General features: G+C 48.5%; 3 protein-coding genes across 3 annotated transcripts; 2 read left to right on the plus strand and 1 right to left on the minus strand.

Moving 5' to 3' along the window:
- The first annotated feature begins 12,887 nt into the window (after positions 1 to 12,887).
- On the plus strand, positions 12,888 to 20,993 carry LOC133919786 (geranylgeranyl diphosphate reductase, chloroplastic). Its single transcript, XM_062364291.1, has 3 exons — positions 12,888 to 13,446; positions 14,035 to 14,490; positions 20,198 to 20,993. Exons 1-3 carry the CDS (start codon positions 12,965 to 12,967, stop codon positions 20,631 to 20,633), a joined length of 1,374 nt encoding a protein of 457 aa, XP_062220275.1. The 5' UTR covers positions 12,888 to 12,964; the 3' UTR covers positions 20,634 to 20,993.
- A 9,025-nt stretch (positions 20,994 to 30,018) lies between these two features.
- LOC133919787 (ATPase GET3B-like) lies at positions 30,019 to 33,580 on the minus strand. The gene is made up of 10 exons (XM_062364292.1): positions 33,167 to 33,580; positions 33,001 to 33,063; positions 32,231 to 32,341; positions 32,007 to 32,081; positions 31,851 to 31,919; positions 31,700 to 31,765; positions 31,071 to 31,145; positions 30,887 to 30,985; positions 30,665 to 30,799; positions 30,019 to 30,576 (listed from the first exon to the last, which is right to left on the minus strand). Exons 1-10 carry the CDS (start codon positions 33,518 to 33,520, stop codon positions 30,439 to 30,441), a joined length of 1,185 nt encoding a protein of 394 aa, XP_062220276.1. The 5' UTR covers positions 33,521 to 33,580; the 3' UTR covers positions 30,019 to 30,438.
- A 14,734-nt stretch (positions 33,581 to 48,314) lies between these two features.
- Positions 48,315 to 51,734, plus strand: LOC133919788 (aquaporin NIP2-1-like). Its single transcript, XM_062364295.1, has 5 exons — positions 48,315 to 48,575; positions 48,688 to 48,912; positions 50,459 to 50,653; positions 50,740 to 50,801; positions 51,154 to 51,734. Exons 1-5 carry the CDS (start codon positions 48,429 to 48,431, stop codon positions 51,410 to 51,412), a joined length of 888 nt encoding a protein of 295 aa, XP_062220279.1. The 5' UTR covers positions 48,315 to 48,428; the 3' UTR covers positions 51,413 to 51,734.
- The last annotated feature ends 3,808 nt before the right edge of the window (positions 51,735 to 55,542 follow it).

A 55,542-nucleotide genomic window follows, 5' to 3' on the forward strand; every position in this document is an offset into this window, starting at 1 on the left:
CCGCAGAGCGCACCGGCCGAACCAGAGCCGCAGGCGCCGCCCTGCCCCGAGCCGATGGCAGAGGCCACGCCCGAGCAGCCGTCGCCGGCTGAGCCCGCCCCGAGCACATCGAGTGCGAGGCGGATGGCCTCGTCGAGGGCGGTGCCTGCGTGGCAGTATTCGGGGACCTTGAGCCCCTCAGAGAGGGCTCGCAGGGGACCCAGCGCCCGGCCGTCGTCCAGCCGGCCTGCAGAACCCCTCCCGGACGTGCTAGGAAGCGCCCGGGAGGTGATCGAGCGGCTGGAGGCCGCCGTGGCGGGGGAGAAGACCCAACTTGAGGCGGACCACACCACCCTTGTCGAGGAGAGGGAGCAGCTGGCGGAGATCAGCCGCCTTTTAGAGGCTTTCGTCACCGTGGCGCGCGCCGTTCACGAGAATGAGCGGCGCACGATAGAGGCGGAGCGGGAGGCCCTAGAGGAAATACGCACGGAGGCCGTCGCCGAGCAAGAAGAAGTCGCCCGCCTGGCCGAGACATCGCGGCGGCGGGCCGCCGAGGTACTCGCTAGGGACAGGTTGGTGCGGGCTCGGGAGGACGCGATCCTGTCTCGCGAGAGGGCTGTGGAGGCCTCGTAGGTGAACTTAGCCCGCCAGAAGGACGAGGTTGAGCAGAGCCGTGCTGAGCTCCAGCGTCGGGAGGAGGACATCGCGATTCGCGAGACCGACGTTGGCATCACAGCGACGGCTCTGGACGCCCGGGAGGAGCTACTGACTCGCTGGGAGGCGGAGGTTGCCGAGGCGTCAGCAGCCTTATCTGCTCGGGAAGAGCGGGCCACCATGTGGGAGTCAGAGCTAACTGCTCGGGAGCAGGCCCTCTCTGCCCTCACCGAGTAGGTGAAGCAGAAGCAGGCAGAAGTCTCAGCGCCCGCCGCCGTCCCGACTAGCACGGTCGAGGTACTGAGCTTGGAGGAGCGGCTGCAGATCCTGAAGGACGAGGTCGAGACCGCCAGCACTGAACGGACCAATGTGAAGTTGATGATGGGAGACATCCTTCGGCAGGCACGGAGGTCCGTGAGGGTGGCCGGGCTCGGGCGAGTCCACGTGGGCGAGAAGGGGATGGAGCGAGCTACCATCGGCCACATCACCCTCGGCTTCGAGGAGATTAGTCAGCGACTCAAGGCACTCCCCCAGGACGTGCAGGAGCTAGCTGCCCGGGAAGGGCGTGGCCTGGCCCAAGCGGTGGCCAAGCACGTCCTGACCTGCTACCGAAGCCGGGATCTGAACTTCTCGCTGGAGCCAGCTCGGGAAGGGGTGGTCGAGGCCGAGGAGGAGGCTGCCCGGGAAGCTGTCTGGGGCGTCGCCGCCAAGGTGGCGGCTTGCTTCATGCGGGAGCCGCCGCCACCGTGGGACCTGGGCAGCAGTGGCGAGGAGTCCCCGCTACCTTATGAGCCCGACGACTCAGACTTAGATTAGGCTTTTGTAATTTTCTTTTTCTTTGACTTGATGTAAATATGGGAGTGATCCCTCAGAATAGCTGTCCTTTCTTTTGAATATAATGGAAGCCTTTCTTTGGGGTCACAACTACAGTGTTCTTCCAAATGCTTGATGAAGTCTCTGTTCTTTTCACTTGATGTCCCGAGGAGTACTCAGTCAAACCAAGCCCGACCTTTACCTCCCCAAGAACGAAGTCGCTCCGACTACTCAACGCCCGAGTAATGAGGCCTTCTTCGCGCGTTCAACCCCCGAGACCTCGCGAGTCCGCAACGGCTAAGTCAAAAGACAAAGGCACGAACTTCCTTGCTCAGGATATAGGTCGATCCAGCACGGAGCACGCCACGACCAGTGAACACTTTCCTATTTTGCGACCACTCAAACAGGTAGACTGGAGACACGTGCGGGCGGAAATGCGACCAAGAGTCCCCACGGTTTGGTGGTGCTCGGGCTAGGACGGACCGGACCGAGCACTGACAGCCCGCCCCCAGGGTCTAGGCTCCCGATCGCTCTTTGCTCGAGCAGTGAGATTACCCGAGAACCCTAGAGGCTCGGTAGTGCCCGGGGCCTTTTAAGCGGACCGAACACCACAACCACCATGAATGACTTCGGTCAGACATCGCCGTTCATACGGTACACCATTCTACTGTCCGTTCTATCGTTCCAGGAAAAGCGGACACGTGGGCAGGGTTTTTGTGCGCGAGGAGACCATCTAGCCGAACAGATTAGAATACGAGGGCCCCGAGGATAACTCGGGAACAATATATTAATGAATGTAAATTCGTATGAATTTAACCACTCACCGGACAGCTGTCAGCTTTTCACCCGACCGATCCAGGAGAGGCATGCGCTCCGAGCTCGGGGTGCCCGGGAACTTGGTTCCTTTGGCTGGAGCGCCCGAGCACTGGGGAGCGTGATGGGGAGCCTGGGACCAGGCGATCCTGACCACTCATGCCCAAGCAATAGGACCACCCGAGGACCCCCAGGCCCGAGCAGCGACTTGGGCGCTGAGGCCCTCGCGGTCAAGCTGCTTTTCGCTCTTAATTGTTGATCTGTGATTCGAGAAAATAGAAGGATTCTTTGCTTGGTGTGCTCTGTTAGTAAGGTACTCATTATAGGCTGCTCTCATTTTCGACCCGAGACCTCTCGAATACCCGAACCGGCGGACAATACAGGCAGAGGCATAACCCAGAGGTCCTATGGTTCGATGACGCCCGGGTATGATAGACCAGACCAAGCACCGACAGCCCGCCCTTGGGGCCTAGGCTCCGGACTACTCTTTGCTCGAGCGATAGGATTACCTGAGAACCCCAGGGACTCGGTCATGCCCGGAGGATTACCACGACACCGAACTCCACAGCCTACCACGACAGACATAGGTCAGCGGCAACTGCCCGCGCGCATACCTATCGGGATTCTTTTATCAACGGGGAAAAATGAGAGAGTAATTTTTTCTCGCACAATCGAGCATCTCACCAGACAGATTAAACATATGGTTTCCAGAAAAAATAAAATTTGACATAAGAACTGGACATTGATAACATATATATTGTATTGACAATTGACAGTTGACAATTTTTACAAGTCTGGGTGACTTACCCGGTTAGTGGTAGCCCCCGGCCAACTTTGGGGGGGGGGGGGGAAGCCCCTAGCCTGGTTGGCCTGAGCACGCATACATGCCATCTATAGGAAGAATTTGTGCAGATGCTCGATGTTCCATGCGTTGGGAAGCGGCTGCCCGTCCTCTGCAGCCAGCTGAAAAGAGCCTTCTCGCGGGACACCGATCACGGTAAAGGGGCCTTCCCACATAGGGGACAATTTATTCCTTCATTCGCATGATTGGATGCATCGGAGAACTAGATCCTCCACCTCGAGAGACCGGGCTCGGACGTGACGCTGATGATAGCACCGCAGGCTTTACTGGTAGCGGGCTGCTCGGACGGCGGCACGTCGCCGGCGCTCTTCCAAGTAGTCGACGTCGTCGCGCCTTCACTGTTCCTGTTCGCCTTTAGAGTAGGCATGCACCCGAGGGGAGCAAGAGTGAGCTCAGAGGGGAGGACTGCCTCCGCGCCGTACACAAGGAAGAAAGGAGTCTCCCCGGTAGCGCGACTCGGCGTGGTCCGATTGGCCCATAGCACGACAGGCAGCTCGTCGATCAACCCTTTCCCGTGCTTTGCGAGCATATTGTAGGTCTGGGTTTTGAGCCCCTTCAGTATCTCCGTGTTGGCGTGCTCGACCTACCCATTGCTCCGAGGATGAGCGACAGAGGCGAAGCAGAGCTTGATGCCGAGGTCCTCGCAGTAGTCCCCGAACAGGGCACTTGTGAACTGGGTGCCATTGTCGGTGATGATCCGGTTCGGGACACCGAAGCGACTGGTGATACCGCAGATGAACTGGAGCGCCGTGTTTTTGGTCACCTTGACGACTGGAACCGCCTCCGGCCACTTGGTAAACTTGTCGATGGTGACATAGAGGTACTCATAGCCCCCGATTGCTCGGGGGAATGGACCTAGAATGTCCAACCCTCCAACCGCGAAGGGCCATGATAGGGGGATGGTTTGAAGAGCCTAAGCCGGCTGGTGAATCTGTGTGGAACTGGCATGCCCTGCAGCGCCGAATCAGCTCGGAAGCATCCTGGAGGGCTGTAGGCCAGTAGAAACCTTGCCGGAAGGCCTTCCTGACCAACGTGCGAAATGATGCATGGCCACCGCACTCGCCCTCGTGGACCTCAGTGAGAAGCTCGCAGCCTTCTGCTCGGGTGATGCATTTTAGGAGGACGCCGCCTGTGCCACGCCGGTAGAGATCCCCATCTACTATGGTATAGCGTTTGAACTGCCGAGCAATACTTTCAGCAGAGGCATCATCCCCAGGGAGGAACTTTTCTTTCAAGTACCCTCGGATCTCGTCCATCCACGAGGCATCTTGAGAACAGCCAGCAAGCCAACGCACTCGTCGGGCGGCGGCACCCTGTCGGGGCTTCCCATTGAGGGCGCCGCCGGGGTCCTCTGAACTGGGCTCGAGGTTTCCCCTTCGTCCTGTTTGGCAGGCAGGACGGAAGGCCGTGTGAGTCTTTCTACAAAGACTCCGGCAGGGCCGCGCGCACGGGAAGAGGCCAGGTGAGAGAGGTCATCGGCCAGGGCGTTGTCGCGGCGGGAGATGTACCGCAGCTCCAGGCCATCGAAGTGCCTCTCCAGCTTCCTGACTTCCACCACGTATGCCGCCATTTGAGGATCCGTGCACTGGTATTATTTCGATACCTGGTTGACCACCAGCTGGGAGTCTCCCTTGACCAGGAGGCGATGAATCCCGAGGCTCACCGCAGCCCGGAGGCCAGCGATGAGGCCCTCATATTCCGCCATGTTGTTGGTTGCTCGGAACTGCAGTTGCATGACGTACCGGAGTTCTTCACCTGTTGGGGAGGTGAGAACCACTCCGGCCCCCGCGCCTTTCAGCGTGAGAGAACCATCGAAGTGCATAATCTAGTACCCAGGCGCATCGTGCCCGGGATATGCGGAAATCTCTTCTTGGTCGACCTCGGGGACGGGCATCCACTTTGCCACGAAGTCAGAGAGCGCCTGGCTTTTGATCGCCTGGCGGCTGACAAAGTGCAGGTCGAACTCCGCCAGCTCCACCGCCCACTTGACGACGTGCCCGGTGCCTTCTCGGTTCCGGAGGATGGGCCCCAGTGGGTACGTGGTAACCACCGAGACCTTGTGCGCCTGGAAGTAGTGGTGCAGCTTCTGGGAAGCAACGAGCACGGCGTAGAGCAGCTTCTGGGCTTGGGGGTATCTTATCTTGGCATCCCGAAGGACTTCACTGATGAAATATACCGGTCGCTGTACGCGGTGGGCCTGGACTGCGGCTTCATCCGAGGTCTGTTACAGCCCCCGAGCTCGGCGATGTGGTCGGGGCTGGCTGGGTGCTTGGGCTTGACTCCTTGGTCAGGTGGAGCCGAGTGCTCAGGCTCGACTCCCTGGCCGGGAGGAGCCAAGAGGACTGGGGAGTGCTCGGGGGCGGCTGGGAGCTGGGACCCAGCATCTTGCCCCGAGCACTCATCGCGCTCCACCACCAGTACCATGCTCACGACATGAGGAGTGGCCGATATGTAGAGCAGTAGTGAATCGCCCTCGGAGGGGGCCACCAGTACGGGCGGCGAGGTGAGGCACTTCTTCAGATCACGGAAGGCTTGCTCGGCCTCCGGCGTCCAGTCGAAACGACCGGTCTTCTTCAGAAGCTTGAAGAGGGGTTTCCTTGCTCCCCAAGTTTGGAGATGAAGCGTCCGAGGGCCGCCATGCAGCCGGCGAGACGCTGCACTTCCTTGAGTTGAGCCGGGGATCGCGTCTGCTCGATGGCCCGGATCTTCTCTGGGTTGGTCTCGATCCCTCGGCTGGAGACCAAGAAACCGAGGAGCTTGCCCGCAGGTACCCTGAAGACACACTTCTCGGGGTTGAGCTTCAAGCGGGTAGTGCGGAGACTGTTGAAAGTCTCGGCAAGATCTTCAAGCAGGGTGGCGCGGTCTCGGGACTTGACCACGAGATCATCGATGTAGGCCTCGACATCGCGGCCAACCTACGAGTCAAGGGTGATGCGGACAACACGCTGGAAAGAAGACCCAGCGTTGCGCAAACCAAAAGGCATCGATACATAGCAATAAGTCCCCACCGAAGTGGTAAAAGAAGTTTTTTCTTCATCCTCTAGGGCCATGCGAATTTGGTGATAACCAGAGTTTGCATCTAAAAAACATAAAAGATCACATCCTACAGTTGCATCTACAATCTGATCTATGCGGGATAAAAGAAAAGAATCTTTTGGGCAAGCCTTGTTTATATCGGTGTAATCCACGCATATGCGGAGCTTGCCATTGGCCTTCAGGACGATGACTGGGTTTGCTAGCCACTTGGGGTGGAGGACTTCTCGGATGAATCCGGCATCAAGGAGCTTACTGACTTTCTCCTGGATGAACTCCTGGCGCTCGGGCGCCTGCCGTCGGACTTTCTGCTTCACCAGGCGTGCATCCGGGCGCACAACCAGGTGGTGCTCGATCACCTCCCTAGTGATCCCGGGCATATCGGACGGCTGCCATGCAAACACGTCGACGTTAGCCCGGAGGAAGGTGACGAGCGCGCTTTTCTATTTGCCGCCCAAGTCGCCGCCGATTCGGACGACCTGGGAGGCGTCTTCGCCCACCACGACCTCCTTCGTAGGAACGGAGGCGTCGGTAGTGAGTCGGGGTTTGGATGAAGAGGGTCTCGGCCCCCTGGACGACCTTCGACCTCGGCCCGAGCTGAGACCAAGACCGAGTATAACTGCTCGACGCAGGAGACGGCACTGCTGGTCTCGGTGGACATGGAGATGGGGCCCACCGGGCCCGGCATCTTAACCGTGAGGTACGCGTAGTGCGTGGCCACCATGAACCGAGCGAGCATCGGGCGCCCGTGGATGGTGTTGTAGGGGAGGGGGAGCTCCACGATGTCGAATATGACGTTCTCCGTTCAGAAGTTATCCCGGCTCCCGAATATCACGGGCAACTCGACCTGCCCGAGGGGCAAGGAGTGCCCGGATGCCACCCCGTAAAAGGGGAGTGACGGCTTTAGACGCCTGGAGGGCACCTGCAGCTTCTCGAAAGCCTCCCTGGAGAGGAGGTTAAGGCCTGCGCCTCGTCGATCAGCACTCTTCTGACCTTCACATTGCATATGGTGGGAGACACTACCAGGGGTAGTCGCCCCACGCCTACAGGTGCATCCGACCACTTCAGGGGCCTTGCGACCTCTTCGCTCGGGGTCACTGAGCACACCTCGCGCCGCATGGTCTTGACACTGCGGCGGGAGGAGGGCGTGTACGCGCCTCCGTCGATGAAGGTGACGGTGTGCTCAGGCTCCTGGAAGCCGAGCTCTTGGTTGTCAGGGGCGGCTCTGTCGTCGTCGCCCCTGCGGGGCTCCTCGCGGTCCCTCTGGCGCTGCTCGATGAGGCCTTTGACCGTGCGGCACTCCGTGAGGTCATGCCACCTGGTTTGGTGGATCTGGCACCACTTCCCCGGCTCGGGCCCCGCGGGAGCAGGGGCCCTTGCCGGAGCGGGAGCCCTTGCGGGAGCCGGAGCCCTAGGAGGGGCTCAGGTTGGAGCCCTCGCGGGCGCAGGCCGTCTGCCGGCGGCCGCCCGGCGTGCTTGCCGGCGATCGGGTTCCTGGGCCGGCCCATGGGCGGGGCCCTGGGCTGGCTCGATGGGGACAGCCTTGCGCCTCCTTCTCTTCTTCTTTTCCCGCCTATCGGAGCGGGAAGGACCTGGCTGATCGGTGGCGGGGTGCTCAGGGCGCGGAACATGCCATGCCCGAGCTTCCGCCGCCTTGGCGCACTTGTCGGCTAGCGCGAAAAGCTCCGCGGTGGTTTCGACCTCGTGCGTGCCTAGCTTCTTGAGTATCCGCTTGTCGCGGACACCCTGCCGGAATGCGACAATGATAGCGTGGGGGGTTATCCGCGGGATGATGTTGCGGACCTGGCTGAAGCGCTGTATAAAGCGCCACAGCGTCTCCCCCTCCTACTGTTTGACGGCGTGGAGGTCACACTCCAGGCCGGGGCGCGTGAATGTGCCCTGAAAGTTAGTCACAAACTGGTGGCAAAGATCATCCTAGAAGCTGATAGATCCTAGGGGTAAGTTTATAAGCCAAGAGCGGGCAGAACCCCTCAAGGCGACATGAAAGTAGTTGGCCATCACCTTTTCGCTACCGCCAGCCGCTTGGACAGCAGTGGTGTATATCTTGAGGAACTCGACGGGGTCGATGGACCCGTCGTACTTCTCCAGCAGTTCTGGCCGGAACTTGGTGGGTCATTTGACCCGGCGGAGCTCGCTGGTGAAGGCTCGGCAACCGGTGTCGTACCCTGCGGCGCGGGCAGCGCTCTTGGGCGGTGAACGTTGGCGAGCCGGGGAGCCCCGACGATCATGGGCCAGCAAGGAGGAGGCCTGGTCCTCGGCTTCAGCCTCATGCCGGGTCTCCCACTGGCGCTCGAGGGTGACGTGCACGTCTTCGATGCCCCTCCGCTCGTTGAGGTGCAAGCGGAGGTCCTAAGCTCCGGTAGTGGCCAGGGGGGCAGCGCTCCGCTTGGAGGTCCCCTGGCCAGTGCGACCGCCACCTGATGATGGGCCTGTCTTAGCTGCGCTGTGGTGTGAGGTAGTGCGGGAACTTTCGACCAGCACCTGGTGATGGGCCGTGCCGACTAAGGCGGCTACTTCCTGGAGCCAGCGGCCTTCCGAGGTTTCCCCCACCGCCTGGACTGGCGGGTGCCTGAGGAGAGCTTGCGCCGCAAGCAGCGCACTCCCAGGACTGGCTTCGCCGAAGGCGAGCCTACGCCGCAACGGCGCCCGGCGCTGTCCAGACGTGGATCTGGCGGCAGGAGTTTCGGCCACCTACTGGGGGTTGGATGGTGCACCAGCAACGGCGGCGCCGGACCTACTGGGCCCAGCACCATGGTCCCCCTAAGAGGGGAACACCGTGCGTGCAGATCGTGGCTGCTGCTGGGAAACAGCAGCGATTGGGGCCTCCTGAGCGAGGGGCTCCATTTCCTCACTGGAGCTGGAGCCAGAGCACCGGAGATGATGGCCACCAGCCATTTTTTCTGCAAGAGAAAACAAACAAACAAATTTAGGGATGCAATCTCCCTACCTGGCGCGCCAGCTGTCGGAGGGTTAGCTCCTGTCGCAGGGATCCTGAGGGACCCCTTTTTAGAGATTCGCCCGGGGGGATGATTCTGAATATGTTTGCTGGAGAAATAAATGGATATGAATGCGATGACTGATGGGGTGGAATGATCTAATGTAGAAAAGAGTAAATGCGCTGGGGGATTTTTAGACAGGTTCGGACCGCACTATGCGTAACACCCTACTCCTGTGTGGATGCTATAAATGCCCTGAGAATGTCTCTCAGGAATGTGCTAGTTACAAGAATATTTGTCTATCCTAGAGCCTGGGGCTCCTTGTTCTTCGGTTTCTATGCTCGTACGAAGGTGTTCTTCGATCTGTGTGTGTCTGTTGGCTTTGGGTGCGCTTTGCCTGAGAGTTCGAGCGTCGCCCTTGAATTAACTCTCCTTCTCAGACTTCAGCGCTTCAGATCTCTAGGCTCTCAGAGCTTGTCTTTGTTCGCGCTGCTGGCCGCTTTATATACCCGCCGGCGGTAGCGTGCCCCGAAAGGGAGGGCACGAGCTCCAAGGTGCCATAAATATGCGTCATCATGGCCTCTGTGCGAAGTGACTGGGTTGAAAACGCGTCCCGCGCCCGGTCTTCAGTCGTCATGATGGCGCTGGCAATGGGCGCCGTGGAGAGGGCCCACGGGCAGCCGCAGAGCGGCCCGGCGTGCCCGCCCCGTCTTGTTCGCCTGCCACAGCATCGCGGTAGACGGAACGCCTCGGGCCTCACAATGCTATCAAGAGGCGCGCCGGATAGCGCGGGATGGGACCCGTGCATTAAATGTCCCCACGCCCTTCTGCCAGAATATGGTAGAAACTGACACCGAGCGTGGCGGGAGCAGTTGGAGGTAACAGGCCACGCGCGCTCTTCAATGCGGCCTCGGGCCTTTCACTGGCTGACACCTCATCGCTGGACCCCTGTAGGGGCCACTGTTCACCTCCCCGAGCACTCTCTCCCGAGAACGCCCTTTCTCGGTCCTCGGGGAACCGAGTGCTCTGGGGCCACTATTCATGGCCCGAGCATTCTCTCCCGGTCTTGACTGTACGGATCCTCGGGGAACCGAGTGCTCGGGGCCGCTGCTCGCAGCCCCGAGCACTCTCTCCCGGAACTTCCTTCGTTGGGACCTCGGGGCACTCGGTGTGCTCGGGGGGCCACTGCTCGCGGCCCCGGGCACACCCCTCCCGATACTTGGTTTTTCCTGGTCGTCGGGGGACTTAGGTGCTTGGGGGTCACTGTTCACCTCCCCGAACCCTTTCTTCCCGGTCCTTTAGTTTTCGCAGATCGTCGGGGAACCCGGGTACTCGGGGACCACTGACTGTGGCCCCGAGCGCCCTCTCCCGGGACTTAGTCTTTTTTACCTCGCGGAGATGACCTCTGCGGGAGGGCGCCATGTGGCGGATTACTGGCCTGGCCTCGGGATTCGGGGACCCCTGGTTCCTGATTCATCGACAGTTGCGTAAGACCATGTTGGATGAGAATGATGAATCCTGAGTTAGGGTTAGATCAGGGGCAAATCAGGGTTCCTTCGGGAATGCCTAGGGAGTCGGAGTACTATCGGTGTGACAGGCTTTAGGAGGAGTGCTGTCCGTGTGGCAGACTCCATGTGGAGATGTTTGCCATGGCTCGTTTAAGGACCGAGTTGATGTGAAATCCTACCTAGTCTATACAGTACAACCACTTGACCCTGTATGGGCAGGGCTTAGTCTAAATCCCTCAGCTAGTCTACTACCGTCTGGAGGTAGTCGTGCAGCGTGGAACCATGGAGCAGGTGCAAGCGGTGCAGGCTTGGCAACCCGGTTGGAGGCCTAGCTAAAGGTCATGAACCCCTGGTTAGCTCCCGTAGGCGGTTAGTGAGATGATGCTGTGGTGGGTAATGGCTTTGTTGAGTCGCGCTTCCACGGCGGTGGAATGTTGTCGAGCTCAGCTTATGGGTAAAGTGTACAACTCTACAGAGGTAAAACTATTCGAATAGCCGTGTCCACGGTCATAGACGAACTATAGTTCGGTCGCATCAACTAGCATGGGTTGCGTGTGTACTCCTTGTGAGTGAGTGGGCAAGGTATGCCCTGTTTTGGGACATAGGTCTGGCCGCGCGCCGTGAGTTGCCGTGGACGGAGTGTCCAACAACAATAAAACTTGGACAACCTATTCTTAATACTGATGTCGTTTTCATAAACCGCTTCATATAAAAAGAACCATGCATGTGTAAAACTTAGCTTTCTGCAAAAAAAAAATTAACCTTACAACTTATCCTTGTCATCCATTTATGCATGTATTCATACCCCTGTTATAGGGCAAGGGTTAATACTTGTTGAGTACTCTTGTACTCACTCTTATTTGTGTTTTCAGAGGACGATCCGAACTTCACCGAAGCAGATAGTGAGGCAGACGAGTAGGCTCGATCGCGTCCGCACCTGAGTTGCCTGTGGAGTGACGTGTTCGTCATGCTGTCTCTGCTGTGCACTCTGTTGTCGTGAACCCTTTTAATAATGCACCTGGGATTAGTGTTGTATGTGTTATTAGGATGATGGATTATACTCACCGTTTCTCGTGTTATATGACATTGATAAGAGCTGTTGTAATACTTTTATTTACTAGCGATTGATCAGAGACTGATATAATAATGATTTTAAGCACTACAAAATAACCTGGAATGCTTTACTACAAGACTCCTATTAGGTTGTGCATGTGTTAACATGTACCGTTTCGGGTGGATAAAGAATAAGAGCAAATAAGTCATGAAGGCGCATGAGCCATGGGTTGGCAGCATAAACCGATGAACGCAGTTGGATGAAGCGCCCAGGTCTTTGGACTTGGCTTTCTTTATGCGTTTGTAAATTTGGTGTACATTTTCTACTTTGCTAAATAACAACATAATGCACATCTAAATTCTATGACAACAATCCATAATCATCAATTTTTCCGTTAAAGTCAATAATGAATGAGTATTATTATCCTTATCACCGGTGTGTGTATTTTTAGAACACTATCGGTGTACAAGTAGACAATTAGGTTTCTTTCCATGTCTTGCATCCATGTCAACCAAAGATGATAGGAGAGAGGAACAATGTACTAATCGAATCGAACTGATCACTAAGCCAACTTCAGTAGTCACGATATATTGCCTCTGTGTTAATAGTAGATTAAACTATAGGACAACAGAAGATAATTGTGATATTTTATCCACTCATTTACAGAGTGTGAGAAGGAATTCAAGTGAAAAAAAATAGACTTCAGTATTTATTGGGATCAAAGAGCTAGAAGCCCAATTGCCCACGTGTTAAAAAAAAACATAAATATTAAATATTTTAATATTAAGTAAAAACTTATTTAAATATAAAGATATGAATGCGTTGTGGGAGTGCCATCGGGAGCTATACTGTAATTTTATTTCATATGAGATCTGAAAAAGGAGGAGAAAGAGAATAGGGAAGAGTGAGATGAGAATCAATCTCATCATAAAGTTTAATGAAAAAAAGAATATATTATTTTTTCAAAAAAGAATATAAAGAATATAACGTGGCAACGCACCACCCACCTACTGCACACAAGGATTTATGAGTTCACCGCTCAAGTGACTTGGCACACAGATCAAGAAGCAAAAGCGGAAACAGACAAAACCTGATCCTTACCCGATCCAGACCGTCCAATCGCCAGATCCAACGACCAGCATCCCCCGCAATCCCCCGTCATCCTATCCACTGCTCCCTCCGCTCCCACTTCAGTATACTAGGTTCCACTCGCCGCTCACACTCGCTCACGTTGAGCTCAAACGAAAGATCCTCCCGAGATCGAACTCCGGAGCCTCGAATCCACGCAACAATGACCTCCCTCTCCTCCGCCGTGGCATTGCCGTCCTCGTGCCGGGCCCGTCCGATGGGGGGCAGCAGAAGGGCACGGCTGCTGGTGACGCGCGCGGCGGCGTCGAGCCCGAAGCTGCCGGTCGGGCGGCGGCTGCGGGTGGCGGTGGTGGGAGGCGGCCCCGCGGGTGGCGCCGCGGCGGAGGCGCTGGCGAAGGGCGGCGTGGAGACGGTGCTGATCGAGCGGAAGCTTGACAACTGCAAGCCGTGCGGCGGGGCCATCCCGCTGTGCATGGTGTCGGAGTTCGACCTGCCGCTGGACCTCGTGGACCGGAGGGTGAGGAAGATGAAGATGATATCGCCATCCAACGTCGCAGTGGACATCGGACGCACGCTCGCGCCGCACGAGTACATCGGGATGGTCAGGCGCGAGGTGCTCGACGCCTACCTCCGCTCCCGGGCCGAGTCCGCCGGCGCGGAAGTCGTCAATGGCCTCTTCCTAAGGTATGCACTCAAACAAAACAGCAAGAATATGAAGGAACTGAAGAGCATGTGTGTCGTACGCATGCATTGATACTGGAAGCATTAAAATTCATGAAAAATAATACTCGCTCTGTTCACAAACATGTTTAAACTTTGACTGTCAATATGTTGTTGAATATTTCGATCGAATTTTTAAAAAAGTTATAGCTAGATTTGTCATTAAAAGTAGTTTTAAAATATCACAACTTTATCATATTTTACATATATTTTATATAAGTAATTAGTGATCAAAGTATTGTATTGGTGATGGTATCGATATTAAAACAATATTCTTTTGTGACCGGAGGAAGTGCTACGTTGTGGATGCATTTCTTTCCACTACTCCAATTAATAAATTTGTGCATGTTTGTTTGGACCCCTAATTCTAGTACTTTCACAAACTTTAGGGAATTGATTCCAATTGAATGAAACAAAAGTACACATAGAAAATCGCTCTGCGTGCTGCAGACTTTATTTGACTAAATGACAACATTCTTGTGCTAGAATAAGAAATCCGACACTAAAATCTCCAAATTGTCGGCATCTCCTCTTTCTGAATGTTTTGCTCAGGTACGAGGCACCCAAGGAACCGAACGGCTCGTACGTGGTGCACTACAATCACTACGACAGCACCAACGGCAAGGTCGGCGGCGAGAAGCGCTCGTTCGAGGTGGACGCGATCGTGGGCGCGGACGGCGCCAACTCCCGCGTGGCCAAGGACATGGGCGCGGGCGACTACGAGTACGCCATCGCGTTCCAGGAGCGCGTCAAGATCCCCAACGACAAGATGGTGTACTACGAGGAGCGCGCGGAGATGTACGTCGGCGACGACGTCTCGCCCGACTTTTACGGGTGGGTGTTCCCCAAGTGCGACCACGTCGCCGTCGGCACCGGCACCGTCACGCACAAGGCCGACATCAAGAAGTTCCAGGCCGCCACGCGCCTCCGCGCCAAGGACAAGATCGAGGGCGGCAAGATCATCCGCGTCGAGGCGCACCCCATCCCCGAGCACCCCAGGCCTAAGAGGTGATTAACTTCAGCACAATGCGCAAGCTTTGATTTTCTTTGTGCGGCATGAATTCAGAATCGCATCGCAGTTGGCCGATGAGTTTGATCATGCATGTCATGCATGTTAGCGTATATCCGTTGCACCGTGCATGGCGCTGTCAGGCACGGCAACTTCCTTCACAGGCGCAAGGATCAGGAACGATCTCCCGTCATCCCAGGAGTAGTCTACGGCAACAAACCAAGATATTTTCTGTTTTTAGTTTGCACGCACTCTATCGCCTGCATGTATATCGCCTGTTTTGTTGCTTGCTTCTTCTGTGTATCCTATTTATGTACCGATCCTTGCTAATGGAAATTATCGGTCGTGTGATGCAAATCTTCCACGCTCTCATGGTATCACGAGACGGTTCGCTTCTGCGGCCTCTCCGCTTCCGCAAACCATAGTTGCCGGCCACGCCTACCTGTGCTCGCACGCCTGCGGCTTCTCCTTGCCGCACGCCTGCACACCATTGCCTGTGCTCGCTGGTTACACCCTGCCATGGCTTCTGATGATGAAGCACGCCTGAAGCACGAGGAGGACGAACGCGCCGCACGCGTGGCTGCCGAGACCGAGCGCGCCCGCTTGGATGCGCAACGCGCTGCGGACATGCGCGCTCTCGCCGTCGCCAATGCGCGCAGTGGCCTCCACGCCCAGGCTGTTGCTGTGCAATCTATCAAGACCTTGGTGCCCGTCGTCCTCGACGTCGACTCCGCCAACTACAGCAAGTGGTCGAACCTCCTCCTCAACACGCTCGGCAAGTACGCCCTCGACAACCACGTCCTCTCCGACGACGGGGATCCCGACGACGACACGTGGTCACAGCTTGACTGCACGGTCAAGTCGTGGCTCTATGGCACGATTTCGTCGGACCTCCAGGAGCTCGTCATGCATCGCGAGGCTACGGCGCGCTCCGTCTGGCTCGGCCTTGAGCAACAATTCCTTGGCAACAAGGAAACTCGTGCGCTCTACCTCGACGCCAAGTTCCGGAACTTCATCCAAGGCGACTTGTCCATTACGGACTATTGTCGCCAACTGAAGGGCATGGCGGACGCTCTCGGCGATCTTGGTGAGCCCGTACCTGACCGGACCCTCGTCCTCAACATTCTTCGCGGCCTCAACGAAAAATTCTCCTACATGACGGCGCTCCTCAAGCGACAAAAGCCCTTCCCGTCCTTCATTGAGGTTCGTTCAGATCTCCTTTTGGAAGAGCTAACCATGGCAAACAAGTTGTCGTCGTCTTCGTCTGCCTTCCTCGCTGGCTCGACTGGCGGCTCACCCAATCGTGGCCCGACGAACGCCACCGGCGCGACGCCGAACACCTCGGGTGGATCACGCGGCAAGAACCGTCGTCGCGGACGTCGCAATGACTCCGCCGGCGGCCACAACTCTACTGGTGGCGGCAACCCCTCCTCCGTCGGCGGGCCGAACGGCAAACCAAGTTGGCCGACCGTCTGGAATCCTTGGACCGGAACCTTCCAGGTTTGGTCCGGGTCCAGCTCCTCCGCTCCCCGCCCGACTGCAAACTCTCTCGGGCCTCGTCCTTCCCAGCCGGCGCACGGACCGCAGCACGCTCTCCTCGCCAGCCCGCTCGGCGGCTTGCAGCCACATGGCGGCATGCAGGCACCTGTGCTTGGCGGCTACAGCACCATGCAGCTGGGCCCAGGCGCTGCTGTATATGGCGCAGGCCCAGGCGCTGCTGGCCAGCCGCATGCAGCTACTGGATACGGCGCTTTCCAACCGCATGCCGCTGTTTGGCCTTCGATGCAGACGTCCGGTGCTCCTGTTGTGCCCCCCTTGGGTTGGGATCAAACTGCGTTGGCTAATTCGTTTAACACAATGACGCTAAACCCTCCCACCAATACGGATTGGTACCTCGACTCCGGCGCCACCTCCCACATGACGTCGGACGCCGGTAATCTTACCACATCTCACCCACCCTCCTCTTCTACCCCCTCTAATATTGTTGTTGGCAACGGTTCCTTTCTTCCGGTCACATCCACCGGTGCCATTACCTTTTCTGCTGCCAGCGGCCCCCTCTTTTTGCGTAATGTTCTAGTGTCCCCTCATATTATCAAAAACTTAATTTCTGTCCGACAATTCACTGTTGATAACAATTGCTCACTTGAATTTGATCCGTTTGGCGTTTCTGTGAAGGATCTTCACTCCAAGAACGTGATCGCCAGGTGCAATAGTTCCGGACAACTTTACCCCCTGCGACCTGAGGCGTTTCTTCCTCATGCCCTCACCGCTGGCACTTCCTCCGTTCTTTGGCACCGTCGTCTTGGTCATCTTGGTCATGAGGCTTTCTCCAAACTTGCGAGCACTAGTGCTATTCATTGTAATAAGAGTGAGTTAGATTCCCTATGTCATGCATGTCAGCTAGGCCGCCACACACGCTTGCCATTCGCTAGCTCATCATCTCGTGCATCTAAACCTTTTGATTTAATACATTGTGACCTATGGACATCTCCTGTTCTTAGTGTCTCAGGCTACAAGTATTATCTTGTTGTTTTAGATGATTGCACGCACTATTTGTGGACCTTTCCACTGCGTCTAAAATCTGACACTTTCTCCATGTTGTCACACTTTTTTTCCTATGTCACTACGCAGTTTGGTACCTCCATTAAAAGCGTTCAATGCGACAATGGTCGTGAGTTCGATAACTCCAGCTCCCGTATGCTATTTCTCACCCGCGGGGCCACTCTTCGTATGTCTTGCCCATACACCTCGCCGCAAAATGGTAGAGCTGAACGTATCATTCGCATGACCAACAACATTGTCCGCTCTTTGTTGATCCAAGCCTCCCTCCCCCCCTCATATTGGGTCGAAGCCTTGCACACGGCCACATACCTGCTGAATCGCCATCCCACCAAAACACTGCATTTTTCCACCCCTTTCTTTGCACTATATGGCACTCCTCCCTCCTACTCTCACCTCCGTGTCTTCGGATGCAAGTGCTACCCCAACCTCTCTGCCACCACCACTCACAAACTATCCCCCCGCTCAACCCTTTGTGTGTTTCTTGGCTATTCATCGGACCACAAAGGCTATCGATGCCTTGACCTCTCCTCTAACAGAGTCATTATATCTCGCCACGTCATCTTTGACGAATCCTCATTCCCTTTCGCCGAGTCAAGCTCCGACATTCCTTCCTCCAACTTTGATTTTCTCTCGGAGTTTGACGCGGCACTTTTACCACCGGTTGGCTCTAACACTTTTGCAGGATCACCTCCCAGTGCCGGCCCTGCTGCCCCTGTTGGTCTAGCACCTCAGGCTGCTGCCAGCGGAGCCGACGTTGCCCAGGCATCTTCTGACACCACCCCACAAGGCGCGGCCCAGCCGCCCTCCGCCTGCGCGCCACGAGGCGTGGCGCCCAGAACCTGCGCCGGCCAGTCACCAAGCGCATGCGTACCACGCACGGCCACGTCGAGCACCCCAGCTCCGTCGCCCACTGCGTGCGAGGCCAGCCCGTCGCCAACGGCCACGTCGAGCACCCCAGCTCCATCACCCACTGCGCGCGAGGCCCCGTGGCCCACTGCATGCGCTTCCCCTGCGCAGCAACGTCAGCGCTGCATGCCCACCCCATGCGCGCCACGCACGGATGGAGTTTCCTCTGCTTGTGCGCCACGTCGGGCTGCCCCTGTTGACCCTTGGTCACAGGCTGTTGCCAGCCCGACCGCTTCTCCACCTTGGGCTGCGAGTTCTTCGACAGATCGTGCGCAAGTTGCGGGAATGCGGCCTCCCTCTGCTGTCCCCACAGCACCTGTCACCAATGATCACGTCATGGTCACACGGGGCAAGGATGGGTTCCGCCAGCCATTGTCGCGCATGAATCTTCATGCTGCTGTCTTGTCCCCGCTGCCGAAGACTTACAGGAGTGCCTTGGCTGATCCTAACTGGCGTGACGCCATGATCGAGGAATTCTCAGCTTTACAGGCCAATCATACTTGGGACCTTGTACCTCGTCCAGCCGGTGCTAACATTGTGACAGGAAAATGGGTCTTTCGTCACAAGCTCTCTCCTACTGGTGATCTTGAGCGCTACAAAGCACGTTGGGTCCTTCGAGGTTTCACCCAACGGCCTGGCATCGACTTTGATGAAACTTTCAGTCCGGTTGTTAAGCCTGCTACTATCAGGACAGTGCTCACTGTTGCTCTCTCCCAGGATTGGCATGTTCATCAGCTTGATGTGAAGAATGCCTTCTTACATGGCACCCTTACAGAGACAGTCTATTGTGCTCAACCCTCTGGCTTCGTGGATTCAGTCAACCCTGATCATGTCTGTCGCCTGAATAAGTCTCTATATGGACTCAAGCAGGCTCCTCGCGCATGGTACAGTCGGTTTGCATCCTTTATTCTCTCCATTGGGTTCATTGGTGCCAAATCAGATTCTTCACTATTTATTCTTCGTCGCGGCAGTGATACAGCATATTTACTCTTATATGTGGATGATATCATTCTCACTGCTTCCTCTGCGATTCTCCTTCGCCATATTATAAGTGCACTTCAGCATGAGTTTTCCATGAAAGACCTGGGGCCCCTCCATCACTTTCTTGGCATGTCTGTCAGTCATCGTGATGGTGGCTTATTCCTCAGTCAGCGGCAGTATATTCTGGATATTCTTGCTCGGGCAAATATGAGTGACTGCAAGCCATGTTCTACGCCAGTTGATACGAACGCCAAGCTCGCTTCAGATGCTGGTCCCCCTGTGGCTGATCCTACGCACTACCGTGGGTTAGCCGGTGCCTTACAATATCTCACTTTCACCAGACCCGACATTGCTTATGCCGTGCAGCAAGTCTGTCTTCACATGCATGATCCTCGAGAGCCTCACTATGCTCTGGTGAAACGCATTCTTCGGTATCTAAAGGGCACACTTGAGTTTGGCTTACAGCTTCACCGCACCTCCATTGGAGCGCTCATTGCTTATTCTGATGCAGATTGGGCAGGCTGTCCCGACACTCGCCGCTCGACTTCGGGCTACGCAGTCTTTCTTGGGGACAATCTTATCTCCTGGTCTTCAAAGCGGCAGCACACCGTCTCTCGCTCCAGTGCTGAAGCTGAGTATCGGGCTGTCGCTAATGCTGTGGCTGAGACTTCTTGGCTACGCCAGTTACTGCATGAGCTCCACTGCCCGCCCCAGCGTGCTACTGTTGTCTATTGTGACAATATCAGCGCAGTCTATCTCTCTACCAATCCAGTGCAGCATCAGCGCACCAAACACATTGAGATTGACTTGCATTTTGTCCGGGACCGTGTGGCTACCGGAGCAGTGCGTGTTCTTCATGTGCCTACCTCGTCACAGTACGCTGATGTCTTCACCAAAGGCCTGCCATCCTCGCTATTCACGGAGTTCCGGTCCAGTCTGAACGTCCGCTCTGCTCCCGCTCCGACTGCGGGGGCGTGTTAGCGTATATCCGTTGCACCGTGCATGGCGCTGTCAGGCACGGCAACTTCCTTCACAGGCGCAAGGATCAGGAACGATCTCCCGTCATCCCAGGAGTAGTCTACGGCAACAAACCAAGATATTTTCTGTTTTTAGTTTGCATGCACTCTATCGCCTGCATGTATATCGCCTGTTTTGTTGCTTGCTTCTTCTGTGTATCCTATTTATGTACCGATCCTTGCTAATGGAAATTATCGGTCGTGTGATGCAAATCTTCCACGCTCTCAATGCATGGCTCAGAGTGTCAGGGCGGGTGACGCTGGTCGGCGACGCGGCGGGGTACGTGACCAAGTGCTCCGGCGAGGGCATCTACTTCGCGGCAAAGAGCGGGCGGATGTGCGCGGAGGCGATCGTGGCCGGGTCCGCGAACGGCACGAGGATGGTGGAGGAGAGCGACCTGCGCAAGTACCTGGCCGAGTTCGACCGGCTCTACTGGCCGACGTACAAGGTGCTGGACGTGCTGCAGAAGGTGTTCTACCGCTCCAACGCGGCGCGCGAGGCGTTCGTGGAGATGTGCGCCGACGACTACGTGCAGAAGATGACCTTCGACAGCTACCTCTACAAACGCGTCGTGCCGGGCAACCCGCTCGATGACATCAAGCTCGCCGTCAACACCATCGGCAGCCTCGTCAGGGCCATCGCGCTGCGCCGGGAGATGGAGAAGGTCACCTTGTGAGCGACCCGTGACGACGACGACGACGTCGTCAGAGCTGCCATTCACTTGAGACGTCCGAGTCGCAGCTGATCGATGTACTAGTAGAGATTCGCGGCTGATCAAACGGGTTAATTTAGGCCAACGTACGGAGGCACGGAGAAGAGGAGAGGTTGTGCTCGTCGATCAAGGCTGTATAGTGATCGATCCTGCCCTGTTCATGTAAAGCATCTGGTGATATTCAGAATTCGGAGCAGTTCGATTGGATTACCGAAGACGCCAACATCAGGCTGTACATAAAAGTCCCCTGTTCTGATTACTGTACCCTGTTTCTGACGAACAACGAATGAAATTGAATGGCTGAACTGTTCTTCTAGCAGAAAATATGTCTGCATACAATTATTTTTGGAGCAAAGTTTGCATGCGTACAGCAAAAGTATTGGGAGGTTGTCATGGTGAACTTACTGCTTGGCATAAATAACAAGCCTGACCTTACTGTTAAGAGTCTCTCCTATATCTCATCTTAAAACTCATCCCTTATATTCTCATACAGGGATCGTTCTTCAAAAATCCATCCATTATATTTTTTCACTCTCTATCAAATCTATTAAATCTCGATCCCTATATCTCACTTTCTTTTATTTTATCAATATATTGTAAAAAGATGATCCACACGTCAGTGGAGAGTATGGCTGGATAGAGAATGTAAGAGGCTCTTTATATTTGGAGGTTTGTTACAGTGCTGGGGAACCTCATCGCCGCTGATTTCTACGAGGGCAGGTTAGGAACTTGAATAAATATAAACAGAGGTAGTTTAGTAATTGATCTTGGATCTAATTGTACTCACGTAATCTGATCGGCATCTGCAGCTCTGATTGTCTCCCAGCAGAAGGAAAACATGTGAAAAATGAAGGTGAGATATGATCGACATGAAGTCTCAACATTTCCAACCGAAAGGGCCAGTGCCACCAACTTTACTTTGTCCATTCTATTTTGAAAAATTGAATCGACTAATGGTATGATATAGTATTCTAGAATTCGATTATATCACCGCCATTGATCCAGTTAACAGGCAAGTAGGCAACGCAACGATCAGCATCTCTCGTATAAATTATAGTGACTAGTGAGTGGCGGTGAGAGGCAGCACGCAGGAGCTAGCTAGGCACTAGTGGTAGCAATAGCTGCCTCCGATCACCAGGCCGTGAGCCGGCACGCGACGCCACTGGTGTTCGACGAGGTTAGGTGGGTGGTCCAGATCCGGTAATCCCTCCAGGAGGACTGCGCCAGCGACGACGACGACGACAACGGCATCCCGGTGTCCATGTTCAACGTGCCCAAGCAGCTGCAGGTGCACAAGCCGGAGGGCTACATGCCTCAGCTCATTGCGCTCGGCCCGTACCACCACTGGCGGTACCTCGAGCGCAAGGTCCACGCATACTACCACCGGTACCTCGACTTCAGCGGCGAGACGCTGGCGTGGATGATGCTCGTCGACATCGTGTTCCTGCTTGAGTTCTTGCAGATTTATGCCGTCGCCACCGCCAAGGGGGCGGCAGGGTGCTGCGGAGGGTGTCGTCGAGGATGGCACACCTCGTTGATGCCCATGAATGAGCTTTTACTAAACTGTCCCTTTGCCTAATTAGATTTTGGTAACAAAATTGCTAATCTATCCTATGACTTATTCTTCAACTTGATACCTGGTCTACAACTTAAAGTATCTTTTAACAAGTACTTCTCCGTTCTTAACCCTTTGATTGTTCTAAATGGACGGGTATCATAACTTCCAAGCACCATAAAATATCTATTTATATTTAGGGATGTGGTGGTTGGTTTAGAGGATACTCAAAAATAGAGGATTGATTAGGAGAGTTATTGGAGAGGATTTTTAGGGCTAAATTCCTTATATTTAGCTATAGGGGATGAGTTAGAGAGCCGTTAGAGAGGATTTTTAAAATCAAATTCTCTACATTTAGCTATAGAAGATGAGTTAGGGGAGCTACTGGAGATGCTCAAACACGCTATCGCTAACACCGCTAATTAAGCTACGGGATGACTAACACACTGAGACTGAGATCAGGAAAAATCCATACGATCAAACCTAGCACGACGTTCAGAAATGGAAAATGCACTGCCAAAATACCTTATGGTGAGGTGGATTATCCACATCATTCATATTTACACTGAGATTTGTGCAATGCATATGATATAAAACGGTGCTTTCACTGATTGCTTCTGATGGGGAGGCACGAGATATGTGATTAGAGAGGGAGTGAATAGATGTCTTACAAATTTTTTACGAAATAGATAGTCTACTCCTTATTCATCCAACATACCTTAAGAAGGAATCACTACAAAGAGCAACGCAACAGAAATTCAGGCTCAACTCGGAAGTTTCGATAAAAAATCAAATTTAAAAATGCAATAAAAGGTGGGTCTCATGATTGAAATCGAACCTTGGGTTCCACAACAAATCAATTTATTACTCAACCCTACACAAAAATTAGATCTTTAGGAGAAACACCAAAAACTCAAGGAGATGATCATAGGTGAAGAAAACCTCCAAGTTGATGGATTATAGGCAAACAAAATTCAATACCAAATTCTATACTTTTTTACGTGAATTTTATACCTCTAGAAACTAGAAAATTAACTACAACAAGATGAAAAAATTCAGCTCAAGCTCTAAAATAAAAATCACAACCGAGATCGAAAACTTAAAAAAAAAGAACCAATAGAGGAAAACTAGAAGTAGGGGAATTCAAGCATATGCAAAAATATAAACTTCATTACTCAAATAGGTCAACCCTATTTTAGGCAAACTACAAATATTTTTCTCTCAAAACTCACACATATTATCTTTCCTCTCCTCTAAAACCCTAGCACTAGTCTCTCAAATAGGTGGCACAAGAGGCTCAAATGGCTGGTTCAAACTCTCTCAGAGCCCTACCCCTTTATTTATAGGCCTAGTAAATTTGACTCCAAAATTTACTAACTTGTTACCAAAATACTTATCTCTTATAGTACACTTCTACCTACCACCGAGGGTATTTTGATTCATTTCTTGCTCTGTCCATCAAACGACCGCGACGCCTTCACGACATAGCTTCGCCTCGACTCAAGCTCGCGATGATGCCACATACTCCTCCAATCCTCCCACAGTTTTGAGGTCTAACTGTAAAACTCTCTGCACGCTTTTTAAAGGTTGAGTCGCCACTTGTTTACACCTTAAGAAAGCGTTCTGATGTCGACATGTGTACTCCGTCTTACGATCCTAACCATCAGCAAGTCTCACCCGCTTTCGATCCATCGGGCCACCTTATCACTTGCACAGACATCCATTTCGCTTAACTTTGTCAACACGCTATCTTCATCGCCCATTTCATATTTTGCTTGATCTTCACATATACAGTTAGGATCACCCTTGATCCGTTCGACCTCCTTGATCGTCCAACACCAAGCACCCGCTTAGCCCCGATCACATGCCGTCGACCGTCAAGTTGCATTCGTCACCTGAACACCATGAGATAAGCAAACACATTTCTCTAACTCCAAATCTAGTTAGTCAATAATCAAAATGCTCAAACCAAGCTCAAGCAATCCAAAACTCAACAAATCAAATTGATAAGCTTGTCAATCACTCATCACATATAAACCAAGGCACATTTTAACTTGGTTTCTCAATCTCCTCCTTGATGAGTGTATTGACAACACATCAAAACACAAAGATTTTTATTTGAAGAAGATAGGCTCATCAAAGTGACAAAAAACTTAAGAAAGAGCAAAAACATATCACTTGACATAAGAAAGGTTACATAAGACCTAAGAAAGATAAATACAATCCAAAAACCTCAAAGGAGCAATAAAACCTAAAAACACAAAATCAAATGCTTTCCCTTGATGAATGCACATCTTTTAAGGGGGTTGATTCATCAAAAGTCACATCATATGATTCTATGATAGTGTTAGTATCAAGATTGTAAACCCTGTAAGAATGACTATGAAGATAATATCGTAAGAAAATACCATCAGAAGAGCATGACTTGAACTTATCAAGATTGCCACACTTTATGATGAAGCATCGGCAACCAAAAACTCTCAAATGTGAAACTTTCGGTTTTCTCTCAAAGCGCAACTCATATGAAGTCAAATTCAAGATCGAGCGTAAGAAAATCTAATTTGAGATACAACATATTGTGCTAATAACCTCAACCCAAAATTTCCTAAGAGTCCTATGCTCATCGAGCATCATCCTAGCCATCTCCACTAAAGTCCTGTTCTTTCTTTCAACCATGTCATTCTGCTGAGAAACGCGTGGGACAGAAAATTGATGCTCAATACCATGTTCAAGGCATAAAGTATCAAAGAGATAGTTCTTTAACTCGGTATCATTATCACTGCGAATTGTTTTCAATACACCTAAGAGTTTTTTGAACAATCTCAAAGCTAAGCTTCGAAAGTGTGAAAATACTTCATCTTTGCTTACAAGAAAGAATACCCAAAAGTAGCGAGAGTAATAGTCAACAATAACAAATACATACTACTTCCCACCCACCGAACGAACCCGAAAAGGACCAATAATGTCTATATAGAGAAGTTCTCCTGGCCATTTAGTTATCACCAGATTGACTGGTTGGTGAAGAGTGACAACCATCTTACCATGCTGACAAAGAGCACAGACAAGGTTTTTCTCAAACTTGAGCTTGGTAATCTTTGGATCAAGACTAGGACACTCAAACAAGTAAACAAATCAAAACTCATATGCCCTAATCTCCTATGCCACATCCAAAGCTCAGAAAAAAGTTGAGCAAATAAACACCGAGAAGAACCAGAAACCTCAAAAAATCGGCTCCAAAAACTCTCCTAACTCGAGAAATCTTGCAAATCAAAGTGCCAAAAGAATCAAGAACTCGAGAAGTATCACACTTGAAGCGCACTTCCAAGTCCTCATCTAGCAACTGAGATAAAAAAACAGGTTGTATCCCAGATGCTCTACCAAAGTCACATCTTTGATATTAAAACTCTCATTTACCCTTATTGTTCCTTTGGCCTTCACTCTAACTTTTCGATTATCTCCGAAAGTGATGTACTCGTGATGTTTTATTAGGGTGAGGCTGAAGAACCATGATGAATCTCCGGTCATATGGTATGAACAACTAGAGTCAATGAGCCACTTTTTCTCCAGACGTCAACCTGCCACCTACATAGAAGAAAAATTAAGGTGGATGACTCAGTACTGGGGTTAGTAAAAAACCTCCTGGGAATCCAGTACTGAGTCATCCGTCTTGAAGCTGAAACAGTAGGAGCATGCAACTCAACACCAACATGATAGGGATGAGTACCACGATGGGGAACATGTGGTCCACCAAAGCGTTGAGACTCAAAGTCTCTTACACGTGGATCAAAATCATGTGAGTCATGATAAAATTCACATCGGGCAATGTCCCAAGGAAAAGACTAAAAAATTATGGACTCGTGGATAAGAACGGAGAAAAGACTTATGTACACCAACAGAGGGGTGGTATATGTCCTGAGTACTTCACTCCTACTCACTCCGTTCATCTCTCTTACGTCGAAAGCAAAATCCAACCAAGTGACTATTCCTTTGATAGTAGGTGCAATGGTAAAGTCTCTCGGAAGCTCGACTGCCGGTCACTCTGGGCTCTCACCTTAAGTTGTGGAGCATTCTTGGGCTATTGTACCGGTTTTTTTTCTTGATGAGTTATGATGTGGGTTTCTTCTTGATGAGTGGTGGTTTAGCAGCAATCTTGAACTTTTTGACTTCTAGAGTAATAAATACGGTGAACACAATCTTACTCTTTCTATTGTAAGCCACCATATTAAAACCTAGCCTAAGAGCCAAAACATGACCCTTTTTTTATTGTAGATAGTACTTTCTCATGTTAAAAGATGTGGGAAATGAAGGCTCGAGTTAATCTTCTATTGGCATGATGTAAGCTTTCATTTATCCATTACTAGACGTTCATCTGATAAAGGGAGTTGTGCTGGAAAACAACAGAAGGCCACACCTCATATAAAGGTTTGTGTATTAGATCATCTCTAACAATATAGATACATGCCACCAATAAATAATTCTACAGTAATATATCTAATAGTTTATTGGATATATTTAAACTATTAGATATATTGCCCAGCCTCAAGCAGAACCTTTGCAGGACCTGATTTGACCACACGAATGAGACAGTATGCATTAAGATCGACACAACGCAGGAGCTAGCACTCTGTACAATAGTTCTGCACAATATAATCAAACAGCTTCCGAAATCCAAACCAGAGAATGCAACGCTGAATCGCTGAATGTATACTACTGCATCCCTTGTGGATTTCTTTTCTTTTGCAAATCAGGAAGAAAAGCACTGAGTTGTCCTCATCGGAACTGTGAGAAATCTATGCTTTAGTGGTAATATCATATTCCTATGCAAGATTCAGATTTAAGTAGAAAAAGACGAGACCTCATGTATTGGTAGTACTACTACTGCAGAAACCGGCAGAAATGCCTTTCTGGATCAGCTTGCAGTTGCAGAGCTGACTCCCGAGGCTCCCGGGTCGGCTTGGATGGGCGGCGCGCGCCTGCATGCTGCAGGAATCCAAGACAGCACTAGCTCAATAGCGTCCGCGTGTTGTCGTTACCCGCACCTTGGTTTAGATCACATTAATGTAGCCAGGATTACCGTGCCAAACCAAAAGCATGTTAATGGTACCCGGCTAAAACAGAAGTGATCTCTCTAAGCTCTCAAGGCAGAAGTTCATATTAGTCATACGTGTACAGCAGCATCGGCAATATATATATATATATATATATATATATAATCTCTTGTGACTTATAATAAATCAATGCAAATACACGTGATTTTCTCCATATACATAGTATCAGAGAGTTTCGTTCCTTAACCTAGCCACTAAATCGCTTCCAATGCGTCATCCCTAGGGAGATCAATCCCGATGATCTTCACCGGAGGCTGCGCAACCCATAGTTAGAGTTCATGCAGCCGGTCACTTGATCGGATTGTGTCACCCGAACGACCCATTGAAAGCTCCACGACTACAGACTTCACCCACCCTGCATTGATTCCTCCGATGCCTTCTCTCTTCTGTCGACACCGCAGTGACCAAGCACACTCGTTGACAGGGCACCCTCCTCTGCAGCCATCCGAGTGCTCCATCTACCCATCGTCGTCACCTAGGATCATCATCGCCAACGCGTCGTCCACAAGCTTGAACCGTTGCACCACTAAGAACGTGGTTGTTGCTACTAGCTTTCCCAGGCTGCAGCGCCGATGCCCATGTCTATGCTATCTTATTCATCGTGCTCCATTCAGTTGTTTCTGTTCCGGCCGCTGACAACGTCTACCCCTCCTGGCGGTGGTTCCTCTGGCAGGTGGTTCCTTGCTAGCGAGCACGGGCTGCCACTGCATCACCTCCTCAGGTTGCAACATCATTGTCCGTGTCACAACCGAAGTTATCGCACACCTACAGTCTTTGTCCATGCTGCTCGGGTCCTTCTCACCCGACTTCGAGTAGTGTCGCCGCCGCCCCTCCTGTTTCTGTCCCGTGCTTTTCGCCTTATGCGACGGCAATGCCTTAAGTGTCTGTCGGGGGTAAAAATCCCTGACAATGATTCCGGGGTGTATCGGACGACGGGTGCGTGATCTTTGTTCGGGATGTGCCTATTGAATTTGTCTATATATATGTGACTCAAGAACACCAATAATTATCCAGGTTCAGGTCCCCCTTAGGGTAATAGCCCTACATCATTTGTATTCTTTTCTTGTGGTCTAAATTGGTTACAGATGATCTTCTTGCCCAACCCTCTTCTCCTTGGGCCAAATCCCTGGCCTCTCTTCGCCAGAAAAACCCATCATTTACAAGCCTGGTACTCCTTCCTTTATATATTAGAGGAAGAGAGGATTTACACGTAAGACATAGACTCAAATCTAGTTAGAGCTTCCTACATAGGCCCATCATTACTAAGAGCAGACTTATCTCATTTGCTCTACGACGCTACAGAGCCTGTCCCATCGCTCCACCGCCTACGTTATCTCGATCGCCTGGACTGTCCTTCCTCACGCGCTGCCTGCACCCCTGCAAAAAACCTCCTAACAGCCTGTCAGGCCGTCCCGTAGCATTTAATGCTACGAAACGGGACACGACAGCTCTGCATCGACCATGCCTTGGTCGATCAGAAAGAGGACCTAAGGAAGGAAAATACTCGAGTGAAAAAGCATTTATTGTGATTAGACTGTTTAGACACATACCTGTCCCGCAACCAGAGGAAACTGGTCGTGGCGTTTGCTCCTGCGACCTGGTGACTGGTCGCAGAGCTTGGTCGGAGAGTCTGGTTGCGTGGTCGCTGGCGGGTCGCGAGGTCGCTGACTAGTCGGGTGGGGTGACCACGGTTCCGGACAAACGTGGCATACAACACCTGCTGATATCTTACCGGTGTGGGTCCACCTGCAAGGGGACCCCACTATTCTTTACACCGACAGTGTCGTAGTCTTTTTATTTGCATGCACACATACGTTTTCTCCTTTCCTCAGCTTGGTATGCTCTGGCCATCGCGTATTGTTTCGGCTTTCCCCCTCTCGTCGCTCCACGCGCTACAACAGTCGGTGAGCCCTTCTCTACTACTGCTCCTGCACCCTTCCTAAACATTGTTGGCTGACAACACTGATGTGTGCCTTTGTCCCTGACGCACGTCTAGTTTTGGCAAAACCAGTGCGGCGTCTTATCCTCAATGTCTCCTGCTACATTGACCTCAGTATCAATGTAATACGTTGATTCTGCCATATTGCACCATTTATCCTCTTATTTGGAACTTCATAGTGCTCTTCATTCCGCCACCTTTTTCGTTCTCACGCTGCTGCCCAAGGCGCTGTCACAGCTAGCGCCCAATGGCTGGCACGTCCTCATTGTGTTCCCTATGCTCTACCACTTTCGGAGCGCTAGCGTTGTCGTTGTTCTTTTACTTTAGTCTACTACGACAACATACGCAATGTTTATCTCTCGATGAATTTAGTGCAACATTAACACACCAAACACGTCAAGATCAATATACATTTTGTTCAGGATCGTGTTGCCCTTGGTGATGTACAGGTACTTCATGTTCTGACTACATCACAATACGCCGATATCTTCATCAAAGGACTACCTACTTCTATCTTCACTCAGTTCAGATCTAGTCTAAACGGTTACATCGACAATACTCAGACTAGGCCTTTGGTTACCACATGCATTCACATTATGAATTCACATTCACTATGTGTTCATATTAGTTATGCATTCACAATAGCCTCGGCAAGCTATATATAAAACCTATTGTGACTTATAATAAATCAATGAAAGTGCGCGTGATTATTCATGCTTACAATCCTGAGCATTTGCACTAGGAAAGGGGGAAGAAAAAACTCTTTTCTTGAAACAAAATTTACATGACACGTACACAAGAACAAACTTTACAAAGTTGCAGAATCAAAAGGCCACAAGTGTTGCTATCTATATATCTAAGGGACAGAAGCAGTAATACCACACCATTTGGGCTCAATTGGCATGTTTCCAACTATATCCAATCCGACATAGCTGCTAAGTGTAACAATTCGCCATATGCTAGTGCAGCAAACCCCTCCAATTCGAGGCCATCCACTCAGATTTAAGGTATGAGAATATGCTACCTGCATTCTATCTATAAAGAACTACCCAAGCTGATAGCAAGTTTCACAGTTTGCAAAGCAGTTCGACAATGCAGCACTCAATGGGCTAACAGCGGTATTGAGCTATTAAGCACCCTGAAGTGATCCTACTTTCCCTACTGAAGTTACTTCCACACTATATCACCCAAAAACTTGAGAGCAGGAACACCTCTAATCTCCATGTCCACTAGAGGTGCTTGGATAATGTTCAACCCCATCAATTCTGGATCATTCCTTATCATGTCCAAAGCACGTGTTTGATCCTGCGTGAAAGAAAATAGATAAATGCCCCTGCAGGTAGGTAGTTCTTAGAAGAACCAGATATTGAATGAAAATATAATCAGTTTGTACCTTTCTTTTTATAGCACAAAATTTACAGTCTGATGTTGAAGGTGGTAGAACTTGGTTGACAACGAGTCTCCTTACAGGAACACTTTCCTTTTGCAACGAAGAATGCAGTCTTGATGATTCACTGATTGCCATCACCTGAAAATGTTAAACCAAAATAAAAGGGAAGAGTTACAGAGACATACATATACAAGGGATCTGGAGAGTTAGGCACACAATTGTTACCGTTGGGATTGTCACGATTATAAACTCTGTTGATTCTGTGTCACGAAAGAGCTCTCGCACTTTGACCATCCTTTCTCTCAGTTGCTCCAATTTGTTGGCCTTTAGTAGGAGGAACACGTGTTGAAAGTTTGAAATACCTAGTGAAGAAACAGTATATTCCAGAGGAACTAAGCAGAACACTTACTGCATCCTGCTGTTGAACCTCTTGTCCAAATACTGATTTAATAGCTGATGTTGCAGAAGCAATCTTGCTCCTCAGCTGGAGAAAAAAGAAGGCAAAATCAATATGAGAAACCTCAACACGATGCAAACATCATTTCAAGTTTCAAAATACAATAATAATCCTAATCTAATGAGATATCTATCTTTTGGTTAATGGATCTGGGATCTGAAGGACAGCTTCATATAAAATTCTAATTAAATTGCAGGAACAGCAGACGGAATAGACAAATAATTGCATATTAACAGTCATGATCGTTGGTCATATCAAGCAGGTGAAGGAGATACATGTGATCCTTGGCAACCACAAGGAATAAAAATGTCAAGCCCACTAACACTGAGCTGAACAAATTATAAGCAATGTATTGTGTTTTCCAATTTCACAAATTGAATGTGTTAACAAAACAGAACAGCGTGAAGGCTGCACAAGATAAGTCGATGGAAACCATATCAGAAGGAGATGCCATCAACATAAAAGAAGGGGATTCTAAGAAGTAATTCCAGATACGTCATTTTTTCCTCGTTCAGCATTTAGTATAGATTAAGGGCCATAAATCATAGCACGATAGCACAAAGCATGGAAGCTAACAATACCTTCAAGATTTTCCCAATGGACGCATCCAAGAAATCTGGTAAGGATAGCAACCGGAGTGTATGGCCCTGTCAATATGGGAAGCAAATAACAGCTGATAATGTGATTGGGTATCTGGAGTTAACTTTGGATACACAATGATATGGTCATTACCGTGGGGGCAGTGTCAAACACAATGCGGCTAAACATGTTGTACTCTTGTGCTTCGAGAAATTGGATAACCTGAGTGACATGCAAAAAGGAAGTCACCAACTACAACTGGAAGAATGAGAAGTAGGGTACTGTAAGTCCATACGCATGTCTTCTTACCTTTGAAATTGCAATTGCTTCATCCAATCCTGGTGGTGGTGTGTCCAATAATTCCCCCAATTTTAACTCTCCAAGCTGTACTGAAAAAGATGATATTAGCCAAATACAGAACTGAACTTCGGACAGAGCGCTTCAGTGCTTCACACTAATCACTAACATGACTGAACATAATGGGCGAATGTACAGCATTGAAAGCAAAAGCATACAGAAATATGACCATATACCTGCTCAACAAGCACTCCAAGGCCCATGCCGTCCATGAAGTCTTTTACCCCAGTCCCTCCATTCTTTTGACTTGCTGTCCGAAACTCTTCCCGAACCTCCTCGGGATTTATCTGCATTAAAACTCCCAAATGCCACACATAAGCACAATCCACATTAGTCTATCCTAGGCATATCGTTAAGTCAGCCCTCTCATTCCATAGAACACTGACCATTTTGACTTCTAAGCACATTGTAAAATTCAACAGTTGGATGTTTTCAAATTATCACACTTCAAATAATTCCATTGACCTAGCCCTGTTAGGATGATAACATTTCATAAAAAAAATGCAGAAAGTAACACAGAATGCGAACTTTTCAAGAGAAACAAATAATGGCAGCCATCAGCTAAAGAATTTCAACTTGCTCATATCAAATCTGCCTGTGGCCAATGGATATTAGTTTTCAATTTTCATACATGTTTATATTGCCGAAACCAAACACTAGCTATTACTCCCTCTGTTCTCAAATAAATGTCGTTTAAGGAAAATTTTGACCACTAATATACACAATAATATTGAGATTTGTCATCAAAAATACTTTTAAATGATTATATTTTCTATAACATTTGATAACAAATGCTTAGAAAAAGTAAGGGTTAAAGACATGCATTGGAGACTATCGATGTCCCAAACGAAAGTAAAAAATAACGGAGTTGGTATCCTACTACTTTGTTGGCCTGCGTGTTTCAGTCAGAGCTCCAGGTCACAGTTCAGATTCTGATATTACTAACCTCAAGCGCAAACAATGGGGAATCAGGGCCCTCGACCTGGACGAGCGTCCCGCCACCCAAATCCTGAAACGCCGAGGAAGTGAAGTGAAGCAGTTAAGTAAGAACGATATACTACTAGATAATCAAAAATATCTCAAAAGCACATGTGTTTGATGGGGTGAATGACCTGCGCGAAGGAGTCGCTCAGCGAGTGCGCAGGGTCGGTGGAGACGACGAGGGTCGGGTGTCCGTTGTTGGCGAAGCGCACGGCCAGCGACGCCGCGCAGCTCGTTTTCCCGACCCCACCCTTGCCCCCGAGCATGTAGTACCTCCGCCGCGTCCCGGACGCCATCTCCTGGAACCCCAGCTCCTCGGCCCCCTCCTTCGCGGGCGGGGCGGCCTCCGCTGCAGCCGCCGACGCCGCGTACCGGGCTGGGCGCCGGTGTGGGAAGCAGACGCCGCAGCGGGCCTGCGCGGTGGGCGCTGCCAGGGAGAGGCGTCGCGCGGAGCCGTGGAGGTGCGGCGAGGCGGTCGCGAGCATCGTGGCGAGCAGGGGATGAGGCGGATTGCTTGGGTTTCTCTTCTCTGCTGACGACGAGACTCTCCGAATTTTTTATTTTTATATTTCGAAAATTAAAAAAATGTAAAAATAGATGCCCGTTGGCAAAAACATGCTACAGTCGCCCATTGTTGAATGAGCGAGGAATTTTTTATTTCAGTTTTTTTTAAACTAATATTTTAAAAATAGTATGTGTGACACTAAATTTTTAAAAACTAGTCTATTTTATTGCACTAAAATACATAACGTAACTCACAACCTTAATAACATTTTAGCGTGATAAAATAAATATATCACTTAGACTCACACCTTGATCAAATACATGATATGATAAAATAGTTCAGTTTGTACAAATTTAATGTTCCACATGCTATTTTTAAATATTAGTTTTAAAAAAGTAAAAAATCTCAATGATCGACAGGCACAACAGGTTTAAAAACTAAAAATGCAGTATTTATTTTAATACTTTTAAAAATCAAAATATTATTAAAATAATCATAAAAATTATATAGTACAGAGAATACTATGATCTCGCTCTCTTAATTTTTTTAACTCAAATATTTATTTTTACAATAAGAAATAAAAAAGACAAATTTGACACTGTGCATAATAAAATTTATCTTTTTTGTTTTTTATTGTACAAATCATATTTTTGTTCAATTTTTTGAGAGCTAGATCCTAGCATCCTCTACACCACTATTTTTTTTTTGAATTACATGATTATTTTGATAATATTTTGAATATTGAGAGCAATGGAATGCTAAACCTATTGACCGTTGCATGGACGACATATGTTAATGGCTTATTTTTGTATTTTGTTTAAAAGATATCTACTTTATATTTTTTATTTTTTAAAGAAGCTTGAGACTCACCGCTCTCGTTCTCACACCACTGCCAGAGCCCAACCAACACATTTTTTTTAAGGGTACATAGCAACACACTATCCATGTACACCACACGTGCACACGTATCCATACACACGTTTAGGAAGTCACCAGGAGTGCGACCAGCCCGCTTGAGTTCGAGCTCTGCTCGACGCAGGTGCTCATCCACACTAGAGTTGTGCCTAGATTAGATTAGGATAGGATATATATACATATGCAAGTTCAATATACTAACCTGTGTCGCCGCATCTAAAGAAACCAGCATGTTATGCACCCACCCTGCGATTTGAGGCTTGCACAACCATTAGGAGGCCCATGCATGTGAGCAGCCCATACAACCACGCCTCCTGAGCCAGCCCTAACCTTCAATACCACCAAACTCTAGTATAAAGATGTCTAAATAGGCTATATTTATTGAGCTAACTCGAAGCACGACACTGTAGACACGACTCAAGCACAGCTCGATTCGAGGCTAGATGGGCCGGGCCAGCACAGCATGACACCCCGGGGCGTGCCTGTGCCGAGCGAGCGGCAAGACGGGCCGGCACAGCGCGGCCTGTATTTTCCGGCCGACACGGGTACGGCCCAGCCTGGACAGGCACGAGCACGGCCTGGGCACGCAGCGGCCCAAGAGGCACGATCGGCCTGGCACAGCATGGCACGCGGCGGCCCAGGCAGTACGGCCCGTTTATCCCGTTAACCCGGTATTTTTGAATTTTATAGCCGTTTTGTGACTATTTAAAATCTAAAAAATTCAAAAAAAATGCAAAATATCACTATTTTTCAACTATAAATAGAGGATCACCCTACACTTCCATTGCACACCAGCAACACGTTTGCTCTCTTGTTACCTCCTCTCATCTTGTCTCAAAGTTCTTGAGAATTAGCGATAATTTAGAAAAATTAGTTTGAATTGTTGCAAAAAATCCGAGCAATTCCAAAACTGCCATCCTGCTATCTTGACGTTGAAGAAAGCTTGGTGATTTTTTTCATTGTTGTTCATTTGTGTTTTATTATTAGTTTTATTAATTGATTATTTCTAACTCTGAATATTTGCATTTTTTTAGTGCTATTCGATATTGATCATGGATGCCGATGATCATGATCATAATACATCCATCGATCATGATCATAATACATCCATCGATCATGATTACGACCCCTTTGATACCAGTGTTGCAGATGATGATGGACTCGACGGTGAACCTCTGGTTGGTTCACATGCAGGTGATGCAGCAGCACCTCCATCGTCAGACTCTACAAGTGCACACATATCAGCAAGCATCGGCTCTAAAAGATCAAGAGCCGGTACTTCCAAAGTTTGGCAAGACTTTGAAAGGTTCTACAGAGAGGAAGATGGGGTAAATATCAGGTATGCTAGGTGTTATATTTGCAAACATGAATTATCTACAAAGCTCTCAGGTGGAACGAGATATTTGAAGAGGCACGCCACAACTTGCAAGCGAAAAAGTGGAGCAGCCATGAAGCAGACGGTGCTACAGTATAACCCTGACGGCTCTGTTTATTATTAGGAGTATGACTTTGCCAATGCTCAAAAAAAGTTATGCCACTTCATTATAAGAGCGGATCTACCACTCAACATCGGTGAGTCTCCTGCATTTGAAGATTACATTAAGCAAGCTCATAATCCTAGTGTGCCCACCTGCTCCTCTTTGATAGAAACCAAAGAAAACAAATCCAATTCACTATGTGAAGTGTTAGCACAAGAAAAACTAGCTCAAGCCTGATTGCCACCACTAGGTCCGGAAACCAACGTCATGTTCTGAGATAGGGGGTTTCTGAGACTGATTCGAACTGTCTTGGCTATCTCGGTGGACTTGAGCTTGCTAAAGAGTTCATCACAAGTTAACGTGTCGTAACTTAATAACTCTTCAATGCTTGAGATTTTAACTTTCCATATGCTATGGTTAAGAGTATAGAGAAGCTTGATCGCTCTCTCGTGATCAGAATAGGGCAAAACACTAGTGGATCTAAGGTTGCTAACAATTCCATCAAAATAAGCAAACATAGCATCTAAATACTCTCCAGGGTTCTATACGAACATCTGGTATTCCTGGTTATACGTGCTCTGGTGTCTTGCCTTGATCTGGTTAATGCCCTTATGAAAAACACTAAGAGTCGACCAGATCTCACGAGCAGTATATAGGTACTGAACTCTATCAAACTTATCATGACTCAGGCTAGTGAATAATATATTGTGAGCCTTGTTTTTGGCCTCATATTGTTCAATCTGGGTTTGAGAAGAACAAGCAACAAGAATTACATAGTTAGAATCCACAATCTCCCATATTGCACTTCCTTGGCTTAGGAGATAAGCCTCCATGAGCACCTTTTAGTACGAAAAATCTCGACCATCGAAGAATAAAATTTTCTCACTTCTCTCCATTGTCGTATAAGGATTACAAAGTCGGTTAAGGTCAACAAGTAATCAAACTGGCCCTGATACTAATTATAGGATCGAGACAGACAACTAGAGGAGGGGTGAATATACACCTTACAAAATTCTTATGCAATAGATGGCCTACTCCTTGTTCACCCAACGCACCTCAAGAAGGAATCACTACAAAGAGCAACGCAACAGAAATTCAGGTTCAACCCGGAAGTTCTGATTCAAAAACCAAATTTGAAAATCCAATAAAAGGTGAGTCTCATAGTTAGAATCGAATCTTAGGTTTCACAGCAAACCAATTCATGACTCAACCCTACACAAAAATTAGATCTTTAGGAGAAATACCAAAAACTCAAAGAGATAATCACCGGGTGAAGAAAATCTCCAAATTGATAGATTAGAGGTAAAGAAATTCAATACCCAATTATGTACTTTTCTACGCGGATTTTATGCCTCTGGCAACTAGAAGATTAACTCCAACAAGATAGAAAAATTCAGCTCAAGCACGAAAATAAACATCGCAACCAAGATCGAAAACTTAAAAAAAAGAGAGAAACCAATAGAGGAAAACTAGAAGAAGGAGAATTCAAGCATATGCAAAAACATAAACTTCATTACTCAAATATGCTAGTCATATTTTAGGCAAATTAAAAACAAATCTCTTAAAACTCACACCTATTATATAGGCTAAGTACTCATCCTTTCTCTCCTCTAAAATTCTAGTACTAGACTCTCAAATCGGTGGCACAAAGTACTCAAGTGATTGGTTCAAATCTCTCATAGCAGAACCCCTCTATTTATAGGCATAGAAAACTTAACCCTTAAATTTCTTCGCTTGTTACCAAAATACGTCTCTCTTGTAGTACACTTATACCTACCACCGAGTGCATTTTAGTTCATTTTTTACTCCGTCCATTGAACAGCCGTGACCCTTTTACGACTTAACTTTGCCTCAACGCAAGCTTCGCGATGGTGCCACGTATTCCTCCAATCCTCCCACAGTTTTAAGGCACAATTGTGAAACCCTTTACACACTTATCAAAACATGACTCATCACTTGCTTACACCTTAAGTAAGCGCTCTGATGTCGACACATATACTCTGTCTTGCGATCCTGACCGACGGCAAGTCTTTCCCGCTCCTGATCCCTCGGGCCGCCTTTTCACTTGTACCGGCATCTATTTCGCTTGACTTTGTTAATATGCCGTCTTTATTCTCTGTTTCATAGTTTGATTGACCTTCACGTATACAGTTAGGATCACTCTTAACTCCATCCAGCCTTCTTGATCGTCCGGCATCAAGCACCCACTTAGCCTTGATTACCCACCATCGACCACCAAATTGCATCTGTCACCTACGCATCATGAGACAAACAAACACATCTCCAACTCCAACTCTAGTTAGTCCATAATCAAAATGCTCAAACCAAACTTAATCAATTTAAAACTTGATAAGTCAAATCGACAACCTTACCAATCACTCATCACATATGATCAAGACATATTTTAATTTGTTTTCTCTCTATCTTAAACAATCAAATTTTTTAGGGATCTGAAACAAATAAATTGGCCATCAGAATTTGCATGGAGGTACAAAGCCCATGCTAACCCGAATTTCATATTACAGCTATTTTTTCACAAGAAAAGGAATCTTATTACGAGCTTTTTAGCTTGGCTGGAGTTTCAGAATTCAGACACTTTTGGAGCTTCAGAATTCAGACACTTTTGGAGCTTCAGAATTCAGATACACATCAAATATCTCGTGCAAATGGTCGTTAACTAACCAGAAGCGCTTCAGAAGTAACTACTGACATGTTTGCAGAAGAATGCGGATTTTTTTTTTCCAAAAAAAAGGAATGGGCACATATCGAGCGGATTATACTTTCTCTGAAAACAAAGAAGTCACAAGAGCATGCAAACTGCAAGCGAAGGTGCAGAATCAGGCAAGTCTCCTGCGTTGCTATCATAAAAAGCACTACTTGACAATGAGATATCTCCACTCGTCGCCAACCTAAGGTAGCTCCGGAAAAATCATTGGCCGGAATGATGAAACAATCAGCGTGGCCGGCCCTCCTCTGGCTCGAGAACTGAGCGGCGTCAGAATCAGGCAGGCTCTTCCTCCTTCCTAATGTCATATAGGTTGTCTCCAATCTCCATGCGCAATTCGGCAGCCACCGATCACACTGTCGCTTTTACAGCCTGATAAGGGCATCTCCAGAAGTGCCCTTTTTCCGGTGCTACAGGCATTTGCCGATCGATACCGGCCAGCAATCGGCGTGCAGCAGATGCGGCATCGGGTTGTACAGTGATGCGACAGGAGTCGGACAAGTGGGAGCGACGACAAATTTGCAGACGGAAAATGGATGCCGTATTACTACAGCTAGGGAATGACTGTGGGTCCGAGCAGAGATGTAAAGTAATGGAAGGTAGGAAATAGGGTAACTATTGGAGATAAAAAAAATATAGTATGTTATAATAGTGTTAGGGAATGTTGTAATAGTATTATAGGGGATGAATTTTTATAGTATCTGTTGGAGATGTCTTAAATAGGCTAGCATATAGGTCGAAGCTAACAAGCTTCTCGCCAATCAGGCCTCCTATGACGCCCGTCTCCGCAACTGCTCCTGCGCTCAGCGCAGCGCTGCAACAACCCGTTCGAAATCGCTGGTGCACTCGTCCCCACCCCCGTTGCGAATCCCACAACCGCTGCCCCGCCCGTGGCTATAAAACGCAAACAGAACCCCTGGCCACGCTTCCTTGTACTCCATTGCACCCAAAGCCTCACATCCCGTCGAGTTTCCTCCACCCGAGAGCACTTGCGCCGCCACCGAAGCTTCGCCGCACCCCGTCACCGTCGTCGAGCTACTCCAGCCTTCCCCAACGCCACCCGATCCTTCCCCAACGCGACCCGAGCCTTCACCCATGTTCGTCGTCCGCACGTCGACATCTGTCGGTGACACAGGAACCAGGGGTCCCCGAGTCCCGAGGCCAGAACAGCAGAGTGCCACGTGGCGCCCTCCCTCGGGGGTTATCTCCCCGAGGTCCGAGAAGACCAAGTTCCGGGAGAGGACGCTCGGGGCCATGAATAGTGGTCCCCGAGTACCCCGATGACCCGAGAAGACCAAGTGCTGGGAAGAGGGTGCTCGGGGCTGCGAACAGTGGTCCCCGAGCACCCAAGTCCCCCGACGACGAGAAAAGCCAAGTTCCGGGAGAGAGTGCTCGGGGCTGCGAACAGTGTCCCCCGAGCACCCGAGTCCCCCGAGGACCCAAGGGAAGTCAGTTCCGGAAGAGAATGCTCGGGGCCGTGAACAGTGGCCCCCGAGCACTCGGTTCCCCGAGGACCCGAACAGTCAGTTCCGGGAGAGAGTGCTCGGGACCGTGAACAGTGGCCCCCGAGCACTCGGTTCCCCGAGGACCAAGAAAGGGTATATCCGGGAGAGAGTGCTCGGGGTTGCGAACAGTGGCCCCCGAGCACTCGGTTCCCCGAGGACCTGAGAAGTCCTTCGCCGGTGGTCCCTACAAGGGCTCAGCGGTGAGGTGTCAACTTGTGAGAGGCTCGATGCTGCATTTAAGAGGGCGCGTGGCCTGCCACTTTCAACCACTCCCCCCACGTCTGCTGTCAGTCCCTGCTACGGCCTGGTAGGGAGGCGTGGGGACATTTAATGCACGGGTCCCATCGCGCGTCATTCGGCGCGCCTCGGGATAACATCGTAGAGCTCGAGGCACACCTCCTACCGCCCTGCTGTGTCAGGCCTGCTCTGACCGGGTGGGCACGCCGGGCTGCTCGGTGGCTGCCCGGTGGGCCCTCCCCGCGGCGCCCGCTGAAAAGTAGCATGATGACGAACAAGAACGGACGGGGGCACGTTTTCAACCCTCCCCGTCACCTCGCGCGGTAGCCCATGATGGTTGCTTTCCATTTATGGCACATTGGAACTCGCGCCATCCTTTCTGGGCACGCTACCGCCCCGGTGGGTATATAAGCGGGACGGGCTCCCCAGAGAAAGACAGTTAAGATCGAGATAAAAAATGAACCAGAGGCCGAGTTGAGATCAAGACAACAGAGGACGAACCAGAAGACGAGTCTCGAAGAACAAGGAGCACGAAGCTCTAGACTTAGACAAATATTCTTGCAACCCAGCAGATCCTCAGAGAGACATTCTCAGAGCATTTATAGCATTCACACAGGAGTAGGGTGTTACGCTCAGTGCGGCCCGAACCTATCTAAAAATCCCCTGAGCATTTACTCCTTCCTGTATCAGATCATTCCACCTCCACTTGCATCTCATTTACTCCCATTTATTTCACCTACGAAGCGGGTTCAGAATCATCCCCCCGGCCGAATCTCAAAGGGGGTCCCTCCGGATCCCCGCTTGAGGAGTTCAACCCTCCAACAACGTCCCCGACCGATCTTCATTGAGTTCCGTCGCCGCATTCAAGCTCTTGCGACCATCAAACCTTCGCCGAGCCTGAGCGTCGTCGCCGAGCCTCCTCGAGCTTCCCTGACGCACTGCAACCCGTCAAACGAGTTCATTGTCGATCCCCGGTGCTTTTTCGCCACTCACCGTCGATGTCCGAGTTGCGTTGTGCCATTCCTGTCGCCTCCGGCCATCCTCCGCCGTCGCTCGAGCTCACCGCCGTCGCCCTCACTCCGGAGAAGAGGTAGGCCCAACCTCAACTGTCCGATCTCGCGTAGACGGCCACGATTAGATCCAGTTGTACCCCTTCGCGGGCCAATTAGATCGCACCACGTGTCCCCTTTGATGATTGGGATTATGTGAGCCAAGTCAGCGCGCCACGTGGGCAATTTTGTCCGATGTGGCAGTCCAATAGCCGATCAGAGCCGAGTCAGCAACCCGGTCAGCAGTGACATTAGCGCTTACGCAATAACTCGGAATTTCCTTTAGAAAAAGAATTCACGAAATAGATTTAATCCGAAAATATGTTTTATTTTAATAGAAAAATTCCAAAAAATAGTTTATGTTTTAAATAAATGTTTTTAATAGGTTTTAATTCGGTTTTAATTCTAAAAATAGTTTTAATATTAAGAATAAATGTTTTAGCTAGAAAATAGTTTTAGAAAATCTATATTAATTCAAATAATGTTTTAAATATGTTTTCTTTAGTAAAATAAATGCTTTTAATGTGTTTTGTTGTAAATAAAAATAGTTTTAATTCTAAAAAAATTAAATAAATGTTTTAAACCCTTTAAAAATTAGGTTTAATTCCAGAAAATAGTTTTCATCATTTTCAGCTGTTTAAAAATTCGTTTAACCGTAGCTTTCGTGTCATAACTTCGATTTGGGCGATTCTTGCGCTCAAATCTTTCAAAAATCGTAATGAAGCCCGTCTTCGCGTTTGTTTGTTGTGTTAGCTTTATTTTGCACTTGCTCTGAGTGTGTTTTTCTCTCCGCGTGTAGACGATCCTGTCCCGGAGCCATTCGAGAATATTCAAGATCAAGATTTTGACAACACTAAGCAGCACTTCGAAGAAGGCAAGTGTCCTTAAATATTTTGCACCTATTTTTAGGAATTTATGTTAGTTGTTTATCCTTCATCGCATGCTTGTCTAAATTGGAAACCTATGGATAGGGTTTATTTTGTCTAATTATCCTTGTCGTCATTGATGAGTCATGGGAAGAAAATAGTAGATATGCTAGTCGATGTCCTGGTTGGGTTAGAAGTTAAACTTGACTAACGATTATGCAACATGAATCAGGTATGATAATCTTTCGTAGCAACATGGAATAGGGATCCTAACAGGATGGTTGGTATGTGGATGGTGCATGAAGACGAATGTGTTGTGCCGCACGATGTGAATGTGTCTGTTCCTGTGTGGGGTCCTAAGGACCAGTTCTTGAAGCATGTAACCCGGGTGAACAGCGCAACCACGAGGCTTATATGGGTACGACCTGGCCAATTAATTAGATGTTCTCCTTATTCTGTACGCACCAGTGGACGGTTGAATGGTACAAGAGGAGGCCTCTGCAGTGGTGGAATTCCTGTTGGCGGTGAAACCTTAGTGGATACATATGGATTTGGAGGCGCTTTGTAAAGGCCTTATAGTGAGACCCCGACTCTATACCCCAAAAGTGTAAAGCAAAATATGAATCACGACTCGTGGGTAAAGTATACAAACTCTGCAGAGTATAAAACTAATCGATCAGTCGTGCTCACGGTCAAGAGCGGGCTTGGATTTCTTCTTGATTAGTTGGGATCAGGGTTCTGGTGTGGATGGTCAGGTAACCAGGTAATGAGATTACCTAGTGAGTTATGGTAGCCGGATATAGAATATTTAGTGAGTTTAGTAGTCGGATGAAATCTGATGAGTTGTTCCTCTTGTTTAAGTTATATCTTCATGCTTAGTAAATAGGATGTCTGATTCTGGGAGTTATAGGTTAAGGTTACTTAGTGCAGTAAACTAGTGTCTAACCTTTTCTTGACTTAAGCTCTCATGTCATACTTTCCTACAGTTGCGGAGTACGATATATACTCATACTTGCTATTTCTAATAATAAATGCTGCTCAGTTAGAGAAGGCTATACGAAGATCAAGGAAGCTGAAGACTACAACGAAGACGGAACGTCCTACATCGCGTTACCCCCAATCAATTGCCTGTGGTGTGCCCTGAACCTTTTGTTGGAGTTTTCTCTTGTTCTTCCGCTGCGGTTTAAAAACTCTAGTATTTGTTTTAATAAAATTATTTTGTTCGATATAGAATTATTTATCACTGATGATATCACCATATATATGATGAAATAGATCCTAATATATATGTAGAATACACCTAGTTATTCTTTGAAAAACCGGCGTGAAACATCCACTACCGCATGTCAGTTTCTCTCGTGTCGACATTGCGCAAACACTCGTGGTGCTGCTACGCCTACACGGCTATGGCGACGGCACGAGCGTGCAGTGGCCAACATGTACCGATACTTGTACTGCTCACGGTGATTTCCTGGCTATACAGTTGTGAATCGATCCAGAAGCTCCTTGTCAGCCATGGAAGTCCCTACGCCTGAGTACTAGTGTGCTAAGATGCTTGAGGCCACGATTTTGAGGTGATTTGATGGGAAGGTTGATATGGTTCTTGTGTTCGGATTCAAGTTTTGGGGTCAGTCGTGAGCCAGTACAACTGCAAGAACATAGCTACCTACTAATTGGACTTGGGAAAAGTAAGTAAACCTAGGATTGTGATTCTGAAGCTATGCTACTTCAGAATCAGACACCAGGTGACCAGGGTCCAGGACACTAGTGTCCTAGCAGATACTGGAGGGCACACCTTGACACAAGAGTCGTGGCTGCGTTGGACTTGAGCTAAAACTCGAAACGGTCCAGTATGGATCCTGAATTGCCTCCTGGACAGCTGCTGATTACAAGAACATGAGTGGACTGTTAGAGACAATTTCTGAATTCTGATGCCTGTGCAGTGCAGACAAAGCAAAGCAATAATTAGCAGACATAACAATAATACTCTGGATGCATCTGCGATTGATCTGATCGGTCTCTCGTCAGCTACCATAGTTCGTTTTCTGTGGACAGGGGGCGAGAGAAGCATGGTATTTCCTCTTGTGGCTTCATGCTAACGCATTTTTAGATTCAGTTCAGCAGAGCCGTCCTTTCCACCTATAACAAATCATGGCGAAATAATCACACACACACACACACACACTCTAAACGTGATACCAAAAAGTGTTTTGAGTCAATTGCTTGTGCTTGCTCCTAGCACAATGCCACAAGGAATTCCTGAAAATACGATCTCTCTGTACCCTGCGGAGTCCTGATCGAAATCTTCAGTGAGTGGGGCAGTCGGCCTTCATAGCTGGGATGACAGGACTCTAGAGGTTTCGAATTTTCCCAAGTTGAGTGGCTGATTTGCATCGAGTTGTAGTGATCACAGATGCAGTTTCCTTTTGAAAAGCACAGTGCTACTGCCAAAGCATGGAAAATCTTGTGGCACATCACAATCCTCCACTTCTCCACAATGAAGTCGAGAGAGACAGAGAGGCTGCAGGTGCATGCCTACCCTCTACTCCCCCATCAGGGTGCCTGCAATCACCCACTGAAGAAAGTGGCATAACTACCACACATTTGTGCTATGCGTGTACTAGCATTGACCTCCGACACATTAGGCCTGAAAAATATCAGGTTCCAAACCTTGTAAATTCATTAAGCTTTGCCATTGCATAGCTCAGTTGCCCTACTGATACATCGCTGTACTATTAGTTGAGAGAAGAATAGCACAGAAATGTGAGAAATTATGTAGAAATATGTATTTATATGCGATGATTGATTGATAATATTGTTATTTTGGTTTTTGAATTGTACGAGCATGTATTTGTATTGCAATTAAGTTCTTGACTAATCAAAGTTGTACAGAAAATAAAGTTGGCGTTTTCGTTTATGAGTCCAAGAAAATTGCACAAGTCGGATGATCCGGCGCTCTAGAAATTGAATACGCCGGATGGTCCGACATTCAGATGAGGTTTACGTCGGAGCTTTTCAATTCAGAAGGAAAAGTTAAAATGCATGCCGGATGGTCTAGCGCTAGGTAGCAATACACACCAGAGTTTTACTTACAAAGAGATTGCAAATCAGCTCTGATAGACTTACACTCGCTGGATGGTCTGGCGCTCAAGGAAGTACACGCCGAATGCTACCCCGGAGCATTTCTTGCAGAGATGATGCAAATATGCTCTGGTGAAATTGAATTGGTCCGATGATGGAAAGCAATGCACATCGGATTAATTCTTGTAGAGAGGATGCAGAATAAGAGTCTGGTGGAATTGAATACACCGGATGATCTAGCGATGAGGTTTGGCAACACCGGAATATCCAACGTTCACGTTTTCTGTGGGATGTCTCTTTCAATAGAGCTTCTAACTAGAGATGGAATTAGATATATGTGTTTGCTTGTTTCGTACTATGCAAGTGATGGATGTAACTTGACAGTCGGCGGATGATTGGGGCCAAGCAGGGTGTTTTGTGCCGGACGATCGAGGAGGCCAGACAGAGTCAAGGGTGATCCTAAGTTGTGTATATGAAGATCAAGAAAAGAGTGAGAAGGAGGATGAAGATGACATGTTGACAAAGCCAAGCGAAGAGGATGCTGATGCAAGTGACATGATGGCTCAAGGGATTGGGAGCGTGAGAGACTTGGTAGCGGTCAAAATCGGAAGACAGAATATACGTGTCGACATCAGGATGCTTGCTTAAGGCTTAAGCAAGTGGCAATGAGTCACACTTTGAGAAGCGTGCAAGGCGGTTTCATGATTTAGCCTCAAAACCGTAGACGGATGGAGTGCATGTGGCATCATCGTGAAACTTGCGTCGAGGTGAAGCTAAGTTATAAAAAAGTTGTGATCGTTCGATGAACGAAACGAAAAATAGACCAAAATATCCTGGTGGTAGATAAAAGGCCATTGGAAGAGAATGATATTTTGGGAATACGAAAACTTAGGGGCTAAGCTCTCTCACTAGGCCTATAATAGAGGGGTATGGCTGTATGGGAGAGATCAACCAACCATTTGAGCTTCGAGTGTTAGGTTTTAGAGGAAATGAGAAATGAGAGCCTAACCTTTTATAATATGTGTGAGCTTTTTTGAGAAAACTACCTTGTAATTCTATCGAAAATAGGGTTATCCTGTGAATGAAATGAAGTTTTTTCTCTATTATGTTTGTGCTCATCTTCTTCTAGTTTCTTTCTATTGGCTTAGTTGTTTTGTTTTGAGTTATTTCCTTTCTGGTTGCGATTCTCATTCTGTTTGTTGAGTTAAAAAAAATTCACCTTAAGAAGTTATTCTTCTTATTGTTAGAGGCATAAAATTTACATATTAATGTATATAAGTGAGTCTTAGATTCTCTTGCCTTTAGATCATCAACTTGAAAAATCTCTGGTTGCGATTCTCATTCTGTTTGTTGAGTTAAAAAAATTTCACCTTAAGAAGTTATTCTTCTTATTGTTAGAGGCATAAAATTTATATACTAATGTATACAAGTGAGTCTTAGATTATCTTGTATTTAGATCATCAACTTGAAAAATCTCTTCTTCCGGTGATCTTTTCGTTAATTCGAAGATTTATTTCTTCAAATTGCTATCTTTTATGGCGATGACATGTAAGATGAGTTCTAGTAGAAACTAGAGTTCATAAGCATCCATAAGAGTCATGTGCTTTTCTAGAGATTTCCTTTGCAACTTGATTCGCTCCTGATTTGCTTTCGCTCTTAAATTTTAAAATATGTTAGGTGACAAAATAGAAAAAAGGATTATCTATTTTGAAAGAAATTAGTGAGACGTCTATTCTAATTTTGGTCTACAAAATGACTGATTTGTGGTTGGTACATCGATATCTGGTATTGCTCAATTTGGTTATTTTTTAGAACCCGATGCGACAAAACAAGGCGATGAAAATTCGGAGTACCTGAATCGGTGAACTCTGAACTTCGAAAACAGTTAGTAGTTGTTTGTACATGAAGTACTAGTGCCCCAACACGCACCCGGAAGGACAAAAAAAGGGCAGAATGAATGGGAGAAGGGAAATATCAGTTAGGAGTACGTAGGACTGGAAATCGCCGAAGTAACGAACAGGATACTTTCAAAAGTGGCAGGTTGTTCTTTTCTTTTTCTTAAACTAGTGGCAGGTCAGTTTTGAGTTTTGACAGTGACCATCGACGTAGCATTCAGAGTTACTAACCGCAGCATGCGTACAGAAGCATAGAGTGGTTAGGATAACTCCTTATTGTAATATCCTCTTCGCAAACCATAACTGCTCATCATTTGAATTCCGTCGCTGGACAAGTCGACCCTGAATTGAAAATTGTTCAGTTGCTGTAGCTGCATGGTTAATCTGGCAGTGGCGGCAATGCCATGACGGGGACAACGGCCTTCGACCAATGTTAACTTTTGGTACGGTTGTCCTAGTTGGCTCATGCTGCGTCGATTAATGTACTAGTAGAATATGCAAAATGTCAACTTATACAAGTCCGGCATGAGGACGTCGGTGCCAAAATATCCTTCCCTACAATTACATTTCTTTCTTGGGATCGAGCTCCCCCCTCCCTATAATAGAATTTGGTCGTCACCGTATATCGGTGTCATGATCTCGACGTCTCGCTTTATCCAGCAGCATATTATAGACGCTTGCGAATTTACAAGCACAATCATTTTACCTTCAGACAGAAATAACATTGTTTTTATTTCCAATCAGCGGGAAGACGCAAACTCATGTCCTTAATTAGTGGTACATATAAACATATGAGTTCATACATCTCGTCCAATGTCGATCCGACAACGTGTTCGAAGAGATTAAACTACCTGAACGCCATGGAAAAATTATTCGCGGGGCAATGATCCTTAATTGATTAGACAGCTAAACAACACTGTACCCTGTGTTGATCTGACAAGTAGGCCTAATTAAAAGGCAGTGTATACCTGCCACCTCTATCTCACTCCTTCAAGACTTCCCTCTCACTATAAATACATCCTGCTCAATGCCTCAAAGAGCAAGCAAGCAAGAGAGCTAGATAGCTGTAAGCTTCTTCTTCCTCCTCTTCCAAGTAGGGACTCACGTGTGCGCACGCACGTACGTAGCTCGTCGGAAATGTCGACCAACTCCAGATCAAACTCCAGGGTGAACTTCAACAACGAGATCCATGATCTCTCCACGGTGCAGAACTCCACCGTCCCCACCATGTACTACAGCGACAGATCCCTGGCAGACTTCTTCCCTCCTCACCTCCTCAAGAAGGTGAGGCATGCAGCAGATCATAGAACTGCATCGTTTGATTGGTTCAGTCTTAACTTGTTTTGTTGGTGGTTGATTTGGGACTAATGCATGCTGTCATGCGTTCCTGGAACAGGTCGTGTCGGAGGTGGTGTCCACGTTCTTGCTGGTGTTCGTGACGTGCGGGGCGGCCGCGATCAGCGGCAGCGACCTGACGCGCATATCGCAGCTGGGGCAGTCGGTCGCCGGCGGGCTCATCGTGACGGTGATGATCTACGCCGTCGGACACATCTCCGGCGCGCACATGAACCCCGCCGTCACGCTCGCGTTCGCCGTGTTCCGGCATTTCCCCTGGATTCAGGTACGAAAACGGTGCAGCATGAACAGCACCACTGCATAGCTCCTGCATCAAAATTGAGCCATAGTTAATTAGCCATACAATTCACTCTCTGCGGTATAACAATTGACAAAGAACTCGTCAGTGACGTAAAAGAACACAGTAGCAATTCCTTTGACTTTCTTGAGTTCTTCTTTCAGATTCATTCAATCTATTCTGTTTTGATCCTACTCTATCTTAAGAAGATGTCCATTGATATAAGTTACATAAGAATATTTCTACTGGTCACAGATTCTTCCGATCGATAGGTTGTGCATGGATGATTGGGTATCTGTCATTTGTCTTGCAATTGGTTCCATATTTTAGAACCATTTTAAAATGACACAAAATAAACATTATTGGTTCTACTCATGACTAATACATGGATTAAGTTTAGTCGCACATACTTGTCAACATGTTGTCATTGGCCAAATTACTCACCTTTTTAAGGCATAGATGCCAAATTATGCAGTTTAGCGTCTGGCCTTAGATAAAAGAAAGTAAAAAAAACAAGGGGTGTATGCTGATGTAACTTGTTTTCCTAATGAACCAATCGTATATCTGTCAGACTCAACCAAAACGATGCCCCACGAGGAATTAAGAATCTTCTAGTGGCGACCTTGTTCTCCTCACAAGTCCCTTTCCTCCAAATTCGCTGGAACCTGGAGGCAAGCAAGCATTAGCAACGCAAGTAGTACTAGTATCGGCAAGCACAGCATGTGAACACCGGTCCAAGCTCACATCAAACCCAAAAAGAAATTAAGCACGAAGCGGCTGGCATTAAGCTCGTGCCATAGACATAGCATTTGCAGAGAGCCAAACGATGAAGCAAGACCAGGACACGCTAATTAATTACCGCGACAGTTGAGTTAGTGGCCACAAAGCAGATGCATCGCCATCCGCAGGGGCACTAGCGACTGCACTACTGCACCAACCGAGCAGCTTAGAGTTCACATCGTTTTCCAGGCACAATCCCCAGCGTTCTCACGGCCGCGCGCTAGCCGATCCGAGGCGCGACGGGACAAGGGTTCCCAGCCTTTTGCAGCCCGGTGCGGGTGCAAGCTTGGGTCGGGGCCACGCGTGCGACGCAGGCGAGATTTGCCGAAAGCTGCCGAGGAGCACGGCGTGCGCACGGTGGGCACATATATTCGGCCGGGATCTGCCGAAAACTGCAGCCCAGCCGGCCTCTGGTTGGGCACCCTATTCCGGCAGCTGGCCTAGTTGCTTGCTGCTATATTCACCACGAACGACGACCGGTGAGGCTGGCCCGAACCGATTCGATGTGCCGAGCTAGCTAGCGCTGCGGTGAGATCGAGTTCGACGCAGAAGTAGTACTCCGGTGGCACGTGCACACTGCTGCTCTAGGACACTCTAGGTCTCTTAGCAAGAGGTCACCACGTGCACTGCTGCTCTAAGAATAAAGATCTGTTTATATCTTTTGGACGCGATGCTGCCTCTCTTTCTGACGTTTTGTGTGTGTGTGTGTGTGTGTGTGTGTGTGTGTGTGTGTGTGTGTGTGTTTCGCGTGCAGGTCCCGTTCTACTGCGCGGCGCAGTTCACCGGCGCGATATGCGCGTCGTTCGTGCTCAAGGCGGTGCTGCACCCCATCACCGTGATCGGCACCACCACGCCGACGGGGCCGCACTGGCACGCGCTGGTCATCGAGGTCATCGTGACCTTCAACATGATGTTCGTCACCCTCGCCGTCGCCACGGACACGAGAGCGGTAAGTCGCAGACCACCACACTTTTCTGTGCCGTTTCGCTGTGAAAAACGTCAAATAATTCTGAGACTGTTTTACTGTGGATGCAGGTGGGTGAGTTGGCTGGGTTGGCAGTTGGGTCCGCCGTTTGTATTACGTCCATCTTCGCAGGGTAAATATATAAGCGCGCGCTTAAAAATTGACAACACGTACATGCCGGGCTATCTAATCCGTTAAAATTTCACGTTGAAACTTGGACGGCTACGTCTGGTTAATGAACTACCACTTGCCTCTTGGTAAAAAAAAAGATAGCAAAATCCAAACATGGTTAAGAGACGACAACGATTCTTTAATACAACATGCAAATGAGTAGTACGCCAGCCCTGACCTGGTTAGTTAATTTGACCGTGTCCTGACTCCTGAACAAACGATCGAGCACAAGAAAATCTGACATAGTAGTAGAGAGATAGAGTGAATGAATGAACTGGAACTGAGACGCGAGGGAAACCGAGTGTTGGTTGCAGGGCAGTGTCAGGCGGATCGATGAACCCGGCGAGGACGCTGGGGCCGGCGCTGGCGAGCAACCTCTACACCGGCCTTTGGATCTACTTCCTGGGCCCCGTCCTCGGCACGATCTCCGGGGCCTGGACCTACACCTACATCCGCTTCGAGGACGCCCCCGCCAAGGACGCGCCGCAGAAGCTCTCCTCCTTCAAGCTCCGCCGCCTGCAGAGCCAGTCCGTCGCGGCCGACGACGAGGAGTTCGACCGCATCGAAGTGTGATCCGGCCGTGCATTGAAATCACACACGTACTGCTGCTCGATCAATGTATCAGTACTAGGTAGCTATGTCTGTGTGTGTCGCTTCTTGTACCGATTGCGGAGTACACGTTGTGGTCTGGTCGTGTGGCACAGCTGGAGCTTAATTTTGGGACGAACTCTGTGTGCGTGCAATCAGTCGTAAGTGCCAAAGTGTGTCTCTCCGTCATTTCTTGTTCCAAAAGTTGCTGGTACTTATATAAACGTGTGTGCTTTCTTTCACATTGCTGCACTGTTGCATGCATTAAGCCATGCCTGAATGAATGAGTGAAAGAATATTTCACCAATGATCGATGCTTTGAGCTCTGAATTCCCTGCAAGCTTCACTAAGAGAAATGGATCGAATGAACCATATGCTTAGTTATTTTATTACTTCAGTATGGTCCTCAGGTGTAGCTTTCTCGTCCAGGCGATTTTATTCGATTAAAATAGGCACCAAGTGAACAATTGGTGTTATCTCTTGTTCTTATCTAATCTAAATGGCTTAAAGAACATGCTCATTCCTATATACTACCATATCCGTAACAGATGGAAGAAGCATATACTCTGTGCTTTATATGCCTCTCCTTCGCCATTTTCTTTTTGGCTTCGATACTTTTGCGTAAATTTGGTTCCCGGCTCAAAGAATAAATGGGTGATGATTTTCTTATCCGGCCGTCATTGTCCTGGCATGATCAATAAGGATGTAAACCTTGTTGAGAAAGGCGGATCACAAGCTTTCTGAAGAAAAGAAAACAAACGAAAAAAAATCCTGGGTTTGGAATCAGCAAGTAGCGGCTTAAAATATGCCATCTGTGTAGCCTGATGATATTTGCAATGCAAAATCATCACTACCTCTTTCTAACAAGTTAGAGGCTCATAATTTCGTGCATGTGGGCTCTACATATTTTCGTGAGACAGCATTACACAATCTTGGTGATGTAACAGTTGCAACAAACATAGTTAAGAAATGATGTACGCGTGTTCTTTACAAACAAAAATATTCAGACATTTAACTGACTCATTTCCCTCAAGTGCCTCTCATACCCTTCTTTTTTTCATTAGTGGAGGCTCCACACGCTTAACTGAGGGAGCCTCGGGGGCAATGGCACGGATGAACCCAGGTCGTTGGCTGGGAGCTGGCTCCAGAGCCACTCGGGCTCGCCAGCTCCTCTCATACCCTTCTTTGATAATGTAAAAATAAGAATGCACATGAAGAACATTTTTTTGCTATCAGAAATGAAACCTAAGAGCTGCACAATTCACTCGTTTATATATGGACAGGATCCGAGGAAAAGATGGCCACACAAACAAGCCGGCATTCTTGATTGCACGCACTCCAAATGGCTCGCACAGTCGCACGCACTTCAGACAAGAATACAATGATGCCCAACTGCCCGAGCATGTCACGTAATGCCCCACGACGGTCTTCCCTGTCATGGCCTCACGGCGCAGAATGCAGAATCCAATCACCGATCAGACGAGACGTTGTTGTATGTTCGGTATTCGCAATGGCAGGATCCCAAGCATCTCAAAATAGTCGCTGAATGGCTGCCCTGCTGTTCAAGCGCCTGTCGTGGATGGCGTCCGAGCCATCAGTGTAGGCATGTGGCCATCGCTAACTGATTTTGCAGCCGGGACCCCCTCGCCACGGCTACCATCTGTCGGTCGGTCGTCGTCGGCACTGAATTCATGCCAGTGTTTGAGAGACAAGAGCATCATGGTTGAGTGGTCCATGAACTTTCGTTCTCTTCTCCCCTCCTTCCTCTCTTTCTCCTGTCTCCTCTCTTCTTATTCTGTCTTATCTTTGAATCCTACTAGTATAGTAAAAATAATCTTATTAAATTATAATTGTAATTTTAACGATTAATAATAATATAGTCATTGAGACTAACATATTTTTTATATATGTTTTAGTATATCTCATAGATGCGATACATAAAGAAGCTATAACAGTCGGAACAAAGATTGATTGAATTAGAGAAGCCATACAAAATTGCTCTCGTCGGTGTTTGGATGTTCTCATTCCTTTTTTTAGCATACAAGTCTTCAATTGCCAGCAGCACCTCCAACACCAGCTCCAGCCCCAAGTCCTCTCCCAGGTAATATTGGTGGTCTCTTGAGTACTCTGGTGTCAGGCTTCTCTCTTTCAACACTTTTTACCACCAGAGTTTTCTTTCTACCTGTCGGGACTTCTCAGAGGCCGATGCTTCCTTCGTTGATGTCACATCTTACCACTAGACCTCTCGTCTTTGAGGACTCTCCGTAGCCGATCGTCCCTATCCAGCACCCCTTAGTCGAGCCATCTTCTGTTGTACACTTAACTTTTGACGAGCTTGAGGCTACTCTTCAGTAGACAACAGCTCAGGATGCCGATACTTCCAGCTCCGACCCTCGTCTCGATGCAGTGTCGATAGAGGTTCGTGCTCCTTCTGCATCTGTTCAGCCTTCAGTAAGATCGCTCTCTCCTGTCATCGACACCACCGCCAAGCTTGTCTCTTTTGACTCCGGGTCTGACGCTTCTCAGTTTGTGGTGTGACCTTCTTTGACAATGTCGGCTCCTTCATCTCCTCCGGCTCCATATGCTTTAGATGTGTTCTCTTTTTATGCTTAGATGCCAAAGAGGGAGAGTCTAGTGGTAGGGGGTTGGGAGAGAGTATTAGCATGAGTGTCTAGAGAGTTTTTATTTCAGGCGAAGTTTAGGAATTTGACTAGTTGGGTTCGGCTTGTTGGATCTTATGAATTTTAATGTAATATCAGGCTATTTGGTTCTCTCTATTGATGTGTTTCGCTTGTCATCACATTGTGTTTAAATTTCATACGTGTTTAATTCTTATTCTTCTAGCATGATAGGTTGTTATAATACTAGGTTTTCTCTTTCTTAATTGATATATGTTGTCAATTGCCTTGTATGATAGGGTGCACTTTAGTTTATATCTCTATATTGTGTAGTCATCAATCACTAAAAAGGGGGAAATTGTAGTATCTAGACACTTAGGTAAGTGGTAAGTGTTTTGGTGATTAATAATAATCGTATCATTGTGACTAACAAATTTGTTTTGAAGGGTATAAAAAATTTTAGTTCACAATGATGATTGTGTATTCTTGGTCCCTAAGATGATTATATGGACGATCAAATAAGATGTGCATCGAGATTAAGGATCTTCTAGTTCTAAGTGTCACAAGGGAGATGAATGACACTTAGAGGCTAAGAGTAGTAGCTTGATCTAGATGAGTCTACACTTGGTTTGATGCACACTTGTGAGTCTCTAGTGCTAGGTAACTCATAGAAGTTCATGGTTGAGATGTCGCGAAGTTAGAGCTCAAGAAAAGATTGAATTGGACAAGCTCAGTGAAGTTCGCCTCACTTGATATTCCGACGATGTGACTCTAGTTCTCACCGGAGCATTTCTCTTGGTTTAGACAGAAAACAAATGAGAGGACCGGATGGTCCGGTGGTTAACTTGCGGATATCACTAGAACCTTTTCTTGTGACACGTGTCCTGAATTATTTGAAGTATTGCACCAGATGGCACATTGGGGTTCTGAAGTTTGTACTTACCGGATTATCCGGTGATTGTAAGGAGATACTCACTAGATCATTCAGTGTTAACAGAAAAAGTGGGTTGTTAGGCAACAGCTAAATTTATACCTTTAGCCTATAAATACCCCTCACTTGGTTTCAGTAGGTTGTCTTGCGACTGTCGGAGGATGAACTCCTGTCGCAGGGATCCCGAGAGACCCCTTTTTAGAGATTCGGCCGGGGGGATGATCCTGAACAAGCTTGTCTGGGAAATAAACGGGAACGGAAATAAATGCAGTGGCTGGTGGTGGGAGATGATCGACCTAGTGCAAGAAAGATGGGTGCACCGGGGTTTAGACAGGTTCGGGCCGCACGGAGGCGTAAGACCCTACTCCTGTGTGAGTGCTATATCTTTCCTTGAAGGGAATTCTGCAAGGATGTATCTGGTTACAGGGGTGAGCCGTCTACAGAGAGCTTGAGGCTCTCGTGTTCTAGCTTGGCTTGAGCTTGTTTGTGATGTTCTTCGTCTTTTGATCTGGACTTCGGGTGCTTCCGGGTTGTCCCTTGAGAGCTTCGGGATCTGAGGCGGAATA

Source organism: Phragmites australis, chromosome 5 (assembly GCF_958298935.1).
Source record: "Phragmites australis chromosome 5, lpPhrAust1.1, whole genome shotgun sequence".
Taxonomy (NCBI): Eukaryota; Viridiplantae; Streptophyta; class Magnoliopsida; order Poales; family Poaceae; genus Phragmites; species Phragmites australis.

What these genes read in the sequence shown, in the direction of transcription:
- LOC133919786 (XM_062364291.1), top strand. Translation starts at nt 12,965, where the DNA reads ATGACCTCCCTCTCCTCCGCCGTGGCATTGCCGTCCTCGTGCCGGGCC. An exon ending in GTCAATGGCCTCTTCCTAAG is followed by an intron (nt 13,447 to 14,034) that starts GTATGCACTCAA and finishes TGTTTTGCTCAG; the next exon opens with GTACGAGGCACCCAAGGAAC. An exon ending in GAGCACCCCAGGCCTAAGAG is followed by an intron (nt 14,491 to 20,197) that starts GTGATTAACTTC and finishes TGCATGGCTCAG; the next exon opens with AGTGTCAGGGCGGGTGACGC.
- LOC133919787 (XM_062364292.1), bottom strand. Translation starts at nt 33,520, where the DNA reads ATGCTCGCGACCGCCTCGCCGCACCTCCACGGCTCCGCGCGACGCCTC. An exon ending in TTGGAGTGCTTGTTGAGCAG is followed by an intron (nt 32,082 to 32,230) that starts GTATATGGTCAT and finishes TTTTCAGTACAG; the next exon opens with CTTGGAGAGTTAAAATTGGG. An exon ending in CCATTGGGAAAATCTTGAAG is followed by an intron (nt 31,146 to 31,699) that starts GTATTGTTAGCT and finishes TTTTTTCTCCAG; the next exon opens with CTGAGGAGCAAGATTGCTTC.
- LOC133919788 (XM_062364295.1), top strand. Translation starts at nt 48,429, where the DNA reads ATGTCGACCAACTCCAGATCAAACTCCAGGGTGAACTTCAACAACGAG. An exon ending in TCGCCACGGACACGAGAGCG is followed by an intron (nt 50,654 to 50,739) that starts GTAAGTCGCAGA and finishes CTGTGGATGCAG; the next exon opens with GTGGGTGAGTTGGCTGGGTT. An exon ending in ATTACGTCCATCTTCGCAGG is followed by an intron (nt 50,802 to 51,153) that starts GTAAATATATAA and finishes TGTTGGTTGCAG; the next exon opens with GGCAGTGTCAGGCGGATCGA.